The following is a 72,089-nucleotide window of genomic DNA, read 5'->3' as shown; positions in this document are numbered from 1 at the left end:
CACGAACAGTGACAACACAAACATGCATAGTAATCAAAATGAATAAAAACAAGCGCAGTCAAAACACAGACATACACAGTGATTAGAAAAAAATATCAAATGTACAGTGACAACAGAAACATTTAACGTACTAAGAATGAACATGACAAAAAAGAGTGAAAACAAAGTTGTACACAATCATCTCATAAAGTACAAACACATTCAGTAACAATACCAATGTCAAGCCCATCTTACTATATGGGTGTGAAGTTTGGTCTGAAGAAATGTTCAAGGAAAAACAAATGTCACTTACAAAACTAAATAAATTTCCTTTTGAACAACTACATCTAAAAATGTGCAAATGGGCACTAGGTGTACGAAAAAATGCTATGAACAATGTCTGTAGAGCTGAATTTGGAAGATTTCCACTCTATTCTGATATTGCAAAACAGACAGAGAGATACAGTGCCAGACTGAAAGAGCTACCTTCCAGCAGATTGGTCAAAAACATTTATGAACAGGAGCAAAAAGAAAAAGGACCCTGTTGGTCTGAATCAATAAGAACATTTAGACAGTGTTGGGGTCTGGGTCATAAAACTGATACACAAACACTAGATAACTTTGAAAACCTAAGAGATGCTATCAACAATAAAATTGAGGAACTATTTTGGAAAGACCTGGAAAGTGATAACTACAGTAAACTCAGGACATACAGATTACTTAAAAAAACTTACACCCCTGAAAAATATCTGTCAATGAAAGTCACCCCATCAGAAATGAAGACTATTGCAAAAATGCGGATTAGTGACCACGAATTAGAAATTGAACGTGGCCGCTATACATCCCCTAAAACCCCTACTGAAAATCGCAAGTGCCCCCACTGTAATGAAATTGAAACGGAGATCCACTTTTTACTGAAATGTGAAGAACATAGTGACAGAAGAATTAGATTAATGATACCTCCTGAGCAGAAAACAGATCATGAAAAAATTCAGTGGCTGCTCAGTCCAAATAGTGAATTGTGTTTGAGAACATTATATCTATATATAACTGAAAGTTTGAAAAAACGACACACCCACCAATAGCAATAGTCGTTTCATTCTGTGCTGCTTCCCAGTAATCATTCAATAAGTATTGTATAGCTTTGTATAATTGTTGCTAAGTTGTTATGACTAGTGTAGAGAGCCTATAAAATGTAATATGTATGCATTTTAGTGCTCAATAAAGATTATTATATTAAAAAAGTAACAATACAGAATAGAAACAGCAAACAGCATATAAACAGACACATAAACATAGTGACAACACCATCATGCAAAGTATTAGTAATGATTACAAACAAATAGAGTGACAAAACTGACATACACAGTGTTCACAATAAATACAAACATCCACAGTAACAACAGCAACAAACACAGTAATCAAAATAAATACAAATATCAAAACAATACACAATAGAAACAGCAAACAGCATATAAACAGACACATAGACATATATTGACAACACCATCATGCAGAGTAATGGTAATGATTACAAACAAATAGAGTAAAAAAACTGACATACACAGTGCTCACAATAAATACAAACATCAACAGTAACAACACCAACCAACACAGTAATCAAAATAAATACAAAGAAACACAGTAAAAATACAGACAACGCAGTAATTAGAAACAAAATTCACTTGTACAGTGACAACAGTAACATTTACCGTAATAAAAATGAACACAACGAAAAAGAGTGAAAACGACTTTGTACAAATTCATCTCATAATGTACAAACACATTCAGTAACAATACAGAATAGACACAGCAAAGAGAATATAAAGAGACACATAGACATACAGTGACAACACCATCATGCAGAGTAATAGTAATGATTACAAACAAATTGAGTAACAAAACTGACATACACAGTGCTCATAATAAATATAAACAATAACAGAAACAACACCAACAAACACAGTAATCAAAATAAATGCAAATAAAAAGTTACAAAACAGACATACACAGTGATTAGAAAAAAAAATTCACATGTACAGTGAGAACAGTAACATTCACCTTAATAAGAATGAACACGACGAAAAACAGTGAAAACGAAGTTGTACACAGTCATCTCATAATGTACAAACACATACAGTAACAATACAGAATAGACACAGCACACAGAATATAAAAAGGCACATAGAGATACACTGACAACACCATCATGCAGAGTAATAGTAATGATTACAAACAAATAGAGTGACAAAACTGACATACACAGTGCTCACAATAAATACAAACACGAACAGTGACAACACAAACATGCACAGTAACCAAAATAAATAAAAACAAACACAGTAAAAATACAGACAAACACAGTGATTAGAAACAATTTTCACATGTAGTGACAACAGAAACATTTACTGAAATAATATGAACACGACGAAAAAGAGTGAAAACGAAGTTGTACATAGTCATCTCATAATGTACAAACACATTCAGGAATAATACAGAATAGAAACAGCAAACAGCATATAAACAGACACATAAACATAGTGACAACCCAATCATGCACAGTAATAGTAATGATTACAAACAAATAGAGTAACAAAACTGACATACACAGTGCTCATAATAAATACAAATATCAACAGTAACAACACCAACAAACACAGTGATTAGAAAAAAATTTCACATGTACAGTGACAACAGTAACATTAACCATTATGGGAATGAACACAAGGAAAAATAGTGAAAACAAAGTCGATACACAGTCATCACAATATGTATAAACACATTCAGTAACAATACAGAATAGACACAGCAGAGAAAATATAAACAGACACATAGACATACAGTGACAACACCATCATACAGAGTAATAGTAATGACTACAAACAAATAGAGTGACAAAACTGACATACACAGTGCTCACAATAAATACAAACACAAACAGTGACAACACAAACATGCACAGTAATCAAAATGAATAAAAACACAGATAAAAAAACAGATAAATGACAAACACAGATAAATAGTGTTCAAAATTTGGCCGGTAGCGGCTGCTTTTATTGAAAGGTCCCTCTATTAAAAAATGGTGTTAGATATTATATAGCATTAAATAATGTTAATTAGTTAAAATTACGTAAACAAATAGAGTGACAAAACTGACATACACAGTGCTCACAATAAATACAAACACGAACAGTGACAACACAAACATGCATAGTAATCAAAATGAATAAAAACAAGCACAGTCAAAACACAGACATACACAGTGATTAGAAAAAAAATCAAATGTACAGTGACAACAGTAACATTTACCGTACTAAGAATGAACATGACAAAAAAGAGTGAAAACAAAGTTGTACACAGTCATCTCATAATGTACAAACACATTCAGTAACAATACAGAATAGAAACAGCAAACAGCATATAAACAGACACATAAACATAGTGACAACACCATCATGCAAAGTATTAGTAATGATTACAAACAAATAGAGTGACAAAACTGACATACACAGTGCCCACAATAAATACAAACATCAACAGTAACAACACCAACAAACACAGTAATCAAAATAAATACAAACAAACACAGTCACAAAACAGAAACACAGTGATTAGAAAAAAATTTCACATGTACAGTGACAACAATGACATTTACCATAATGAGAATGAACACAAGGAAAAAGAGTAAATAAATTTGAAATGTACAGGGACAACAGTAACATTCACCTTAATGACAAGAACACAAGTTAAAAGAGTGAAAACACAGGCTTAAACAGTCATCTCGATATGAACAAACACATTCAATAACAATGCAGAATAGAAACAGCAAACAGCATATAAACAGACACAAAGACATATATTGACAACACCATCATGCACAGTAATAGTAATGATTACAAACAAATAGAGTGACAAAACTGATATACACAGTGTTCACAATAAATACAAACATCAACAGTAACAACACCAACCAACACAGTAATAAAAAAATAAAAAGAAACACAGTAAAAATACAGACAACGCAGTAATTAGAAACAAATTTCACTTGTACAGTGACAACAGTAACATTTACCGTAATAAGAATGAACACAACGAAAAAGAGTGAAAACGACGTTGTACACATTCATCTCATAATGTACAAACACATTCAGTAACAATACAGAATAGACACAGCAAAAGAATATAAAGAGACACAGAGATACACTGACAACACCATCATGCAGAGTAATAGTAATGATTACAAACAAATAGAGTGACAAAACTGACATACAGAGTGCTCAAAATAAATACAAACACGAACAGTGACAACACAAACATGCACAGTATCCAAAATAAATAAAAACAAACACAGTAAAAATACAGACAAACACAGTAATTAGAAAAAAAATTCCATTGTACAGTGACAACAGTAACATTTACCGTAATAAGAATGAACACGACCAAAAAGAGTGAAAACGACATTGTACACATTCATCTCATAATGTACAAACACATTCAGTAACAATACAGAATAGACACAGCAAAGAATATAAACAGACACATAGACATACAGTGACAACACCATCATACAGAGTAATAGTAATGATTACAAACAGAGTAACAAAACTGACATACACATTGCTCACAATAAATACAAACATCAACAGTAACAACACCAACAAACACAGTAATCAAAATAAATGCAAACAAAAACAGTCACAAAACAGACATACACAGTGATTAGAAAAAAAATTCACATGTACAGTGAGAACAATAACATTCATTGTAATAAGAATGAACACAACGAAAAAGAGTGAAAACGAAGTTGTACACAGTCATCTCATAATGTAGAAACATATTCAGTAACAATACAGAATAGACACAGCACACAGAATATAAAGAGACACATAGAGATACACTGACAACACCATCATGCACAGTAATAGTAATGATTACAAACAAATAGAGTGACAAAACTTACATACACAGTGGTCACAATATATACAAACATGAACAGTGACAACACAAACATGCACAGTAACCAAAATAAATAAAAACAAAAACAGTGAAAATACAGACAAACAGTAATTAGAAACAAATTTCACTTGTACAGTGACAACTGTAACATTTACAATAATAAGAATGAACACAACGAAAAAGAGTGAAAACGAAGTCGTAAACAGTCATCTCGATATGAACAAACACATTCAGTAACAATACAGAATAGAAATAGCAAACAGCATATAAACAGACACATAGACATATATTGATAACACCATCATGCAGAGTAATGGTAATGATTACAAACAAATAGAGTAAAAAAACTGACATACACAGTGCCCACAATAAATACAAACATCAACAGTAACAACACCAACAAACACAGTAATCAAAATAAATACAAACAAACACAGTCACAAAACTGAAACACAGTGATTAGAAAAAAATTTCACATGTACAGTGACAACAATGACATTTACCATAATGAGAATGAACACAAGGAAAAAGAGTAAAAAAATTTGAAACGTACAGGGACAACAGTAACATTCACCTTAATGACAAGAACACAAGTTAAAAGAGTGAAAACGAAGGCTTAAACAGTCATCTCGATATGAACAAACACATTCAATAACAATGCAGAATAGAAACAGCAAACAACATATAAACAGACACAAAGAAATATATTGACAACACCATCATGCACAGTAATAGTAATGATTACAAACAAATAGAGTGACAAAACTGATATACACATTGCTCACAATAAATACAAACATCAACAGTAACAACACCAACCAACACAGTAATCAAAATAAATACAAAGAAACACAGTAAAAATACAGACAAACACAGTAATTAGAAACAAATTTCACTTGTACAGTGACAACAGTAACATTTAACGTAATAAGAATGAACACAACGAAAAAGAGTGAAAACGACGTTGTACACATTTATCTCATAATGTACAAACACATTCAGTAACAATACAGAATAGACACAGCAAAAAGAATATAAAGAGACACAGAGATACACTGACAACACTATCATGCAGAGTAATAGTAATGATTACAAACAAATAGTGACAAAACTGACATACAGAGTGCTCAAAATAAATACAAACACGAACAGTGACAACACAAACATGCACAGTATCCAAAATAAATAAAAACAAACACAGTATAAATACAGACAAACACAGTAATTAGAAACAAATTTCACATGTACAGTGAGAACAGAAACATTTAACGTAATAAGAATGAACACAACAAAAAAGAGTGAAAACGACGTTGTACACATTCATCTCATAATGTACAAACACATTCAGTAACAATACAGAATAGACAAAGCAAAAAGAATATAAACAAACACATAGACATACAGTGACAACACCATCATGCAGAGTAATAGTAATGATTACAAACAAATAGAGTAACAAAACTGACATACACAGTGCTCATAATAAATACAAACATCAACAGTAACAACACCAACAAACACAGTAATCAAAATAAATGCAAACAAAAAGTCACAAAACAGACATACACAGTGATTAGAAAAAAATTTCACATGTACAGTGACAACAATGACATTCACCATAATGACAAGAACACAAGATAAAAGAGTGAAAACGAAGTCGTAAACAGTCATCTCGATATGAACAAACACATTCAGTAACAATACAGAATAGAAACAGCAAACAGCATATAAACAGACACATAGACATATATTGACAGATCCATTATGCAGAGTAATGGTAATGATTACAAACAAATAGAGTAAAACAACTGACATACACAGTGCTCACAATAAAAACAAACACGAACAGTAACAACACAAACATGCACAGTAACCAAAATAAATAAAAACAAAAACAGTCACAAAACAGACATACACAGTGATTAGAAAAAAATTCACATGTACAGTGAGAACAATAACATTCATTGTAATAAGAATGAACACAACGAAAAAGAGTGAAAACGAAGTTGTACACAGTCATCTCATAATGTAGAAACATATTCAGTAACAATACAGAATAGACACAGCACACAGAATATAAAGAGACACATAGAGATACACTGACAACACCATCATGCAGAGTAATAGTAATGATTACAAACAAATAGAGTGACAAAACTTACATATACAGTGGTCACAATATATACAAACATGAACAGTGACAACACAAACATGCACAGTAACCAAAATAAATAAAAACAAAAACAGTGAAAATACAGACAAACAGTAATTAGAAACAAATTTCACTTGTACAGTGACAACAGTAACATTTACGATAATAAGAATGAACACAACGAAAAAGAGTAAAAACATTTAACGTAATAAGAATGAACACAACGAAAAAGAGTGAAAACGACGTCGTAAACAGTCATCTCGATATGAACAAACACATTCAGTAACAATACAGAATAGAAATAGCAAACAGCACATAAACAGACACATAGACATATATTGACAACACCATCATGCAGAGTAATGGTAATGATTACAAACAAATAGAGTAAAAAAACTGACATACACAGCAACAAACACAGTAATCAAAATAAATGCAAACAAAAAGTCACAAAACAGACATACACAGTGATTAGAAATAAATTTCACATGTACAGTGACAACAATGATATTCACCATAATGACAAGAACACAAGGTAAAAGAGTGAAAACGAAGTCGTAAACAGTCATCTCGATATGAACAAACACATTCAGTAACAATACAGAATAGATACAGCAAACAGCATATAAACAGACACATAGACATATATTGACAGATCCATTATGCAGAGTAATGGTAATGATTACAAACAAATAAAGTAAAACAACTGACATACACAGTGCTCACAATAAATACAAACATCAACAGTAACAACACCAACCAACACAGTAATCAAAATAAATACAAAGAAACAGTAAAAATACAGACAGTGTACAGTGACAACAGTAACATTTACCATAATAAGAATGAACACAACGAAAAAGAGTGAAAACGACGTTGTACACATTCATCTCATAATGTACAAACACATTCAGTAACAATACAGAATAGACACAGCAAAGAGAATATAAAGAGACACATAGACATACAGTGACAACACCATCATGCAGAGTAATAGTAATGATTACAAACAAATTGAGTAACAAAACTGACATACACAGTGCTCATAATAAATATAAACAATAACAGTAACAACACCAACAAACACAGTAATCAAAATAAATGCAAACAAAAACAGTCACAAAACAGACATACACAGTGATTAGAAAAAAAATTCACATGTACAGTGAGAACAATAACATTCATTGTAATAAGAATGAACACAACGAAAAAGAGTGAAAACGAAGTTGTACACAGTCATCTCATAATGTAGAAACATATTCAGTAACAATACAGAATAGACACAGCACACAGAATATAAAGAGACACATAGAGATACACTGACAACACCATCATGCAGAGTAATAGTAATGATTACAAACAAATAGAGTGACAAAACTTACATACACAGTGGTCACAATAAATACAAACATGAACAGTGACAACACAAACATGCACAGTAACCAAAATAAATAAAAACAAAAACAGTGAAAATACAGACAAACAGTAATTAGAAACAAATTTCACTTGTACAGTGACAACAGTAACATTTACGATAATAAGAATGAACACAACGAAAAAGAGTGAAAACGAAGTCGTAAACAGTCATCTGGATATGCACAAACACATTCAGTAACAATACAGAATAGAAATAGCAAACAGCACATAAACAGACACATAGACATATATTGACAACACCATCATGCAGAGTAATGGTAATGATTACAAACAAATAGAGTAAAAAAACTGACATACACAGTGCCCACAATAAATACAAACATCAACAGTAACAACACCAACAAACACAGTAATCAAAATAAATACAAACAAACACAGTCACAAAACAGAAACACAGTGATTAGAAAAAAATTTCACATGTACAGTGACAACAATGACATTTACCATAATGAGAATGAACACAAGGAAAAAGAGTAAAAAAATTTGAAACGTACAGGGACAACAGTAACATTCACCTTAATCACAAGAACACAAGTTAAAAGAGTGAAAACGAAGGCGTAAACAGTCATCTCGATATGAACAAACACATTCAATAACAATGCAGAATAGAAACAGCAAACAGCATATAAACAGACACAAAGACATATATTGACAACACCATCATGCACAGTAATAGTAATGATTACAAACAAATAGAGTGACAAAACTGATATACACAGTGTTCACAATAAATACAAACATCAACAGTAACAACACCAACAAACACAGTAATCAAAATAAATACAAACAAACACAGTCATAACACAGAAACAGTGATTAGAAAAAAATTTCACATGTACAGTGACAACAATGACATTCACCATAATGACAAGAACACAAGGTAAAAGAGTGAAACCGAAATCGTAAACAGTCATCTCAATATGAATAAACACATTCAGTAACAATACACAATAGATACAGCAAACAGCATATAAACAGACACATAGATATATATTGACAACACCATTAATTCAGAGTAATAGTAATGATTACAAACAAATAGAGTAACAAAACTGACATACACATTGCTCACAATAAATACAAACATCAACAGTAACAACACCAACAAACACAGTAATCAAAATAAATGCAAACAAAAACAGTCACAAAACAGACATACACAGTGATTAGAAAAAAAAATTCACATGTACAGTGAGAACAATAACATTCATTGTAATAAGAATGAACACAACGAAAAAGAGTGAAAACGAAGTTGTACACAGTCATCTCATAATGTAGAAACATATTCAGTAACAATACAGAATAGACACAGCACACAGAATATAAAGAGACACATAGAGATACACTGACAACACCATCATGCAGAGTAATAGTAATGATTACAAACAAATAGAGTGACAAAACTTACATACACAGTGGCCACAATATATACAAACATGAACAGTGACAACACAAACATGCACAGTAACCAAAAGAAATAAAAACAAAAACAGTGAAAATACAGACAAACAGTAATTAGAAAAAAATTTCACTTGTACAGTGACAACAGTAACATTTACGATAATAAGAATGAACACAACGAAAAAGAGTGAAAACGAAGTCGTAAACAGTCATCTCGATATGAACAAACACATTCAGTAACAATACAGAATAGAAATAGCAAACAGCACATAAACAGACACATAGACATATATTGACAACACCATCATGCAGAGTAATGGTAATGATTACAAACAAATAGAGTAAAAAAACTGACATACACAGTGCTCACAATAAATACAAACATCAACAGTAACAACACCAACCAATGCAGTAATCAAAATAAATACAAAGAAACACAGTCACAATATAGTCATACACAGTGATAAGAAATTTTGACATGTACAGTGACAACAGTTACATTCAACATAATGAGAATGAACACAAGGAAAAAGAGTAAAAAAAATTTGAAACGTACAGGGACAACAGTAACATTCACCTTAATGACAAGAACACAAGTTAAAAGAGTGAAAACGAAGGCGTAAACAGTCATCTCGATATGAACAAACACATTCAATAACAATGCAGAATAGAAACAGCAAACAGCATATAAACAGACACAAAGACATATATTGACAACACCATCATGCACAGTAATAGTAATGATTACAAACAAATAGAGTGACAAAACTGATATACACAGTGTTCACAATAAATACAAACATCAACAGTAACAACACCAACAAACACAGTAATCAAAATAAATACAAACAAACACAGTCATAAAACAGAAACAGTGATTAGAAAAAAATTTCACATGTACAGTGTACAAAATAAATACAAAGAAGCAGTAAAAATACAGACAGTGTACAGTGACAACAGTAACATTTACCATAATAAGAATGAACACAACGAAAAAGAGTGAAAACGACGTTGTACACATTCATCTCATAATGTACAAACACATTCAGTAACAATACAGAATAGACACAGCAAAGAGAATATAAAGAGACACATAGACATACAGTGACAACACCATCATGCAGAGTAATAGTAATGATTACAAACAAATTGAGTAACAAAACTGACATACACAGTGCTCACAATAAATACAAACATCAACAGTAACAACACCAACCAACACAGTAATCAAAATAAATACAAAGAAGCAGTAAAAATACAGACAGTGTACAGTGAGAACAGTAACATTCACCATAATAAGAATGAACACGACGAAAAACAGTGAAAACGAAGTTCTACACAGTCATCTCATAATGTACAAACACATACAGTAACAATACAGAATAGACACAGCACACAGAATATAAAAAGACACATAGAGATACAGTGACAACACCATCATGCAGAGTAATAGTAATGATTACAAACAAATAGAGTGACAAAACTGACATACACAGTAACCAAAATAAATAAAAACAAACAGTAAAAATACAGACAAACACAGTAATTAGAAAAAATTTTCCATTGTACAGTGACAACAGTAACATTTACCGTAATAAGAATGAACACGACGAAAAAGAGTGAAAACGACATTGTACACATTCATCTCATAATGTACAAACACATTCAGTAACAATACAGAATGGAAACAACAAAAAGAATATAAACAAACACATAGACATACAGTGACAACACCATCATACAGAGTAATAGTAATGATTACAAACAGAGTAACAAAACTGACATACACATTGCTCACAATAAATACAAACATCAACAGTAACAACACCAACAAACACAGTAATCAAAATAAATGGAAACAAAAACAGTCACAAAACAGACATACACAGTGATTAGAAAAAAAATTCACATGTACAGTGAGAACAATAACATTCATTGTAATAAGAATGAACACAACGAAAAAGAGTGAAAACGAAGTTGTACACAGTCATCTCATAATGTAGAAACATATTCAGTAACAATACAGAATAGACACAGCACACAGAATATAAAGAGGCACATAGAGATACACTGACAACACCATCATGCAGAGTAATAGTAATGATTACAAACAAATAGAGTGACAAAACTTACATACACAGTGGTCACAATAAATACAAACATGAACAGTGACAACACAAACATGCACAGTAACCAAAATAAATAAAAACAAAAACAGTGAAAATACAGACAAACAGTAATTAGAAACAAATTTCACTTGTACAGTGACAACAGTAACATTTACGATAATAAGAATGAACACAACGAAAAAGAGTGAAAACGAAGTCGTAAACAGTCATCTGGATATGCACAAACACATTCAGTAACAATACAGAATAGAAATAGCAAACAGCACATAAACAGACACATAGACATATATTGACAACACCATCATGCAGAGTAATGGTAATGATTACAAACAAATAGAGTAAAAAAACTGACATACACAGTGCCCACAATAAATACAAACATCAACAGTAACAACACCAACAAACACAGTAATCAAAATAAATACAAACAAACACAGTCACAAAACAGAAACACAGTGATTAGAAAAAAAATTCACATGTACAGTGACAACAATGACATTTACCATAATGAGAATGAACACAAGGAAAAAGAGTAAAAAAATTTGAAACGTACAGGGACAACAGTAACATTCACCTTAATCACAAGAACACAAGTTAAAAGAGTGAAAACGAAGGCGTAAACAGTCATCTCGATATGAACAAACACATTCAATAACAATGCAGAATAGAAACAGCAAACAGCATATAAACAGACACAAAGACATATATTGACAACACCATCATGCACAGTAATAGTAATGATTACAAACAAATAGAGTGACAAAACTGATATACACAATGTTCACAATAAATACAAACATCAACAGTAACAACACCAACAAACACAGTAATCAAAATAAATACAAACAAACACAGTCATAACACAGAAACAGTGATTTGAAAAAAATTTCACATGTACAGTGACAACAATGACATTCACCATAATGACAAGAACACAAGGTAAAAGAGTGAAACCGAAATCGTAAACAGTCATCTCAATATGAATAAACACATTCAGTAACAATACACAATAGATACAGCAAACAGCATATAAACAGACACATAGATATATATTGACAACACCATTAATTCAGAGTAATAGTAATGATTACAAACAAATAGAGTAACAAAACTGACATACACATTGCTCACAATAAATACAAACATCAACAGTAACAACACCAACAAACACAGTAATCAAAATAAATGCAAACAAAAACAGTCACAAAACAGACATACACAGTGATTAGAAAAAAAAATTCACATGTACAGTGAGAACAATAACATTCATTGTAATAAGAATGAACACAACGAAAAAGAGTGAAAACGAAGTTGTACACAGTCATCTCATAATGTAGAAACATATTCAGTAACAATACAGAATAGACACAGCACACAGAATATAAAGAGACACATAGAGATACACTGACAACACCATCATGCAGAGTAATAGTAATGATTACAAACAAATAGAGTGACAAAACTTACATACACAGTGGCCACAATATATACAAACATGAACAGTGACAACACAAACATGCACAGTAACCAAAAGAAATAAAAACAAAAACAGTGAAAATACAGACAAACAGTAATTAGAAACAAATTTCACTTGTACAGTGACAACAGTAACATTTACGATAATAAGAATGAACACAACGAAAAAGAGTGAAAACGAAGTCGTAAACAGTCATCTCGATATGAACAAACACATTCAGTAACAATACAGAATAGAAATAGCAAACAGCACATAAACAGACACATAGACATATATTGACAACACCATCATGCAGAGTAATGGTAATGATTACAAACAAATAGAGTAAAAAAACTGACATACACAGTGCTCACAATAAATACAAACATCAACAGTAACAACACCAACCAATGCAGTAATCAAAATAAATACAAAGAAACACAGTCACAATATAGTCATACACAGTGATAAGAATAAATTTTGACATGTACAGTGACAACAGTTACATTCAACATAATAAGACTGAACACAACGAAAAAGAGTGAAAATGAAGTTAGTCACAGTCATCTCATAATGTACAAACATATTCAGTAACAATACAGAATAGACACAGCACACAGAATATAAAGAGACACATAGAGATACAGTGACAACACCATCATACAGAGTAATAGTAATGACTACAAACAAATAGAGTGACAAAACTGACATACACAGTGCTCACAATAAATACAAACACAAACAGTGACAACACAAACATGCACAGTAATCAAAATGAATAAAAACACAGATAAAAAAAAAACAGATAAATGACAAACACAGATAAATGGTGTTCAAAATTTGGCCGGTAGCGGCTGCTTTTATTGAAAGGTCCCTCTATTAAAGAATGGTGTTAGATATTATATAGCATTAAATAATGTTAATAAGTTAAAATTACGTAAATAAATAGAGTGACAAAACTGACATACACAGTGCTCACAATAAATACAAACACGAACAGTGACAACACAAACATGCATAGTAATCAAAATGAATAAAAACAAGCACAGTCAAAACACAGACATACACAGTGATTAGAAAAAAATATCAAATGTACAGTGACAACAGTAACATTTACCGTACTAAGAATGAACATGACAAAAAAGAGTGAAAACAAAGTTGTACACAGTCATCTCATAATGTACAAACACATTCAGTAAAAATACAGAATAGAAACAGCAAACAGCATATAAACAGACACATAAACATAGTGACAACACCATCATGCAAAGTATTAGTAATGATTACAAACAAATAGAGTGACAAAACTGACATACACAGTGTTCACAATAAATACAAACATCAACAGTAACAACAGCAACAAACACAGTAATCAAAATAAATACAAACAAACACAGTCACAAAACAGAAACATAGTGATTAGAAAAAAATTTCACATGTACAGTGACAACAATGACATTCACCATAATGTCAAGAACACAAGGTAAAAGAGTGAAAACGAAATCGTAAACAGTCATCTCGATATGAATAAACACATTTAGTAACAATACACAATAGAAACAGCAAACAGCATATAAACAGACACATAGACATATATTGACAACACCATCATGCAGAGTAATGGTAATGATTACAAACAAATAGAGTAAAAAAACTGACATACACAGTGCCCACAATAAATACAAACATCAACAGTAACAACACCAACAAACACAGTAATCAAAATAAATACAAACAAACACAGTCACAAAACAGAAACACAGTGATTAGAAAAAAAATTCACATGTACAGTGACAACAATGACATTTACCATAATGAGAATGAACACAAGGAAAAAGAGTAAAAAAATTTGAAACGTACAGGGACAACAGTAACATTCACCTTAATCACAAGAACACAAGTTAAAAGAGTGAAAACGAAGGCGTAAACAGTCATCTCGATATGAACAAACACATTCAATAACAATGCAGAATAGAAACAGCAAACAGCATATAAACAGACACAAAGACATATATTGACAACACCATCATGCACAGTAATAGTAATGATTACAAACAAATAGAGTGACAAAACTGATATACACAATGTTCACAATAAATACAAACATCAACAGTAACAACACCAACAAACACAGTAATCAAAATAAATACAAACAAACACAGTCATAACACAGAAACAGTGATTTGAAAAAAATTTCACATGTACAGTGACAACAATGACATTCACCATAATGACAAGAACACAAGGTAAAAGAGTGAAACCGAAATCGTAAACAGTCATCTCAATATGAATAAACACATTCAGTAACAATACACAATAGATACAGCAAACAGCATATAAACAGACACATAGATATATATTGACAACACCATTAATTCAGAGTAATAGTAATGATTACAAACAAATAGAGTAACAAAACTGACATACACATTGCTCACAATAAATACAAACATCAACAGTAACAACACCAACAAACACAGTAATCAAAATAAATGCAAACAAAAACAGTCACAAAACAGACATACACAGTGATTAGAAAAAAAAATTCACATGTACAGTGAGAACAATAACATTCATTGTAATAAGAATGAACACAACGAAAAAGAGTGAAAACGAAGTTGTACACAGTCATCTCATAATGTAGAAACATATTCAGTAACAATACAGAATAGACACAGCACACAGAATATAAAGAGACACATAGAGATACACTGACAACACCATCATGCAGAGTAATAGTAATGATTACAAACAAATAGAGTGACAAAACTTACATACACAGTGGCCACAATATATACAAACATGAACAGTGACAACACAAACATGCACAGTAACCAAAAGAAATAAAAACAAAAACAGTGAAAATACAGACAAACAGTAATTAGAAACAAATTTCACTTGTACAGTGACAACAGTAACATTTACGATAATAAGAATGAACACAACGAAAAAGAGTGAAAACGAAGTCGTAAACAGTCATCTCGATATGAACAAACACATTCAGTAACAATACAGAATAGAAATAGCAAACAGCACATAAACAGACACATAGACATATATTGACAACACCATCATGCAGAGTAATGGTAATGATTACAAACAAATAGAGTAAAAAAACTGACATACACAGTGCTCACAATAAATACAAACATCAACAGTAACAACACCAACCAATGCAGTAATCAAAATAAATACAAAGAAACACAGTCACAATATAGTCATACACAGTGATAAGAATAAATTTTGACATGTACAGTGACAACAGTTACATTCAACATAATAAGACTGAACACAACGAAAAAGAGTGAAAATGAAGTTAGTCACAGTCATCTCATAATGTACAAACATATTCAGTAACAATACAGAATAGACACAGCACACAGAATATAAAGAGACACATAGAGATACAGTGACAACACCATCATACAGAGTAATAGTAATGACTACAAACAAATAGAGTGACAAAACTGACATACACAGTGCTCACAATAAATACAAACACAAACAGTGACAACACAAACATGCACAGTAATCAAAATGAATAAAAACACAGATAAAAAAAAAACAGATAAATGACAAACACAGATAAATGGTGTTCAAAATTTGGCCGGTAGCGGCTGCTTTTATTGAAAGGTCCCTCTATTAAAGAATGGTGTTAGATATTATATAGCATTAAATAATGTTAATAAGTTAAAATTACGTAAATAAATAGAGTGACAAAACTGACATACACAGTGCTCACAATAAATACAAACACGAACAGTGACAACACAAACATGCATAGTAATCAAAATGAATAAAAACAAGCACAGTCAAAACACAGACATACACAGTGATTAGAAAAAAATATCAAATGTACAGTGACAACAGTAACATTTACCGTACTAAGAATGAACATGACAAAAAAGAGTGAAAACAAAGTTGTACACAGTCATCTCATAATGTACAAACACATTCAGTAAAAATACAGAATAGAAACAGCAAACAGCATATAAACAGACACATAAACATAGTGACAACACCATCATGCAAAGTATTAGTAATGATTACAAACAAATAGAGTGACAAAACTGACATACACAGTGTTCACAATAAATACAAACATCAACAGTAACAACAGCAACAAACACAGTAATCAAAATAAATACAAACAAACACAGTCACAAAACAGAAACATAGTGATTAGAAAAAAATTTCACATGTACAGTGACAACAATGACATTCACCATAATGTCAAGAACACAAGGTAAAAGAGTGAAAACGAAATCGTAAACAGTCATCTCGATATGAATAAACACATTTAGTAACAATACACAATAGAAACAGCAAACAGCATATAAACAGACACATAGACATATATTGACAACACCATCATGCAGAGTAATGGTAATGATTACAAACAAATAGAGTAAAAAAACTGACATACACAGTGCTCACAATAAATACAAACATCAACAGTAACAACACTAACCAACACAGTAATCAAAATAAATACAAAGAAACACAGTAAAAATACAGACAAACACAGTAATTAGAAACAAATTTCACTTGTACAGTGACAACAGTAACATTTAACATAATAAGAATGAACACAACGAAAAAGAGTGAAAACGACGTTGTACACATTCATCTCATAATGTACAAACACATTTAGTAACAATACAGAATAGACACAGCAAAAAGAATATAAAGAGACAGAGAGATACACTGACAACACCATCATGCAGAGTAATAGTAATGATTACAAACAAATAGTGACAAAACTGACATACAGAGTGCTCAAAATAAATACAAACACGAACAGTGACAACACAAACATGCACAGTATCCAAAATAAATAAAAACATACACAGTAAAAATACAGACGAACACAGTAATTAGAAACAAATTTCACATGTACAGTGAGAACAGAAATATTTAACGTAATAAGATTGAACACAACAAAAAAGAGTGAAAACGATGTTGTACACATTCATCTCATAATGTACAAACACATTCAGTAACAATACAGAATAGACACAGCAAAAAGAATATAAACAGACACATAGACATACAGTGACAACACCATCATGCAGAGTAATAGTAATGATTACAAACAAATAGAGTAACAAAACTGACATACACAGTGCTCATAATAAATACAAACATCAACAGTAACAACACCAACAAACACAGTAATCAAAATAAATGCAAACAAAAAGTCACAAAACAGACATACACAGTGATTAGAAAAAAATTTCACATGTACAGTGACAACAATGACATTCACCATAATGACAAGAACACAAGGTAAAAGAGTGAAAACGAAGTCGTAAACAGTCATCTCGATATGAACAAACACATTCAGTAGCAATACAGAATAGAAACAGCAAACAGCATATAAACAGACACAGACATATATTGACAGATCCATTATGCAGAGTAATGGTAATGATTACAATCAAATAGAGTAAAACAACTGACATACACAGTGCTCACAATAAATACAAACACGAACAGTGACAACACAAACATGCACAGTAACCAAAATAAATAAAAACAAAAACAGTCACAAAACAGACATACACAGTGATTAGAAAAAAAATTCACATATACAGTGAGAACAATAACATTCATTGTAATAAGAATGAACACAACGAAAAAGAGTGAAAACGAAGTTGTACACAGTCATCTCATAATGTAGAAACATATTCAGTAACAATACAGAATAGACACAGCACACAGAATATAGAGAGACACATAGAGATACACTGACAACACCATCATGCAGAGTAATAGTAATGATTACAAACAAATAGAGTGACAAAACTTACATACACAGTAGTCACAATATATACAAACATGAACAGTGACAACACAAACATGCACAGTAACCAAAATAAATAAAAACAAAAACAGTGAAAATACAGACAAACAGTTATTAGAAACAAATTTCACTTGTACAGTGACAACAGTAACATTTACGATAATAAGAATGAACACAAAGAAAAAGAGTAAAAACGAAGTCGTAAACAGTCATCTCGATATGAACAAACACATTCAGTAACAATACAGAATAGAAATAGCAAACAGCACATAAACAGACACATAGACATATATTGACAACACCATCATGCAGAGTAATGGTAATGATTACAAACAAATAGAGTAAAAAAACTGACATACACAGTGCCCACAATAAATACAAACATCAACAGTAACAACACCAACAAACACAGTAATCAAAATAAATACAAACAAACACAGTAACAAAACAGAAACACAGTGATTAAAAAAAATTTCACATGTACAGTGACAACAATGACATTTACCATAATGAGAATGAACACAAGGAAAAAGAGTAAAAAAAATTGAAACGTACAGGGACAACAGTAACATTCACCATAATGACAAGAACACAAGTTAAAAGATTGAAAACGAAGGCGTAAACAGTCATCTCGATATGAACAAACACATTCAATAACAATGCAGAATAGAAACAGCAAACAGCATATAAACAGACACAAAGACATATATTGACAACACCATCATGCACAGTAATAGTAATGAATACAAACAAATAGAGTGACAAAACTGATATACACAGTGTTCACAATAAATACAAACATCAACAGTAACAACACCAACAAACACAGTAATCAAAATAAATACAAACAAACACAGTCATAAAACAGAAACAGTGATTAGAAAAAAATTTCACATGTACAGTGACAACAACGACATTCACCATAATGACAAGAACACAAGGTAAAAGAGTGAAACCGAAATCGTAAACAGTCATCTCAATATGAATAAACACATTCAGTAACAATACACAATAGATACAGCAAACAGCATATAAACAGACACATAGATATATATTGACAACACCATCATGCAGAGTAATGGTAATGATTACAAACAAATAGAGTAAAAAAACTGACATACACACTGCTCACAATAAATATAAACATCAACAGTAACAACACCAACAAACACAGTAATCAAAATAAATACAAAGAAAAACAGTAAAAATACAGACAACGCAGTAATTAGAAACAAATTTCACTTGTACAGAGACAACAGTAACATTTACCGTAATAAGAATGAACACAACGAAAAAGAGTGAAAACGACATTGTACACATTCATCTCATAATGTACAAACACATTCAGTAACAATACAGAATAGACACAGCAAAAAGAATATAAACAGACACATAGACATACAGTGACAGCACCATCATGCAGAGTAATAGTAATGATTACAAACAAATAAAGTAAAACAACCGACATACACAGTGCTCACAATAAATACAAACATCAACAGTAACAACACCAACCAACACAGTAATCAAAATAAATGCAAACAAAAAACAGTCACAAAACAGACATACACAGTGATTAGAAAAAAAATTCACATGTACAGTGAGAACAATAACATTCACCATAATAAGAATGAACACAAAGAAAAACAGTGAAAACGAAGTTGTACACAGTCATCTCATAATGTACAAACACATTCAGTAACAATACAGAATAGACACAGCACACAGAATATAAAGAGACACATAGAGATACACGGACAACACCATCATGCAGAGTAATAGTAATGATTACAAACAAATAGAGTGATAAAACTGACATACACAGTGGTCACAATAAATACAAACATGAACAGTGACAACACAAACATGCACAGTAACCAAAATAAATAAAAACAAACACAGTAAAAGTACAGACAGTGTACAGTGACAACAGTAACATTTACCATAATAAGAATGAACACTACAAAAAAGAGTGAAAACGACGTTGTACACAATCATCTCATAATGTACAAACACATTCAGTAACAATACAGAATAGACACAGCAAAGAGAATATAAAGAGACACATAGACATACAGTGACAACACCATCATGCAGAGTAATAGTAATGATTACAAACAAATAGAGTAACAAAACTGACATACACAGTGCTCATAATAAATATAAACAATAACAGTAACAACACCAACAAACACAGTAATCAAAATAAATGCAAATAAAAAGTCACAAAACAGACATACACAGTGATTAGAAAAAAAAATTCACATGTACAGTGAGAACAGTAACATTCACCATAATAAGAATGAACACGACGAAAAACAGTGAAAAGGAAGTTGTACACAGTCATCTCATAATGTACAAACACATACAGTAACAATATAGAATAGACACAGCACACAGAATATAAAAAGACACATAGAGATACAGTGACAACACCATCATGCAGAGTAATAGTAATGATTACAAACAAATAGAGTGACAAAACTGACATACACAGTGGTCACAATAAAAACATGCACAGTAACCAAAATAAATAAAAACAAACACAGTAAAAATACAGACAAACACAGTGATTAGAAACAATTTTCACATGTAGTGACAACAGAAACATTTACTGTAATAATATGAACACGATGAAAAAGAGTGAAAACGAAGTTGTACACAGTCATCTCATAATGTACAAACACATTCAGTAATAATACGCAATAGAAACAGCAAACAGCATATAAACAGACACATAAACATAGTGACAACCCAATCATGCACAGTAATAGTAATGATTACAAACAAATAGAGTAACAAAACTGACATACACAGTGCTCATAATAAATACAAACATCAACAGTAACAACACCAACAAACACAGTGATTAGAAAAAAAATTTCACATGTACAGTGACAACAGTAACATTAACCATTATGGGAATGAACACAAGGAAAAAGAGTGAAAACAAAGTCAATACACAGTCATCACAATATATATAAACACATTCAGTAACAATACAGAATAGACACAGCAGAGAAAATATAAACAGACACATAGACATACAGTGACAACACCATCATACAGAGTAATAGTAATGATTACAAACAAATAGAGTGACAAAACTGACATGCACAGTGCTCACAATAAATACAAACATCAACAGTAAGAACACCAACAAACACAGTTATCAAAATAAATACAAACAAAAACAGTCACAAAACAGAAACACAGTGATTAGAAAAAAATGTCACATGTACAGTGACAACAATGACATTCACCATAATGATAATGACCACAAGGAAAAAGAGTAAAAAAATTTCAAACGTACAGGGACAACAGTAACACTCACCTTAATGACAATGAACACAAGGTAAAAGAGTGAAAACGAAATTGGACACAGTCATCTCATAATGTACAAACACATTCAGTAACAATACAGAATAGACACAGCGCACAGAATATAAAGAGACACACAGATACACTGACAACACCATCATGCAGAGTAATAGTAATGATTACAAACAAATAGAGTGAGAAAACTGACATACACAGTGGTCACAATAAATACAAACATGAACAGTGACAACACAAACATGCATAGTAACCAAAATAAAAAAAAACAAACACAGTAAAAATACATACAAACACAGTAATTAAAAACAAATTTCACATGTACAGTGACAACAGAAACATTTAACGTAATAAGAATGAACACAATGAAAAAGAGTGAAAACGACGTTGTACACATTCATCTCATAATGTACAAACACATTCAGTAACAATACAGAATAGACACAGCACACAAAATATAAAGAGACACATAGAGATACACTGACAACACCATCATACAGAGTAATAGTAATGATTACAAACAAATAGAGTGACAAAACTGACATACACAGTGCTCATAATAAATACAAACATGAACAGTAACAACACCAACAAACACAGTAATCAAAATAAATGCAAACAAAAAGTCACACATGTACAGTCACATGTACAGTGACAACAATGACATTCACCATAATGACAAGAACACATGGTAAAAGAGTGAAAACGAAGTCGTAAACAGTCATCTCGATATGAACAAACACATTCAGTAACAATACAGAATAGAAACAGCAAACAGCATATAAACAGACACACAGACATATATTGACAACACCATCATGCAGAGTAATGGTAATGATTACAAACAAATAGAGTAAAACAACTGACATACACAGTGCTCACAATAAATACAAACGTCAACAGTAACAACACCAACCAACACAGTAATCAAAATAAATACAAAGAAAAACAGTCACAATACAATCATACACAGTGATCAGAATAAATTTTGACATGTACAGTGACAACAGTAACATTTACCGTAATAAGAATGAACACGACGAAAAAGAGTGAAAACAAAGTTGTACACATGCAGTCATCTCATAATGTACAAACATATTCAGTAACAATACAGAATAGACACAGCACACAGAATATAAACAGACACATAGACATACACTGACAACACCATCATGTAGAGTAATAGTAATGATTACAAACAAATAGAGTGACAAAACTGATATACACAGTGGTCACAATAAATACAAACATGAACAGTGACAACACAAACATGCACAGTAACAAAAATAAATAAAAACAAACACAGTAAAAATACAGACAAACACAGTAATTAGAAAAAAATTTCCATTGTACAGTGACAACAGTAACATTTACCGTAATAAGAATGAACACGACGAAAAAGAGTGAAAACAAAGTTGTACACATGCAGTCATCTCATAATGTACAAACACATTCAGTAACAATACAGAACAGACACAGCAAAGAGAATATAAACAAACATATAGACATACAGTGACAACACCATCATGCAGAGTAATAGTAATGACTACAAACAAATAGAGTGACAAAACTGACATACACAGTGCTCACAATAAATACAAACACGAACAGTGACAACACAAACATGCACAGTAATCAAAATAAATAAAAACAAGCACAATCAAAACACAATATTACACTGTGATTAGAAAAAAATATCAAAGGTACAGTGACAACAGTAACATTTACCGTAATAAGAATGAACACGACGAAAAAGAGTGAAAACGCCGTTGTACACATTCATCTCATAATGTACAAACACATTCAGTAACAATACAGAATAGACACAGCAAAAAGAATATAAACAGACACATAGACATACAGTGACAACACCATCATACAGACTAATAGTAATGATTACAAACAAATAGAGTAACAAAACTGACATACACAGTGCTCACAATAAATACAAACATCAACAGTAACAACACCAACAAACACAGTAATCAAAATAAATGCAAACAAAAATAGTCACAAAACAGACATACACAGTGATTAGAAAAAAAATTCACATGTACAGTGAGAACAATAACATTCACCGTAATAAGAATGAACACAACGAAAAAGAGTTAAAATGAAGTTGTACACAGTCATATCATAATGTACAAACACATTCAGTAACAATACAGAATAGACATAGCAAAGAGAATATAAACAGACACATAGACATACAGTGACAACACCATCATACAGAGTAATAGTAATGATTACAAACAAATAGAGTAACAAAACTGACATACACAGTGCTCACAATAAATACAAACATCAACAGTAACAACACCAACAAACACAGTAATCAAAATAAATGCAAACAAAAAACAGTCACAAAACAGACATACACAGTGATTAGAAAAAAAATTCACATGTACAGTGAGAACAATAACATTCACCATAATAAGAATGAACACAAAGAAAAACAGTGAAAACGAAGTTGTACACAGACATCACAATATATATAAACACATTCAGTAAGAATACAGAATAGACACAGCAAACAGCATATAAACAGACACATAAACATATAGTGACAACACCATCACGCAGAGTAATGGTAATGATTACAAACAGAGTAAAAAAAAAAAACTGACATACACAGTGCTCACAATAAATACAAACAGTAACAACACCAAACAGTAACAACACCAACAAACACAGCAATCATAATAAATAGAAACAAACACAGTCAGAATACAGACATAAATAAACAAATTAGAAAGAAGACAAGGAAAAAGATTGAAAACATAGCAGTGCACAGTCATCACATTATATACAATCATATTCAGTAACAATACAGAATAAACACAGCAAACAGAATATAACCAGACACATAGACATACAGTGAAAAAACCGTCGTGCAGAGTAATAATAATAATGAATGAAAACAAATAAGAGTGACAAAACTGACATGCGTAGTGATCACAATAAATACAAACACAAACAGTAACAACACCAACAAACACAGTAATCAAAATAAATACAATCAAAAACAGTCATAATACAGACATATGCAGTGATCAGAATAAATTTTGACGTGTACAGTAACAGTAACGTTCACCATAATGAGAATGAACACTAGGAAAAAGAGTAAAAAACATAGCTATACACAGTCATCACAATATATACAAACACATTCAGTAACACAAAATATAGACATACAGTGATCAGAATAAATTTTGAAACGTACAGTGTCAACAGTACAACTGTAACGTTTAACGTAATGAGAACACAAGGAAAAAGAGTAAAAAAGAAAAAAAAAAAAATAGCCAGACACAGCAAACAGAATATATATAGACACATAGATAAATAGTGAACAACATCATCATGCAGAGTAATATAGTAATGATTACAAACAAATGGATTGACAATACTAACAGACACAGTGCTCATTATAAATGCTAACACGAACATGCACAGTAAAAAATTACAGACATATACAGTGGTCAGAAAAAATTTGGACATGTACAATGGCAACAGTAACGTACATCGTAATAAGAAAGAAGACAAGGAAAAAGATTGAAAACATAGACATGCACAGTCATTTTAACACGTACAAACACATTCAGTAACAATACAGAATAAACACAGGAAACAGAATTCAAACAGACACATAGACATATAGTGAACAACATCATCATGTAGAGTAATAGTAATGATTACAAACAAATAGTGACAAAACTGAATTACACATTGCTCACAATTAATACAAACAACAATATTAACAACACCAACATGCACAGTAATCAAAATAAATAAAAACAAACACAGTCAAAATACAGACATACACAGTGATCAGAAAAAAATTTGACATGTACAGTGACAACAGTAACATACATCGTAATAGGAATGAAGACAAGGAAAAAGAGTGAAAACATATAGCAGTATACAGTCATTATATACAAACACATTCAGTAATAATACAGAATAGACAGCAAACATAAGATAAACAAACACACAGGCATACAGGGACAACACCATCATACACAGTAATAGTAATGATTACAAACAAATAGAATGACGATGAGAACACCAGTATAACAATATTATTGTTGCACTGACCTGTGCTGAGGCTACGACTTTGTAGAATAGGCTTGTTGACTACATTCTGACGATGTGTGGAGAATCACACTCTTTAGTATCAAACCAAGGCCATGGCTTCATGAATTTCCTATTCAATGGCTATCTAATCAGAATAGTCAACAAGCCTACTCTGCCTCTTTAGACTCTTTACATAACTTATTATAAGGAGATACAGACTACAGTAAAAAGTTATTACGTGAAGTTACCAAAATTGCCTGTGAATTATTAGATGTCTCGAACAATACACTGTCACGACAGACAGTACACAGGCATCAGAAAGTTTAAATGAAATTTTATTTATATAGCGATTTGAAAGTCTGTGAAATATTTTCGCTTAGCACACCCCCAACTCCCACCCATCAGTTCACATTAATCCTTATCACTTTAAACATATATATATAAAACTGGGTGGGATCTAAGTGACACTTTTCTCTCTCCTATCCCCACTTTCAAAGAACCCATATTTTGAATGTTAGGTTCACATTTTATTAGTTGGCATGGTTCTTTAAAATAAGACTATTGAGGCTCCAAATTTTGTTCATAAGCATAAGAATATATTACCATGTTGACAAATCATTCACCAAATTTTTTTTGCAAAAGATTTTGATTTTAATTCATTAAAAATCCATAAAATATGACCTCTTGTGACACTTGGCCCATTATCAATAAACCTTGACTTATTGTCATGCATTCATGCCTCATGAAAATTATTGTCCCATCCCTTACCTGCATAATGTATTGATGTATCTTTAATCATATTGATATGGCAAGCATTTTCTCTCCCCTACTCTCACTTTCAGAAAGGGTACTTTTGGATCGTAAGGTTCACATTCTTTTACATAGTTTTCTAAATTAAGACAGCTGAGGCTCCAAGTGATAAAAACCTTGCCAGCTGTCATCCATCAACTAGAAGTTTACTTAATTATTACTGAACAGGTTACAATTCAATACTTATGTGATGCTCCATGCTAATGTCAATGAATTTTGATTTACATGTAACATACATGTACATGCAGTTTTTATTATATATATATATATATATATATAGCACACACAGAAAATAACAGCAACTGCATTATGCTCATCACACAGTCTTATGTACAGCAATCACTGTATATCGGAGTCACTTAAGCAATGTTAGAAAAACTTGGATGACTGAACACCGTTTTGTGTGGTTTTGTAGAAACAGAATGAAAGACACGAATGTAGATAATATTTGTTTTTTTTTATCACAAACCAGAAGTCTTAAAGCATTAACAGAAGGGAAGCAAACAGTCTTTATACTTACCCAATAAACTAAAATGCACTCCTCTTCGATTGTGTTAACTTCAAAAACTACATGTATTCCGCTCTTTCCCATCCCAAAGAATCTTCACTGCATTTTTGCATATGTTAGGCAAGATGCCAGTGGTGATTGAAGTTTCTTACATCGTTAATATCCCTAAATATATTCCATAACGTGCAAAATACTTGAAAATAGTATTCCGATCCGAATGAACAAGTCTCTTAGTGAAAAAAAAGACCCCGCAGGAAAAACGCAATCAACATATCTTTCACAACTAACACACTGCATCGGAGGAGAATCGGGGAACATCAAGCGCATCCGAGAAACGCTACGTTCAAGCTATTTCGGTCAGATCTTTTGATTTTTAGTTCAAATATGAATTTCGCGGACGGTAGACCTACCGGTATTGTTTAATGTCCATTGCCCGATATACAATCAGGGGCTGATCCAGGATTACTTAAATTTAAATGGGGGGGGGGGGGGGGGGGGGGGGGTGTCCGCCGCGGATCCTACAAATTTCTAATCACTTTCATACACATTGTTATTCATAGTGGTTTATCTGTGTTTAGATTAATTTCACATAGTAGAAAATAACTTCTTTTTGAAACAGATGGAGAATTTTCTTTTATAAATGAGGTATTCTAAAGAATTTGCTAAAAGTTGAACACAGGATTTAGTCATTTGGCTGGGATGGATAAAAAGGATACTCTTCTCTTCATTATTGAATATATTAACTAAATTTTGTAACTCAAGACAATCTTCTAATGAATTATGAGCTGAACAATTTGTTAAGTAATTTACAAACTAAAGTCTCTTGTTAATGATTGGGTAAATTTGGATAAAGTCGTCACATGGAATAAAGTACAATTTATCTTCTAAAATTCTGTTCATTTCCCAAACATGAAAAAGTATTATTTGTATTTTCATCAATATTCCTTGGTTATCTGTTATATTGTGTTTGATGGGTTTTGTACTGTACATTAGTACTTTTACAAAGCCATTACAACAATGGCATTGCAACACCAAATATCTGCTCACACCAGAAGAGAGCACAACTATTGCATCTTTTCAAGAGAGTTGAAAATTGCACTGTTTACAGGTCATATTACTCCATAACATACTTGTGGTCAAAATGCAAGCGCTTGTGAATATTTCCAGTGGGATAAGATCTTGTCACGGCTATACAAGCCTTACTAAAACGCTATTTTCCAACCCTCTCCATGAAAATTTTCCCATTGCAGCATTTGTAAATAAAGTCACGTGTGTCCTTAACATCGTTAAAGACTTGGTGTTCACGGATACGCAATGCATTGTTGACATACTTATAGTGCTTCGGCCAAAATAACAACAAATATTTCATAAAAGGATGATTTACATGTTTTAATACATGTTATACTTTTATCATTAGCCGTTTTGCAAAAAAAAAAAAAAAAAAAAAAAAACTACTCATGCGCCAAATCTACACAGATCACAAAAAAAGCCAGTAATGATCAAACGTCTCTTCTGAATGTAACAACTCTGTGAAATGTCTGACTTGTACAACTCAAGCTTAACAAATGAAATACTGTAATCTGAGATAAGCTTATCAGTTGACTGTGCCTAATGAAAAAGATTTTCATTATATTTGAAAAGAATAGCAAATTCCATGGATAAAAAATAGTTAAATGTTAGTAATTTTGGCAAATTTAGTCTGTAAACTATTACAGAGAGATCTGAGATAAGTTATTAGTTGACTGTGTGTAATAAAAGTGATATTTTGGACAATATAATTGAGAAAACTGTAAATTACACTGAAAACACCAGCAAATTCCATGGATAAAAATAGTTCAACATTAGCCATTTTCACAAATGTAGAAGAATCTTTATGATATTTTTACAAATAAAGCTTATCAACTATAATAATCTGACATTAGTTTAATTGTTAACTGTTTCATGAAAAATATTTTTCAGAAAATATATTAGAGAAAACTGAAAATAACACTGAAAAGGAGGTAAATTCCATGGCTTAAAACACTTAAATATTAATACATGTAATTTCAACAAATCTAGTCCAATGTTTGTGAAATTTCTTAACCAAAAAAAAAAAAAAAAAAATCTGTGAAAAGCTTATCTGTTCACTGAGTGTAATGAAACTTTTTTAAACAATATATTTGAGAAAAGTGCAAAATTAAATTTAAACAAGGCAGCAAAGCTGTGAAATGTACAGACAAAAACATCTGTGTCTGTACATAAAAACTGCTGATGTTGTATATAAAAATAGTTAAATGTTAATAACTTTGTGAAATTTCCTTAATTCTTTGTGAAATTTGCACAATGAAGCTTATAATTAACAACTGAAATAATCAGCCATAAGCTTATCAGTTGACTGTGTGTAATGAAATTGATTTTTTCGGACAATATACAGTATTTGAGAAAACTAAAAATTGCATAGAAAGAAAAGGCAAATTTCATGCTTTAAAATACTTTTATGTTAATAATTTTGACAAATCTAGTCCAATGTTCGTGAAATTTCTACAAATGATGCTTAACAACTGAAATAATCTGAGATCAGCTTATCAGTTGACTGTGCCTAATGAAAATGATGTTTTCAGAAAATATTTAAGAAAACTAAAAATAAGATTGAAAACACTGGCAAATTCCATACCTTAACATATTCAAATGTATATGCTGTTGACAAATCTAGTCCAATGTTTGTAAAATTTGTCAAAAATAAGCTTAACAACTATAATAATCTGAGATAAGTGTATCAGTTGACTGCCTCATTTATTGGCAATTGATAGGAGAAGATTGAGAATGACAAAAAATAAAATTTTCAGTATTACAATAATATTATTCAGTATCAAATGAAGCATTTTATGTTATGATTTGAGTTTGGTTGTGTAAGAGGAGACAAATTACCCATTATTGTCATCTGGAAACAATATATATCCATTCAAGATTTCTTCTTACTACCAATACCAGATGCAGATTCCTCCTTGTAATGGGTGTCTAAAATCAGGCTTTGCACATCATTTGACGTTTATAATCTTGCCACATATCATGTATTCTACACATGGATGAGATAATGCACTGCTCTTGCTGCTGTTTTTCACTGCCTACTTTTTCTATAGGTATTATCCATTACAAGATAAGTAGAGTCAGTTCCCCAAGAAGCCACCATGCTGTATGGAAAGGGTCACCTGGAAAAAGAACAATATATTTGAGAAAAATGAAAATCATATTAAAAATGTCTCCTACTAGACTATTAAAAACTGGAAACTTTGGTGATTGGTGAAACTGTAGTCAAAATGTGTGTTGGCATTTCAGAATTTTAGTGCAACAGGGGGTTGCGCTCTCCCTTGGGGGGGGGGGTGGGGTGGAGGAGATGATTCTGAATTCTTTTCACGTTATTTCTGTTATCTCCTCCTAGACTATTTGAGTTAGATAATTGAAACTTTGGTGATTGCTAGACCTGTCATCAGGGAAGTGCATTGGCATTTCAGAATTATTTCAAGAGGACATAGGGATGTCCTTGAGGGGGGGGGGGGGAAGTAGTTGTTCAAAAATTTTTTCACGTTGTAATTTCCCCAATCTCCTCTTAGACCATTAGACTTAAGAACTTGAAACTTTGATGATTGGTAGAACTGTAGTCAAAATGTGTGTTGGCATTCTAAAATTTTAGTGCAACAGGGGGTTGCGCTGTCCCTGGGGGGGGGGGGGGGCAGGATGATTCGGAATTCTCTTCATGTTATTTCTGTTATCTCCTCCTAGACTATTTGAGTTAGATAATTGAAACTTTGGTGATTGCTAGACCTGTCATCAGGGAAGTGCGTTGGCACTTCAGAATTATTTCAAGAGGGCATTGGGATGTCCTTGTGGGGGGATAGTTGTTCAAAATTTTTTTCACGTTATAATTTCCCTGATCTCCTCTTAGAACATTAGACTTTAGAAGTTGAAACTTTGGTGAATGATAGCTGTTTCCTCAAGGATATGCATGGGCATTTCATAATTAGTTCAACAGAGGTTTTGGCTATCCCTGGGGATGGTTGATTTTGAAGCCTTTTTTCATTGTTATACCATTATGCTTATATGTCATGTAACAGCTAATTGATCATTTTCTGACGTTTGCATTCTTACAGGCTGATGAGGAAATTATAGGGCAAAACACAATGGCAATGCAAATGAGGTGACGTCAAGCCAATGCTATGTGCACAAATATGCAAATCAATCCCCGCTTGTCACACTGTTCATGCTCAACGGGGAATTATTGCCACTTGCTGCAAGCCAACATAATTACAAAGTTCCTTAACGGTTGGTACTCTTCCTTTCTCTAGGCTGAGATAGTCCTATCTCCTGCCTTGCTAGTGGTTTGACCTCATTTGAAAGTTTTGGGCATATTATTCTTAACTCATAACACATATAAATCTCTAAGTGACCCTTTTACAAAATGATAATTTCCCAGGTAGTATCAGTGGCGGATCCAGAGATATTTTCTGACAGTCTTCCAAATTATCTTTGTTGCGCCATCCCCCATTTTTGACCATCTTCCGACAGAAAAATTAGATACCCGTCAATGTAAACTTGAAAATCTGACCGTCTTCCGGAAGACCCAGAAGACGGCCTAAATCCGCCCCTGACTATATATAGTGATGATGAACACCGAACACAGGTAAAGCAATATTCCCAGATAGCAATAAGTGGTCGCGCTACTGGTGACCCGACGTCGGGCCAACGACTGCTTCACGCCATTGGCCTGACGTCGGTTTAACGGTGGCTCATCAGCTGTGCGTCGGGTAAGGATCAAAAGGGGATTGAAGAGAACAACAAAGTATAGCAATATCATTTTTGCGCTGACCTGTGGTGAGGCTGCGATGCTGGAGATCTTGATGTGATGACGAGTTTAGCTGTCCTCAGTGTGATGATAATCCAGAAGACACACCTTCATCTCCGCTGAAAAGAATATAAGCAGACATATACAGCAGTTACAAAATAGACACATCACAGTGATCAAAATATATATAAACACATACAGCCACAACACAAACATAGATAGTGATCAGAATTTATACCGACACATACAGCCTCACAAAATTCAATGCACTCTAAGGCATCAGAATATAAACATAAAATTTAATGTTTATATACAGGGTTTGGAATGACCGTCAGAAAATTTTGATTACATCCACGAGTTCACATTAACCTTTTAAACTCTAAACATATATAAATCTCTAAGTGACCCTTTTACAGCCACAACACAAACATAGATAGTGATCAGAATATATACAGATATACAAACATAGATAGTGATCAGAATATATATAGACACACACAGTGTCACAAAAGACAATGCACTGTGAGGCATGAGAATACAAACATTGAATTTAAAGTTCAATATAGAGACACATACAGCATCACAACATGCAGTACACAGGCTTCAGAATGTATGCAAGATATTTTTTCTAGTTGTGAGGGTCAAAAGGGTATTGAAAAGAACAATAAAGTATAGCAATATGATTGATGCACTGACCTGTGCTGAAGCTGTGACATTGTAAATCTTGCTGGTGATGATGAGTTTTTAAATTAGCTGTCCTCAGTATGTTGGATGATAATCCAAGAGACATACCTTCATCTCTGCTGAAATTAGAGAAACCATCAATATATAACATACACAGGCACATACAGTATATACAACACAGATGTAATACAAAGATCAAAATGTATTTTGACTTTCAAACAGTGACAAAACAGACATATACAGTAAGCAGAATATATACAAACACACAGAGTATCGCAAAAGACAATGCACTGTGAGGCATGAGAATACAAACATTAAATTTAATCTTTATATATAGGAATTGGAATGACTGCCAGAAATTCTTGTTCACACCCACTAGTTCATATTAACCCTTTTCACTCTGAACATATATAAGACTCTGTGGGATTTAAGTGACCCTTTTAAAAATGATAATTTGCAAGAAATTTTATCTATATACAGATTTTTCTCAGCGCCTTCCCACCCCTACGAGTTCATATCAACCCTTGTCAATTTGAACATATATAAAACTGTGTGGGATCTAAGACTAACACCCCATTACCATAGATTTTTAGATCGATCTATCCCTGTGGGGAGTCTCACTAGATTACTGTCAGCTTGGCCGGCTTAAGCGTCTGTCCCGCCTACTAAAAGCTGTAAAGGGGTAATTAACTATGGCGCCCGCTCAGCTGACTGCAATTTAGCTTGAACCCCCAGGGAGTTGGGTCGATCTAAATCTTAATCCTTAGATCGATCTAAATCTCTGGGAAAGCACCCTAAGTTTCCATACCTTGATCAATCCATCTGGATTGGTCTAACTCCCTAAGGAGTCTCACTAGATTGCTATCAACTTTATCGACTTAACTGTCAGCCAGTTATATCAAACCAACTAGGGGGTAAAGATAATTACCCCCTTACAGCTTTACTAAGCATGACAGACATTTAAGATGGTTAAGTTGATAGCAATTTAGTAAGACTCCCTACGGAGATAGATCAATCCAAATATCTGCGGGACTGTCCTCAAGTGACCCTTTTAAAATGATAATTTCCCAGGAACTATATAAAGTGGTAAGGATCAAAAGGGGATTGAAGAGAACAACAAAGTATAGCAATATCATTTTTGCGCTGACCTGTGGTGAGGCTGCGATGCTGGAGATCTTGATGTGATGACGAGTTTAGCTGTCCTCAGTGTGATGATAATCCAGAAGACACACCTTCATCTCCGCTGAAAAGAATATATGCAGACATATACAGCAGTTACAAAATAGACGCATCACAGTGATCAAAATATATATAAACACATACAGCCACAACACAAACATAGATAGTGATCAGAATTTATACAGACAAATACAGCCTCACAAAATCCAATGCACTCTAAGGCATCAGAATATAAACATAAAATTTAATGTTTATATACAGGGTTTGGAATGACTGTCAGAAAATTTTGATTACATCCACGAGTTCACATTAACCTTTTAAACTCTAAACATATATAAATCTCTAAGTGACCCTTTTACAGCCACAACACAAACATAGATAGTGATCAGAATATATACAGATATACAAACATAGATAGTGATCAGAATATATATAGACACACACAGTGTCACAAAAGACAATGCACTGTGAGGCATGAGAATACAAACATTGAATTTAAAGTTCATATATAGGGATTTAAGTGACTGTCAGTAATTCTTGCTCACCCCCACAAGTTCACATTAACCCCTTCTAACATATACAAAACTGAGTGGGATCTAAGTGTCCCATTAACAAAGTGATATATTCCCAGGTATTATTTTATATTATATAGTGGTGATGGCCACAAAGGGTTTAAAGAGAACACATTATAATTTTTTTTTTTGCACTGACCTCTACTAAGGCTACAAGGATGTAGATATTGTAGGTGATGATGAGTTTATAAATTAGCTCTCCTCAGTGAAATGATAATCCAACAGACATACCTTCATCTCTGCTGAAATCAGAAAACACATCATCAATAAAGAATATATGCAGACATACACAGTAGTTACAACACAAATATAACACAGAGATCAGATTATATTTAAACAGTCATACAGTGATAAAACACACATATACAGTGATCAGAAAATACACACACATTTAGTGTCACAAAACACAATGCACTGTGAGGCATCAGAATAAAAACAAAATTTAGTGTTTATTTATAGGGATTGGAATGACCGTCAGAAAATTTTCTTCACCCCTGCAAGTTGACATTACTTTCACTTTGAACATAGATAAAACTGAGTAGGACCTAAGTGACCCTTTTACAAAATGATAATTACCAAGATAATATATATAGTGGTGCTGGTCAAAAGAGAACAACAAAGTATAGCAATATCATTATTGCACTGACCTGTGCTGAGGCTGCAATGTTGTGGTCCTGATGTGATGAAGAGTTTAGATGTCCTAAGTATGATGATAATCAAGGAAATACACCTTCATCTCTGCTGAAATCAGAGAACACAACATAGACGCATCACAGTGATCAATATATAACAAAGTCACAGTCACCTCAACCTGTCTATCTATAACAGGTTACCAAGAACTGGTAAATTTATTAACAGAACTCCATCACATTTACAGCAACTTATTCATCCTGTTGCTGACCTTGAAAGGAATTCAGTTTATTGGAATGTATTTCTGAATAACAAGTTAAGAAAATTCACTAGTTCAATAAAGACACAAAAAAACTGTCACTTTTACTTTAAAACCCTTTTGTTATTATTTTGATAAATTTAGTTACAGTATTGATAAACAAAGTATCATGTTTTCAATAATTAATATTTTAAATTACAATCCATAACTAGAAGGTTGTGTCAATGACCAAAATACAATGTTGAGTCAATGTCACATTATGACGGTGTTTTGACGTGGCTGGATCAACGTTGATTTTACATTGAATTAAGGTAGAACAACAGCAATTCAACGTTATCAACCTGTTTTCAACGTTGATCCAACACGACTATGCCTACTGGGTAGAGCCAATTTTAACATCTTCGACTTTCCAATTGTGGTGGTTGAGCTAGACCAATCGCGACACACCGATTGTACTAAAACTGAGTAGGACCTAAGAGACCCTTTTACAAAATGATAATTACCAAGATAATATATATAGTGGTGCTGGTCAAAAGAGAACAACAAAGTATAGCAATATCATTATTGCACTGACCTGTGCTGAGGCTGCAATGTTGCGGTCCTGATGTGATGAAGAGTTTAGATGTCCTAAGTATGATGATAATCAAGGAAATACACCTTCATCTCTGCTGAAATCAGAGAACACATCATTAATTAAGAATATGTGGAGACATATACAGCAGTTACAACATAGACACATCACAGTGATCAATATATATATATATATATATATATATATATATATATATATATATATATATATATATAACAAAGTCACAGACACCTCAACCTGTCTATCTATAACAGGTTACCAAGAACTGGTAACTTTACTAACGTAACTCCATCACATTTACAGCAACTTATTCATCCTGATGCTGACCTTGCAAAGAATTCAGTTTATTGGAATGTATTTCTGAATAACAAGTTAAGAAAATTCACTAGTTCACTAAAGACACAAAACAACTGTCACTTTTACTTTAAAACCCTTTTGTTATTATTTTGATAAATTTAGTTACAGTATTGATAAACAAAGTATCATGTTTTCAATAATTAATATTTTAAATTACAATCCATAACTAGAAGGTTGTGTCAATGACCAAAATACAATGTTGAGTCAATGTCACATTATGACGGTGTTTTGACGTGGCTGGATCAACATTGATTTTACATTGAATTTAGGTAGAACAACAGCAATTCAACGTTATCAACCTGTTTTCAACGTTGATCCAACACGACTATGCCTACTGGGTAGAGCCAATTTTAACATCTTCGACTTTCCAATTGTGGTGGTTGAGCTAGACCAATCGCGACACACCGATTGTACTAAAACTGAGTAGGACCTAAGTAACCCTTTTACAAAATGATAATTACCAAGATAATATATAAAGTGGTGCTGGTCAAAAGAGAACAACAAAGTATAGCAATATCATTATTGCACTGACCTGTGCTGAGGCTGCAATGTTGCGGTCCTGATGTGATGAAGAGTTTAGATGTCCTAAGTATGATGATAATCAAGGAGATACACCTTCATCTCTGCTGAAATCAGAGAACACATCATTAATTAAGAATATGTGGAGACATATACAGCAGTTACAACATAGACACATCACAGTGATCAATATATATATATATATAACAAAGTAACAGTCACCTCAACCTGTCTATCTATGACAGGTTACCAAGAACTGGTAACTTTACTAACGTAACTCCATCACATTTACAGCAACTTATTCATCCTGATGCTGACCTTGCAAAGAATTCAGTTTATTGGAATGTATTTCTGAATAACAAGTTAAGAAAATTCACTAGTTCACTAAAGACACAATACAACTGTCACTTTTACTTTAAAACCCTTTTGTTATTATTTTGATAAATTTATATAGTTACAGTATTGAAAAACAAAGTATCACGTTTTCAATAATTAATATTTTAAATTACAATCCATAACTGTAAGGTTGTGTCAATGACCAAAATACAACGTTGAGTCAATGTCACATTATGACGGTGTTTTGACGTGGCTGGATCAACGCTGATTTTACATTGAATTTAGGTAGATCAACAGCAATTCAACGTATCAACCTGTTTTCAATGTTGATCCAATGCAACTATGCCTGCTGGGTAGAGCCAATTTTAACATCGTCGACTTTCCAATTGTGGTAGTTGAGCTAGACCAATCGCGACACACCGATTGTACTAAAACTGAGTAGGACCTAAGTAACCCTTTTACAAAATGATAATTAACAAGATAATATATATAATGGTGCTGGTCAAAAGAGAACAACAAAGTATAGCAATATCATTATTGCACTGACCTGTGCTGAGGCTGCAATGTTGCGGTCCTGATGTGATGAAGAGTTTAGATGTCCTAAGTATGATGATAATCAAGGAAATACACCTTCATCTCTGCTGAAATCAGAGAACACATCATTAATTAAGAATATGTGGAGACATATACAGCAGTTACAACATAGACACATCACAGTGATCATTTTATATATATATATATATATATATATATATATATATATATATATATATATAATGATATATGATATATATATATATATATATAAAACAAAGTCACCTCAACCTGTCTACCTATAACAGGTTACCAAGAACTGGTAACTTTATTAACGTAACTCCATCACATTTACAGCAACTTATTCATCCTGATGCTGACCTTGCAAGGAATTCAGTTTATTGGAATGTATTTCTGAATAACAAGTTAAGAAAATTCACTAGTTCACTAAAGACACAAAACAACTGTCACTTTTACTTTAAAACCCTTTTGTTATTATTTTGATAAATTTAGTTACAGTATTGATAAACAAAGTATCACGTTTTCAATAATTAATATTTTAAATTACAATCCATAACTTCAAGGTTGGGTCAATTACCAAAATACAACGTTGAGTCAATGTCACATTATGACGGTGTTTTGACATGGCTGGATCAACGTTGATTTTACATTGAATTTAGGTAGATCAAAAGCAATTTAAAGTATCAACCTGTTTTCAACGTTGATCCAACGCGACTATGCCTGCTGGGTAGAGCCAATTTTAACATCTTCGACTTTCCAATTGTGGTGGTTGAGCTAGACAAATTGTGACACACCGATTGTAGTAGTTTGGACTAATTCCAGTATGTTTAAAGTACTAGAGCCGATTTCAACAGCATCAACTTTTTGATTGTGGTAGTTGAACTGGAACAATCGCGAGGCTCGGATAAAACTTCAGGGTCACCCTGAGATTCTAACCCGGGACTTTTGCACACTGAGCTACCCAGCCAGGGCCAATACCCGCCAGCGGCTACAGGGGCTAGAGCCAATTTTATCATCTTCGACTTTCCGATTGTGGTAGTTGAGCTAGAACAATCGGGACACATCGATTGCGCTAGACCACTGATTCCAGTGTGTTCAAAGTACTTTCAAAGGCAGTAATGCCGATTTAGACAGCATCAACTTTCGGATTGTGGTAGTTGAGCTAGACCAATCGCGACACACCGATTGTACTAGTTCGGATCAATTCCAGTATGTTTATAGTACTATAGCCAATTTCGAAAGCATCGACTTTCCGATTGTGGTAGTTGAGCTGGACCAATCACTAGGCTGGGAGAAAAATGGCATTACAAAGCCCAGTCCAGTCCAGTCCAGTCTTTTTTCCAAACTCAAACCTGTTAAGGTAAACAGCGGGTTCCAATCCCAGTCGAGCCTGTCTCCCCAAAGAGACATTAGACCAACCGTTTAAGATAGAAAGGACTATTATGACAATTTTAAGGAAATGTAAAGGGCATTTTCTTGACAGCTGTCCCGGGTTAGAATCCCGGGCAAACCTCCAAAGAGACATAAGACAAACCGTTTACATTAGAAAGGAGTATTATGACAATTTTAAGGTATTTTAAAGGGGATTAAGGCCAATTTGAAAACTATTGAGCTTACCTGACAAATCTAACAAGCATTTCATAGTTCCTGAATTCAAATCTGTTAAGACAAACAGCACCTGGTACCAGTTCATCTCTCTTTATTACCTCCACATCTACAAGAGCTCATGTCGAGATGAAACTGGATCATTTCTTGACAGGTTCCTGTAGTGGACAAGCAAGATGGACCCAGGCTCGGTAGCTTAGTTGGTTAGAACAGTCGGATGGTTTGCGAAAGTCCCGGGTTCGAATCCCGATCGAGCCTGGTGTTTTCTTCTCCAAAATAGACATTAGACCATCTGTTTACAATAATAAAGACAATATGAATGACTGTTGAACTTACCTGACAAATCTAACGAGCATTTCATAGTTTCTGAAATCAAAACTGTTAAGATAAACAGCGCCGACGTGGTGTGCCATGGCACAATTTACCTGGAACCAATTCACCCCTATTTATTACCTCCACTTCTACGAGAGCTCATGTCAAGATGAGCCTGGATCATTTCTTGACAGGTACAGGTAGAGGACAAGCAAGGTTGACCCGGGCTCGGTAGCTCAGTTGGTTAGAGCAGTTGCATGGTTTGCGAAAGTCCTGGGTTCGAATCCCGGTCAAGCCTGGTGTTTTCTTCTCCAAAATAGACATTAGACCAACTGTTTACAATAATAAAGACAATATGAATGACTGTTGAACTTACCTGACAAATCTAACGAGCATTTCATAGTTTCTGAATTCAAATCTGTTAAGACAAACAGCGCCGACGTGTTGTGCCATGGCGCAATTTTCCTGGAACCAGTTCATCTCTCTTTATTACCTCCACATCAACGAGAGCTCATGTCAAGATGAGCCTGGATTATTTCTTGACAGGTACCTATAGTGGACAAGCAAGATTGACCCAGGCTCGGTAGCTCAGTTGGTTAGAACAGCTGGATGGTTTGCGAAAGTCCCGGGTTCGAATCCCGGTCGAGCCTGGTGTTTTCTTCTCCAAAATAGATATTAGACCAACTGTTTATGATAATAAGGACAAATTGAATGACTGTTGAGCTTACCTGACAAATCTAACGAGCATTTCATAGTTTCTGAATTCAAATCTGTTAAGACAAACAGCGCCGACGTGTTGTGCCATGGCGCAATTTTCCTGGAACCAGTTCATCTCTCTTTATTACCTCCACATCTACGAGAGCTCATGTCAAGATGAGCCTGGATCATTTCTTGACAGGTACCTATAGTGGACAAGCAAGATTGACCCAGGCTCGGTAGCTCAGTTGGTTAGAACAGGTGGATGGTTTGCGAAAGTCCCGGGTTCGAATCCCGGTCGAGCCTGGTGTTTTCTTCTCCAAAATAGACATTAAACCAACTGTTTATGATAATAAGGACAAATTGAGTGACTGTTGAGCTTACCTGACAAATCTAACGAGCATTTCATAGTTTCTGAATTCAAATCTGTTAAGACAAACAGCGCCGACGTGTTGTGCCATGGCGCAATTTTCCTGGAACCAGTCCATCTCTCTTTATTACCTCCACATCTACGAGAGCTCATGTCAAGATGAGCCTGGATCATTTCTTGACAGGTACCTGTAGTGGACAAGCAAGATTGACCCAGGCTCGGTTGCTCAGTTGGTTAGAACTGTCGCATGGTTTGCGAATGTCCCGGGTTCGAATCCCGGTCGAGCCCTGATGGTTTCTCCCCCGACCAACCGTTTACGATAGATCAATTTAAATTTAAAAGGCACTAAAAAAGGGATTTTACTATTTGACTATTGAGCTGGGCCAGTACAACCGATTTAAGGATAGAAATGACAATTTTAAGGGACTTTTCGGCCCTTTAAGGGGGATTTAAACCAATTCCTAGACTGTTGAGCTGGGCCAGTACAGAGACATGAAAAGAAGGACTTAAGAGCCAAAAAAGGAAGGAAAAGAAAGGCTTTAGAGACATGAAAAGAAGGGCGTAAGAGACAAAAAAGAAAGGAATAAAAGGGCTTTAGAGACATGAAAAGAAGGGCTTAAGAGACAAAAAAATAAAGGAATAAAAGGGCTTTAGAGACATGAAAAGAAGGAAAAGAAGGGCTTTAGAGACATGAAAAGAAAGGCTTAAGAGACACAAAAGGAAGGAAAAGAAAGGCTTAAGAGACATGAAAAGAAGGGCTTTAGAGACATGAAAAGAAAGGAATAAAAGGGCTTTAGAGACATGAAAAGAAAGGAAAAGAAGGGCTTTAGAGACATGAAAAGAAAGGAATAAAAGGGCTTAAGAGACAAAAAAGAAAGGAATAAAAGGGCTTTAGAGACATGAAAAGAAGGGTTTAAGAGACAAAAAAGGAAGGAAAAGAAAGGCTTTAGAGACATGAAAAGAAGGGCTTTAGAGACATGGAAAGGAAGGAAAAGAAGGGCTTTAGAGACATGAAAAGAAGGGTTTAAGAGACAAAAAAGGAAGGAAAAGAAAGGCTTTAGAGACATGAAAAGAAGGGCTTTAGAGACATGGAAAGGAAGGAAAAGAAGGGCTTTAAAGACATGGAAAAGGAAGGAAAAGAAGGGCTTTAGAGACATGGAAAGGAAGGAAAAGAAGGGCTTTAAAGACATTGAAAGGAAGGAAAAGAAGGGCATTAGAGACATGAAAAGAAGGGCTTAAGGGACAAAAAAAGGAAGGAAAAGAAGGGCTTTAAAAACATGGAAAGGAAGGAAAAGAAGGGCTTTAAAGACATGGAAAGGAAGGAAAAGAAGGGCTTTAGAGACATGAAAAGAGGGCGTTAGAGATGAAAAGAAGCGAAAAGAAGGGCGTTAAAAATATGAAAAGAAAGGAAAAGAAGGCCTTAAGAGACATGAAAAGAAGGGCTTAAGGGACAAAAAAAGGAAGGAAAAGAAGGGCTTTAAAGACATGGAAAGGAAGGAAAAGAAGGGCTTTAGAGACATGGAAAGGAAGGAAAAGAAGGGCTTTAGAGACATGGAAAGGAAGGGCTTAAGGGACAAAAAAGGAAGGAAAAGAAGGGCTTAAGAGACAAGAAATGAAGCGAAAAGAAGGGCTTTAGAGACATGAAAAGAGGGCGTTAGAGATGAAAAAAAGCGAAAAGAAGGGCGTTAGAGACATGGAAAGAAAGGAAAAGAAGGGCTTAAGAGACATGGAAAGGAAGGAAAAGAAGGGCTTTAGAGACATGGAAAGGAAGGAAAAGAAGGGCTTTAGAGACATGAAAAGAAGGGCTTATGAGACAAAAAAGGAAGGAGAAAGAGAGCTTTAGAGACATGAAAAGAAAGGAAAAGAAGGGCTTTAGAGACATGGAAAGGAAGGGCTTATGAGACAAAAAAGGAAGGAGAAAGAGAGCTTTAGAGACATGGAAAGGAAGGAAAAGAAGGGCTTTAGAGACATGGAAAGGAAGGAAAAGAAGGGCTTTAGAGACATGGAAAGGAAGGAAAAGAAGGGCTTTAGAGACATGGAAAGGAAGGAAAAGAAGGGCTTTAAAGACAAGAAATGAAGCGAAAAGAAGGGCTTTAGAGACATGAAAAGAAGGCGTTAGAGATGAAAAAAAGCGAAAAGAAGGGCGTTAGAGACATGGAAAGAAAGGAAAAGAAGGGCTTAAGAGACATGAAAAGAACGGCTTAAGGGACAAAAAAGGAAGGAAAAGAAGGGCTTTAGAGACATGAAAAGAGGGCGTTAGAGATGAAAAGAAGCGAAAAGAAGGGCGTTAAAAATATGAAAAGAAAGGAAAAGAAGGCCTTAAGAGACATGAAAAGAAGGGCTTAAGGGACAAAAAAGGAAGGAAAAGAAGGGCTTTAAAGACATGGAAAGGAAGGAAAAGAAGGGCTTTAAAGACATGGAAAGGAAGGAAAAGAAGGGCTTTAGAGACATGGAAAGGAAGGGCTTAAGGGGCAAAAAAGGAAGGAAAAGAAGGGCTTTAAAGACATGGAAAGGAAGGAAAAGAAGGGCTTTAAAGACATGGAAAGGAAGGAAAAGAAGGGCTTTAAAGACAAGAAATGAAGCGAAAAGAAGGGCTTTAGAGACATGGAAAGGAAGGAAAAGAAGGGCTTAAGAGACATGAAAAGAACGGCTTAAGGGACAAAAAAGGAAGGAAAAGAAGGGCTTTAAAGACATGGAAAGGAAGGAAAAGAAGGGCTTTAGAGACATGGAAAGGAAGGAAAAGAAGGGCTTGAGAGACATGAAAAGAACGGCTTAAGGGACAAAAAAGGAAGGAAAAGAAGGGCTTTAAAGACATGGAAAGGAAGGAAAAGAAGGGCTTTAGAGACATGAAAAGAGGGCGTTAGAGATGAAAAGAAGCGAAAAGAAGGGCGTTAAAAATATGAAAAGAAAGGAAAAGAAGGCCTTAAGAGACATGAAAAGAAGGGCTTAAGGGACAAAAAAGGAAGGAAAAGAAGGGCTTTAAAGACATGGAAAGGAAGGAAAAGAAGGGCTTTAAAGACATGGAAAGGAAGGAAAAGAAGGGCTTTAGAGACATGGAAAGGAAGGGCTTAAGGGGCAAAAAAGGAAGGAAAAGAAGGGCTTTAAAGACATGGAAAGGAAGGAAAAGAAGGGCTTTAAAGACATGGAAAGGAAGGAAAAGAAGGGCTTTAAAGACAAGAAATGAAGCGAAAAGAAGGGCTTTAGAGACATGGAAAGGAAGGAAAAGAAGGGCTTAAGAGACATGAAAAGAACGGCTTAAGGGACAAAAAAGGAAGGAAAAGAAGGGCTTTAAAGACATGGAAAGGAAGGAAAAGAAGGGCTTTAGAGACATGGAAAGGAAGGAAAAGAAGGGCTTGAGAGACATGAAAAGAACGGCTTAAGGGACAAAAAAGGAAGGAAAAGAAGGGCTTTAAAGACATGGAAAGGAAGGAAAAGAAGGGCTTTAGAGACATGGAAAGGAAGGAAAAGAAGGGCTTGAGAGACATAGAAAGGAAGGAAAAGAAGGGCTTTAGAGACATGGAAAGGAAGGAAAAGAAGGGCTTTAAAGACATGGAAAGGAAGGAAAAGAAGGGCTTTAGAGACATGGAAAGGAAGGAAAAGAAGGGCTTGAGAGACATGAAAAGAACGGCTTAAGGGACAAAAAAGGAAGGAAAAGAAGGGCTTTAAAGACATGGAAAGGAAGGAAAAGAAGGGCTTTAGAGACATGGAAAGGAAGGAAAAGAAGGGCTTGAGAGACATAGAAAGGAAGGAAAAGAAGGGCTTTAGAGACATGGAAAGGAAGGAAAAGAAGGGCTTTAGAGACATGAAAAGAACGGCTTAAGGGACAAAAAAAGAAGGAAAAGAAGGAAGCCTTTCTAAAGCCTTTCCTTTCCATGTCTCTAAAGCTCTTCTTTTCCTTCTTTTTTGTCCCTTAAGCCGTTCTTTCCATGTCTCTAAAGCCCTTCTTTTCCTTCCTTTCCATGTCTCTAAAGCCCTTCTTTTCCTTCCTTTTTTGTCCCTTAAGCCGTTCTTTCCATGTCTCTAAAGCCCTTCTTTTCCTTCCTTTCCATGTCTCTAAAGCCCTTCTTTTCCTTCCTTTTTTGTCCCTTAAGCCGTTTTTTCCATGTCTCTAAAGCCCTTCTTTTCCTTCCTTTCAATGTCTTTAAAGCCCTTCTTTTCCTTCCTTTTTTGTCCCTTAAGCCGTTCTTTTCCTTCCTATTTTGTCCCTTAAGCCGTTCTCTTTCATGTCTCTTAAGCCCTTCTTTTCCTTCCTTTCCATGTCTCTAAAGCCCTTCTTTTCCTTCCTTTCCATGTCTCTAAAGCCCTTCTTTTCCTTCCTTTCAATGTCTCTAAAGCCCTTCTTTTCCTTCCTTTCAATGTCTTTAAAGCCCTTTTTTTCCTTCCTTTCCATGTCTCTAAAGCCCTTCTTTTCCTTCCTTTTTTGTCCCTTAAGCCGTTCTTTCCATGTCTCTAAAGCCCTTCTTTTCCTTCCTTTCAATGTCTTTAAAGCCCTTCTTTTCCTTCCTTTTTTGTCCCTTAAGCCGTTCTTTTCCTTCCTATTTTGTCCCTTAAGCCGTTCTTTTCATGTCTCTTAAGCCCTTCTTTTCCTTCCTTTCCATGTCTCTAAAGCCCTTCTTTTCCTTCCTTTCAATGTCTATAAAGCCCTTCTTTTCCTTCCTTTCCATGTCTCTAAAGCCCTTCTTTTCCTTCCTTTCCATGTCTCTAAAGCCCTTCTTTTCCTTCCTTTCCATGTCTCTAAAGCCCTTCTTTTCCTTCCTTTTTTGTCCCTTAAGCCGTTCTTTTCATGTCTCTTAAGCCCTTCTTTTCCTTCCTTTCCATGTCTCTAAAGCCCTTCTTTTCCTTCCTTTCCATGTCTCTAAAGCCCTTCTTTCCATGTCTCTAAAGCCCTTCTTTTCCTTCCTTTCCATGTCTCTAAAGCCCTTCTTTTCCTTCCTTTCCATGTCTCTAAAGCCGTCCTTTCCATGTCTCTAAAGCCCTTCTTTTCCTTCCTTTCCATGTCTCTAAAGCCCTTCTTTTCCTTCCTTTCCATGTCTTTAAAGCCCTTCTTTTCCTTCCTTTTTTGTCCCTTAAGCCGTTCTTTCCATGTCTCTAAAGCCCTTCTTTTCCTTCCTTTCCATGTCTCTAAAGCTCTTCTTTTCCTTCTTTTTTTGTCCCTTAAGCCGTTCTTTCCATGTCTCTAAAGCCCTTCTTTTCCTTCCTTTCAATGTCTTTAAAGCCCTTCTTTTCCTTCCTTTCCATGTCTCTAAAGCCCTTCTTTTCCTTCCTTTTTTGTCCCTTAAGCCGTTCTTTCCATGTCTCTAAAGCCCTTCTTTTCCTTCCTTTCCATGTCTCTAAAGCTCTTCTTTTCCTTCTTTTTTTGTCCCTTAAGCCGTTCTTTCCATGTCTCTAAAGCCCTTCTTTTCCTTCCTTTCAATGTCTTTAAAGCCCTTCTTTTCCTTCCTTTCCATGTCTCTAAAGCCCTTCTTTTCCTTCCTTTTTTGTCCCTTAAGCCGTTCTTTCCATGTCTCTAAAGCCCTTCTTTTCCTTCCTTTCCATGTCTCTAAAGCTCTTCTTTTCCTTCTTTTTTTGTCCCTTAAGCCGTTCTTTCCATGTCTCTAAAGCCCTTCTTTTCCTTCCTTTCCATGTCTCTAAAGCTCTTCTTTTCCTTCTTTTTTTGTCCCTTAAGCCGTTCTTTCCATGTCTCTAAAGCCCTTCTTTTCCTTCCTTTCAATGTCTTTAAAGCCCTTCTTTTCCTTCCTTTCCATGTCTCTAAAGCCCTTCTTTTCCTTCCTTTCCATGTCTCTAAAGCCCTTCTTTTCCTTCCTTTCAATGTCTTTAAAGCCCTTCTTTTCCTTCCTTTCCATGTCTCTAAAGCCCTTCTTTTCCTTCCTTTCCATGTCTCTAAAGCCCTTCTTTTCCTTCCTTTTTTGTCCCTTAAGCCGTTCTTTTCCTTCCTATTTTGTCCCTTAAGCCGTTCTTTTCATGTCTCTTAAGCCCTTCTTTTCCTTCCTTTCCATGTCTCTAAAGCCCTTCTTTTCCTTCCTTTCAATGTCTTTAAAGCCCTTCTTTTCCTTCCTTTCCATGTCTCTTAAGCCCTTCTTTTCCTTCCTTTCCATGTCTCTAAAGCCCTTCTTTTCCTTCCTTTCCATGTCTCTAAAGCCCTTCTTTTCCTTCCTTTTTTGTCCCTTAAGCCGTTCTTTTCCTTCCTATTTTGTCCCTTAAGCCGTTCTTTTCATGTCTCTAAAGCCCTTCTTTTCCTTCCTTTCCATGTCTCTAAAGCCCTTCTTTTCCTTCCTTTTTTGTCCCTTAAGCCGTTCTTTTCCTTCCTATTTTGTCCCTTAAGCCGTTCTTTTCATGTCTCTTAAGCCCTTCTTTTCCTTCCTTTCCATGTCTCTAAAGCCCTTCTTTTCCTTCCTTTCAATGTCTTTAAAGCCCTTCTTTTCCTTCCTTTCCATGTCTCTTAAGCCCTTCTTTTCCTTCCTTTCCATGTCTCTAAAGCCCTTCTTTTCCTTCCTTTCAATGTCTTTAAAGCCCTTCTTTTCCTTCCTTTCCATGTCTCTAAAGCCCTTCTTTTCCTTCCTTTCAATGTCTTTAAAGCCCTTTTTTTCCTTCCTTTCCATGTCTCTAAAGCCCTTCTTTTCCTTCCTTTCAATGTCTTTAAAGCCCTTCTTTTCCTTCCTTTCCATGTCTCTAAAGCCCTTCTTTTCCTTCCTTTCAATGTCTTTAAAGCCCTTTTTTTCCTTCCTTTCCATGTCTCTAAAGCCCTTCTTTTCCTTCTTTTTTTGTCCCTTAAGCCGTTCTTTCCATGTCTCTAAAGCCCTTCTTTTCCTTCCTTTCAATGTCTTTAAAGCCCTTCTTTTCCTTCCTTTCCATGTCTCCAAAGCCCTTCTTTTCCTTCCTTTCCATGTCTCTAAAGCCCTTCTTTTCCTTCCTTTTTTGTCCCTTAAGCCGTTCTTTCCATGTCTCTAAAGCCCTTCTTTTCCTTCCTTTCCATGTCTCTAAAGCCCTTCTTTTTCCTCCCTTTTTTGTCCCTTAAGCCGTTCTTTCCATGTCTCTAAAGCCCTTCTTTTCCTTCCTTTCCATGTCTCTAAAGCCCTTCTTTTCCTTCCTTTCAATGTCTTTAAAGCCCTTTTTTTCCTTCCTTTCCATGTCTCTAAAGCCCTTCTTTTCCTTCCTTTCCATGTCTCTAAAGCCCTTCTTTTCCTTCCTTTTTTGTCCCTTAAGCCGTTCTTTTCGTTCCTATTTTGTCCCTTAAGCCGTTCTTTTCATGTCTCTTAAGCCCTTCTTTTCCTTCCTTTCCATGTCTCTAAAGCCCTTCTTTTCCTTCCTTTTTTGTCCCTTAAGCCGTTCTTTTCATGTCTCTTAAGCCCTTCTTTTCCTTCCTTTCCATGTCTTTAAAGCCCTTCTTTTCCTTCCTTTTTTGTCCCTTAAGCCGTTCTTTTCCTTCCTTTTTTGTCCCTTAAGCCGTTCTTTTCATGTCTCTTAAGCCCTTCTTTTCCTTCCTTTCCATGTCTCTAAAGCCCTTCTTTTCCTTCCTTTCCATGTCTCTAAAGCCCTTCTTTTCCTTCCTTTTTTGTCTCTTAAGCCCTTCTTTTCCTTCCTTTCCATGTCTCTAAAGCCCTTCTTTTCCTTCCTTTCCATGTCTCTAAAGCCCTTCTTTTCCTTCCTTTTTTGTCTCTTAAGCCCTTCTTTTCCTTCCTTTCCATGTCTCTAAAGCCCTTCTTTTCCTTCCTTTCCATGTCTTTAAAGCATTTCTTTTCCTTCCTTTTTTGTCCCTTAAGCCCTTCTTTCCATGTCATTAAAGCCCTTCTTTTCCTTCCTTTCAATGTCTCTAAAGCCCTTCTTTTCCTTCCTTTCCATGTCTCTAAAGCCCTTCTTTTCCTTCCTTTCCATGTCTTTAAAGCATTTCTTTTCCTTCCTTTTTTGTCCCTTAAGCCCTTCTTTCCATGTCATTAAAGCCCTTCTTTTCCTTCCTTTCAATGTCTCTAAAGCCCTTCTTTTCCTTCCTTTCCATGTCTCTAAAGCCCTTCTTTTCCTTCCTTTTTTGTCCCTTAAGCCCTTCCTTTCAATGTCTTTAAAGCCCTTCTTTTCCTTCCTTTCAATGTCTTTAAAGCCCTTCTTTTCCTTCCTTTCCATGTCTCTAAAGCCCTTCTTTTCCTTCCTTTCCATGTCTTTAAAGCCCTTCTTTTCCTTCCTTTCCATGTCTCTAAAGCCCTTCTTTTCCTTCCTTTCCATGTCTCTAAAGCCCTTCTTTTCCTTCCTTTTTTGTCCCTTAAGCCGTTCTTTTCATGTCTCTTAAGCCCTTCATTTCCTTCCTTTCCATGTCTCTAAAGCCCTTCTTTTCCTTCCTTTCCATGTCTCTAAAGCCCTTCTTTTCCTTCCTTTTTTGTCCCTTAAGCCGTTCTTTTCATGTCTCTCAAGCCCTTCTTTTCCTTCCTTTCCATGTCTCTAAAGCCCTTCTTTTCCTTCCTTTCCATGTCTTTAAAGCCCTTCTTTTCCTTCCTTTTTTGTCCCTTAAGCCGTTCTTTTCATGTCTCTTAAGCCCTTCTTTTCCTTCCTTTCCATGTCTCTAAAGCCCTTCTTTTCCTTCCTTTTTTGTCCCTTAAGCCGTTCTTTTCATGTCTCTCAAGCCCTTCTTTTCCTTCCTTTCCATGTCTCTAAAGCCCTTCTTTTCCTTCCTTTTTTTTCCCTTAAGCCCTTCTTTTCATGTCTCTAAAGCCCTTCTTTTCGCTTCATTTCATGTCTCTAACGCCCTTCTTTTCGCTTCTTTTCATCTCTAACGCCCTCTTAACATGTCTCTAAAGCCTTTCTTTTTGCTTCTTTTCAAGTCTCTAAAGCCCTTCTTTTCATGTTTCTAAAGCCGTTCTTTTCGCTTTTTTTTTTATGTACGGGCCAAGCTTAACAGTCTAGGAATTGGCTTAAATCCCCCTTAAAGAGCCTTAAAATTGTCGTTTCTATCCTTTATCAGTTGTACTGGCCCAGCTCAATAGTCAGATTAGCTTATTTAGTGCCTTTTAAATTTAAATTGATTAATCGTCTAATGGGGGAGAAACCATCAGGCTCGACCGGGATTTGAACCTGGGACTTTCGCAAACCATGCGACAGTTCTAACCAACTGAGCTACCGAGCCTTGGTCAATCTTGCTTGTCCACTACAGGTACCTGTCAAGAAATGATCCAGGCTCATCTTGACATGAGCTCTCGTAGATGTGGAGGTAATAAAGAGAGATGAACTGGTTCCAGGAAAATTGCGCCATGGCACAACACGTCGGCGCTTTTTGTCTTAACAAATTTGAATTTAGAAGCTATGAAATGCTCGTTAGATTTGTCAGGTAAGCTCAACAGTCATTCAGTTTGTCCTCATTACCGTAAACCGTTGGTCTAATGTCTTTTATGGGTGCAGAAAATACCAGGCTCGATCGGGATTCGAACCCGGGACTTTCGCAAACCATGCGACAGTTCTAACCAACTGAGCTACCGAGCCCGGGTCAACCTTGCTTGTCCTCTACCTGTACCTGTCAAGAAATGATCCAGGCTCATCTTGACATGAGCTCTCCTAGAAGTGGAGGTAAGAAAGAGGGGTGAATTGGTTCCAGGTAAATTGCGCCATGGCACACCACGTCGGCGCTGTTTATCTTAACATTTTTGATTTCAGAAACTATGAAATGCTCGTTAGACAGTCATTCATATTGTCTTTATTATCGTAAACAGTTGGTCTAATGTCTATTTTGGAGAAGAAAATACCAGGCTCGACCGGGATTCGAACCCGGGACTTTCGCAAACCATGCGACTGCTCTAACCAACTGAGCTACCGAGCCCGGGTCAACCTTGCTTGTCCTCTACCTGTACCTGTCAAGAAATGATCCAGGCTCATCTTGACATGAGCTCTCCTAGAAGTGGAGGTAAGAAAGAGGGATGAATTGGTTCCAGGTAAATTGCGCCATGGCACACCACGTCGGCGCTGTTTATCTTAACAGTTTTGATTTTAGAAACTATGAAATGCTCGTTAGATTTGGCAGGTAAGTTCAACAGTCATTCATATTGTCTTTATTATCGTAAACAGTTGGTCTAATGTCTATTTTGGAGAAGAAAACACCAGGCTCGATCGTGATTCGAACCCGGGACTTTCGCAAACCATCCGACTGTTCTAACCAACTGAGCTACCGAGCCTCTGTCCATCTTGCTTGTCCACTACAGGTACCTGTCAAGAAATGATCCAGGCTCATCTTGACATGAGCTCTTGTAGATGTGGAGGTAAGAAAGAGGGGTGAATTGGTTCCAGGTAAATTGCGTCATGGCACACCACGTCGGCGCTGTTTGTCTTAACAGTTTTGATTTCAGAAACTATGAAATGCTTGTTAGATTTGTCAGGTAAGTTCAACAGTCATTCATATTGTCTTTATTATCGTAAACAGTTGGTCTAATGTCTATTTTGGAGAAGAAAACACCAGACTCGATCGGGATTCGAACCCGGGACTTTCGCAAACCATCCGACTGTTCTAACCAACTGAGCTACCAAGCCTGGGTCCATCTTGCTTGTCCACTACAGGTACCTGTCAAGAAATGATCCAGGCTCATCTTGACATGAGCTCTTGTAGATGTGGAGGTAAGAAAGAGGGGTGAATTGGTTCCAGGTAAATTGCGCCATGGCACACCACGTCGGCGCTGTTTGTCTGAACAGTTTTGATTTCAGAAACTATGAAATGCTTGTTTGATTTGTCAGGTAAGCTCAATAGTTTTCAAATTGGCCTTAATCCCCTTTAAAGTACCTTAAAATTGTCATAATATTCCTTTCTAATGTAAACGGTTTGTCTTATGTCTCTTTGGAGGGAGAAAACACCAGGTTTGCTCGGGATTCTAACCTGGGACTGTCAAGAAAATGCCCTTTACATTTCCTTAAAATTGTCATAATAGTCCTTTCTATCTTAAACGGTTGGTCTAATGTCTCTTTGGGGGGACAGGCTCGCCTGGGATTGGAACACGCTGTTTACCTTAACAGGTTTGAGTTTGGAAAAAAGACTGGACTTATGCTTTGTAATGCCGTTTTTCTCCCAGCCTAGTGATTGGTCCAGCTCAACTACCACAATCAGAAAGTCTATGCTGTCGAAATTGGCTATAGTACTTTAAACATACTGGAATTGATCCGAACTAGTACAATCGGTGTGTCGCGATTGGTCTAGCTCAACTACCACAATTGGAAAGTCGAAGATGTTAAAATTGGCTCTAGCCCCTGTAACGGCTGCCGGGTGTTGGCCCTGGCTGGGTAGCTCAGTTGGTAGAGCAGTTGGACAGTGAGCAAGAGTCCCGGGTTCGAATCCCAGGGGGAGCCTGCAGTTTTTCTCCCAGCCTAGCGATTGGTCCAGCTCAACTACAACAATTGAAAAATCGATGCTGTCAAATTCGGCTCTAGTACTTTAAACATAATGGAATTAGTCAGCACTACAACAATCGGTGTCTCACAATTTGTGTAGCTCAACCACCACAATTGGAAAGTCGAAGATGTTAAAATTGGCTCTACCCAGCAGGCATAGGCACGTTGGATCAATGTTGAAAACAGGTTGATACTTTGAATTGCTGTTGATCTACCTAAATTCAACGTAAAATCAACATTGATCCAGCCACATCAAAAAACCGTCATAATGTGACATTGACTCAACATGGTATATTGGTAATTGACACAACCATGCAGTTATGGATTGTAATTTAAAATATTAATTATTGAAAACGTGATACTTTGTTTATCAATACTGTAACTATATAAATTTATCAAAATAATAACAAAAGGGTTTTAAAGTAAACGTGACAGTTGTTTTGTGTCTTTAGTGAACTAGTGAATTTTCTTAACTTGTTATTCAGAAATACATTCCAATAAACTGAATTCCTTGCAAGGTCAGCATCAGGATGAATAAGTTGCTGTAAATGTGATGGAGTTACGTTAGTAAAGTTACCAGTTCTTGGTAACCTGTTATAGATAGACAGGTTGAGGTGACTGTCACTTTGTTATATATATATATATATATATATTTATTGATCACTGTGATGTGTCTATGTTGTAACTGCTGTATATGTCTCCATATATTCTAAATTAATGATGTGTTCTCTGATTTCAGCAGAGATGAAGGTGTATCTGCTTGATTATCATCATACTTAGGACATCTAAACTCTTCATCACATCAGGACCACAACATCGCAGCCTCAGCACAGGTCAGTGCAATAATGATATTGCTATACTTTGTTGTTCTCTTTTGACCAGCACCACTATATATATTATCTTGGTAATTATCATTTTGTAAAAGGGTCACTTAGGTCCTACTCAGTTTTAGTACAATCGGTGTTTCGCGATTGGTCTAGCTCAACCACCACAAATGGAAAGTCGACGATGTTAAAATTGGCTCTACCCAGCAGGCATAGTCGTGTTGGATCAACGTTGAAAACAGGTTGATACGTTGAATTGCTTTTGATCTACCTAAATTCAATGTAAAATCAATGTTGATCCAGCCATGTCAAAACACCGTCATAATGTGACATTGACTCAACGTTGTATTTTGGTAATTGACCCAACCTTGAAGTTATGGATTGTAATTTAAAATATTAATTATTGAAAACGTGATACTTTGTTTATCAATACTGTAACTAAATTTATCAAAATAATAACAAAAGGGTTTTAAAGTAAAGGTGACAGTTGTTTTGTGTCTTTAGTGAACTAGTGAATTTTCTTAACTTGTTATTCAGAAATACATTCCAATAAACTGAATTCCTTGCAAGGTCAGCATCAGGATGAATAAGTTGCTGTAAATGTGATGGAGTTACGTTAGTTAAGTTACCAGTTCTTGGTAACCTGTTATAGATAGACAGGTTGAGGTGACTGTCACTTTGTTATATATATATATATATATATATTTATTGATCACTGTGATGTGTCTATGTTGTAACTGCTGTATATGTCTCCATATATTCTAAATTAATGATGTGTTCTCTGATTTCAGCAGAGATGAAGGTGTATCTGCTTGATTATCATCATACTTAGGACATCTAAACTCTTCATCACATCAGGACCACAACATCGCAGCCTCAGCACAGGTCAGTGCAATAATGATATTGCTATACTTTGTTGTTCTCTTTTGACCAGCACCACTATATATATTATCTTGGTAATTATCATTTTGTAAAAGGGTCACTTAGGTCCTACTCAGTTTTAGTACAATCGGTGTTTCGCGATTGGTCTAGCTCAACCACCACAAATGGAAAGTCGACGATGTTAAAATTGGCTCTACCCAGCAGGCATAGTCGTGTTGGATCAACGTTGAAAACAGGTTGATACGTTGAATTGCTTTTGATCTACCTAAATTCAATGTAAAATCAATGTTGATCCAGCCATGTCAAAACACCGTCATAATGTGACATTGACTCAACGTTGTATTTTGGTAATTGACCCAACCTTGAAGTTATGGATTGTAATTTAAAATATTAATTATTGAAAACGTGATACTTTGTTTATCAATACTGTAACTAAATTTATCAAAATAATAACAAAAGGGTTTTAAAGTAAAGGTGACAGTTGTTTTGTGTCTTTAGTGAACTAGTGAATTTTCTTAACTTGTTATTCAGAAATACATTCCAATAAACTGAATTCCTTGCAAGGTCAGCATCAGGATGAATAAGTTGCTGTAAATGTGATGGAGTTACGTTAGTAAAGTTACCAGTTCTTGGTAACCTGTTATAGATAGACAGGTTGAGGTGACTGTCACTTTGTTATATATATATATATATATATTTATTGATCACTGTGATGTGTCTATGTTGTAACTGCTGTATATGTCTCCATATATTCTAAATTAATGATGTGTTCTCTGATTTCAGCAGAGATGAAGGTGTATCTGCTTGATTATCATCATACTTAGGACATCTAAACTCTTCATCACATCAGGACCACAACATCGCAGCCTCAGCACAGGTCAGTGCAATAATGATATTGCTATACTTTGTTGTTCTCTTTTGACCAGCACCACTATATATATTATCTTGGTAATTATCATTTTGTAAAAGGGTCACTTAGGTCCTACTCAGTTTTAGTACAATCGGTGTTTCGCGATTGGTCTAGCTCAACCACCACAAATGGAAAGTCGACGATGTTAAAATTGGCTCTACCCAGCAGGCATAGTCGTGTTGGATCAACGTTGAAAACAGGTTGATACGTTGAATTGCTTTTGATCTACCTAAATTCAATGTAAAATCAACGTTGATCCAGCCATGTCAAAACACCGTCATAATGTGACATTGACTCAACGTTGTATTTTGGTAATTGACCCAACCTTGAAGTTATGGATTGTAATTTAAAATATTAATTATTGAAAACGTGATACTTTGTTTATCAATACTGTAACTAAATTTATCAAAATAATAACAAAAGGGTTTTAAAGTAAAGGTGACAGTTGTTTTGTGTCTTTAGTGAACTAGTGAATTTTCTTAACTTGTTATTCAGAAATACATTCCAATAAACTGAATTCCTTGCAAGGTCAGCATCAGGATGAATAAGTTGCTGTAAATGTGATGGAGTTACGTTAGTAAAGTTACCAGTTCTTGGTAACCTGTTATAGATAGACAGGTTGAGGTGACTGTCACTTTGTTATATATATATATATATATATTTATTGATCACTGTGATGTGTCTATGTTGTAACTGCTGTATATGTCTCCATATATTCTAAATTAATGATGTGTTCTCTGATTTCAGCAGAGATGAAGGTGTATCTGCTTGATTATCATCATACTTAGGACATCTAAACTCTTCATCACATCAGGACCACAACATCGCAGCCTCAGCACAGGTCAGTGCAATAATGATATTGCTATACTTTGTTGTTCTCTTTTGACCAGCACCACTATATATATTATCTTGGTAATTATCATTTTGTAAAAGGGTCACTTAGGTCCTACTCAGTTTTAGTACAATCGGTGTTTCGCGATTGGTCTAGCTCAACCACCACAAATGGAAAGTCGACGATGTTAAAATTGGCTCTACCCAGCAGGCATAGTCGTGTTGGATCAACGTTGAAAACAGGTTGATACGTTGAATTGCTTTTGATCTACCTAAATTCAATGTAAAATCAATGTTGATCCAGCCATGTCAAAACACCGTCATAATGTGACATTGACTCAACGTTGTATTTTGGTAATTGACCCAACCTTGAAGTTATGGATTGTAATTTAAAATATTAATTATTGAAAACGTGATACTTTGTTTATCAATACTGTAACTAAATTTATCAAAATAATAACAAAAGGGTTTTAAAGTAAAGGTGACAGTTGTTTTGTGTCTTTAGTGAACTAGTGAATTTTCTTAACTTGTTATTCAGAAATACATTCCAATAAACTGAATTCCTTGCAAGGTCAGCATCAGGATGAATAAGTTGCTGTAAATGTGATGGAGTTACGTTAGTAAAGTTACCAGTTCTTGGAAACCTGTTATAGATAGACAGGTTGAGGTGACTGTCACTTTGTTATATATATATATATATATATATATATTTATTGATCACTGTGATGTGTCTATGTTGTAACTGCTGTATATGTCTCCATATATTCTAAATTAATGATGTGTTCTCTGATTTCAGCAGAGATGAAGGTGTATCTGCTTGATTATCATCATACTTAGGACATCTAAACTCTTCATCACATCAGGACCACAACATCGCAGCCTCAGCACAGGTCAGTGCAATAATGATATTGCTATACTTTGTTGTTCTCTTTTGACCAGCACCACTATATATATTATCTTGGTAATTATCATTTTGTAAAAGGGTCACTTAGGTCCTACTCAGTTTTAGTACAATCGGTGTTTCGCGATTGGTCTAGCTCAACCACCACAAATGGAAAGTCGACGATGTTAAAATTGGCTCTACCCAGCAGGCATAGTCGTGTTGGATCAACGTTGAAAACAGGTTGATACGTTGAATTGCTTTTGATCTACCTAAATTCAATGTAAAATCAATGTTGATCCAGCCATGTCAAAACACCGTCATAATGTGACATTGACTCAACGTTGTATTTTGGTAATTGACCCAACCTTGAAGTTATGGATTGTAATTTAAAATATTAATTATTGAAAACGTGATACTTTGTTTATCAATACTGTAACTAAATTTATCAAAATAATAACAAAAGGGTTTTAAAGTAAAGGTGACAGTTGTTTTGTGTCTTTAGTGAACTAGTGAATTTTCTTAACTTGTTATTCAGAAATACATTCCAATAAACTGAATTCCTTGCAAGGTCAGCATCAGGATGAATAAGTTGCTGTAAATGTGATGGAGTTACGTTAGTAAAGTTACCAGTTCTTGGTAACCTGTTATAGATAGACAGGTTGAGGTGACTGTCACTTTGTTATATATATATATATATATATATATATTTATTGATCACTGTGATGTGTCTATGTTGTAACTGCTGTATATGTCTCCATATATTCTAAATTAATGATGTGTTCTCTGATTTCAGCAGAGATGAAGGTGTATCTGCTTGATTATCATCATACTTAGGACATCTAAACTCTTCATCACATCAGGACCACAACATCGCAGCCTCAGCACAGGTCAGTGCAATAATGATATTGCTATACTTTGTTGTTCTCTTTTGACCAGCACCACTATATATATTATCTTGGTAATTATCATTTTGTAAAAGGGTCACTTAGGTCCTACTCAGTTTTAGTACAATCGGTGTTTCGCGATTGGTCTAGCTCAACCACCACAAATGGAAAGTCGACGATGTTAAAATTGGCTCTACCCAGCAGGCATAGTCGTGTTGGATCAACGTTGAAAACAGGTTGATACGTTGAATTGCTTTTGATCTACCTAAATTCAATGTAAAATCAATGTTGATCCAGCCATGTCAAAACACCGTCATAATGTGACATTGACTCAACGTTGTATTTTGGTAATTGACCCAACCTTGAAGTTATGGATTGTAATTTAAAATATTAATTATTGAAAACGTGATACTTTGTTTATCAATACTGTAACTAAATTTATCAAAATAATAACAAAAGGGTTTTAAAGTAAAGGTGACAGTTGTTTTGTGTCTTTAGTGAACTAGTGAATTTTCTTAACTTGTTATTCAGAAATACATTCCAATAAACTGAATTCCTTGCAAGGTCAGCATCAGGATGAATAAGTTGCTGTAAATGTGATGGAGTTACGTTAGTAAAGTTACCAGTTCTTGGTAACCTGTTATAGATAGACAGGTTGAGGTGACTGTCACTTTGTTATATATATATATATATATATATATATATTTATTGATCACTGTGATGTGTCTATGTTGTAACTGCTGTATATGTCTCCATATATTCTAAATTAATGATGTGTTCTCTGATTTCAGCAGAGATGAAGGTGTATCTGCTTGATTATCATCATACTTAGGACATCTAAACTCTTCATCACATCAGGACCACAACATCGCAGCCTCAGCACAGGTCAGTGCAATAATGATATTGCTATACTTTGTTGTTCTCTTTTGACCAGCACCACTATATATATTATCTTGGTAATTATCATTTTGTAAAAGGGTCACTTAGGTCCTACTCAGTTTTAGTACAATCGGTGTTTCGCGATTGGTCTAGCTCAACCACCACAAATGGAAAGTCGACGATGTTAAAATTGGCTCTACCCAGCAGGCATAGTCGTGTTGGATCAACGTTGAAAACAGGTTGATACGTTGAATTGCTTTTGATCTACCTAAATTCAATGTAAAATCAATGTTGATCCAGCCATGTCAAAACACCGTCATAATGTGACATTGACTCAACGTTGTATTTTGGTAATTGACCCAACCTTGAAGTTATGGATTGTAATTTAAAATATTAATTATTGAAAACGTGATACTTTGTTTATCAATACTGTAACTAAATTTATCAAAATAATAACAAAAGGGTTTTAAAGTAAAGGTGACAGTTGTTTTGTGTCTTTAGTGAACTAGTGAATTTTCTTAACTTGTTATTCAGAAATACATTCCAATAAACTGAATTCCTTGCAAGGTCAGCATCAGGATGAATAAGTTGCTGTAAATGTGATGGAGTTACGTTAGTAAAGTTACCAGTTCTTGGTAACCTGTTATAGATAGACAGGTTGAGGTGACTGTCACTTTGTTATATATATATATATATATATTTATTGATCACTGTGATGTGTCTATGTTGTAACTGCTGTATATGTCTCCATATATTCTAAATTAATGATGTGTTCTCTGATTTCAGCAGAGATGAAGGTGTATCTGCTTGATTATCATCATACTTAGGACATCTAAACTCTTCATCACATCAGGACCACAACATCGCAGCCTCAGCACAGGTCAGTGCAATAATGATATTGCTATACTTTGTTGTTCTCTTTTGACCAGCACCACTATATATATTATCTTGGTAATTATCATTTTGTAAAAGGGTCACTTAGGTCCTACTCAGTTTTAGTACAATCGGTGTTTCGCGATTGGTCTAGCTCAACCACCACAAATGGAAAGTCGACGATGTTAAAATTGGCTCTACCCAGCAGGCATAGTCGTGTTGGATCAACGTTGAAAACAGGTTGATACGTTGAATTGCTTTTGATCTACCTAAATTCAATGTAAAATCAATGTTGATCCAGCCATGTCAAAACACCGTCATAATGTGACATTGACTCAACGTTGTATTTTGGTAATTGACCCAACCTTGAAGTTATGGATTGTAATTTAAAATATTAATTATTGAAAACGTGATACTTTGTTTATCAATACTGTAACTAAATTTATCAAAATAATAACAAAAGGGTTTTAAAGTAAAGGTGACAGTTGTTTTGTGTCTTTAGTGAACTAGTGAATTTTCTTAACTTGTTATTCAGAAATACATTCCAATAAACTGAATTCCTTGCAAGGTCAGCATCAGGATGAATAAGTTGCTGTAAATGTGATGGAGTTTCGTTAGTAAAGTTACCAGTTCTTGGTAACCTGTTATAGATAGACAGGTTGAGGTGACTGTCACTTTGTTATATATATATATATATATATTTATTGATCACTGTGATGTGTCTATGTTGTAACTGCTGTATATGTCTCCATATATTCTAAATTAATGATGTGTTCTCTGATTTCAGCAGAGATGAAGGTGTATCTGCTTGATTATCATCATACTTAGGACATCTAAACTCTTCATCACATCAGGACCACAACATCGCAGCCTCAGCACAGGTCAGTGCAATAATGATATTGCTATACTTTGTTGTTCTCTTTTGACCAGCACCACTATATATATTATCTTGGTAATTATCATTTTGTAAAAGGGTCACTTAGGTCCTACTCAGTTTTAGTACAATCGGTGTTTCGCGATTGGTCTAGCTCAACCACCACAAATGGAAAGTCGACGATGTTAAAATTGGCTCTACCCAGCAGGCATAGTCGTGTTGGATCAACGTTGAAAACAGGTTGATACGTTGAATTGCTTTTGATCTACCTAAATTCAATGTAAAATCAATGTTGATCCAGCCATGTCAAAACACCGTCATAATGTGACATTGACTCAACGTTGTATTTTGGTAATTGACCCAACCTTGAAGTTATGGATTGTAATTTAAAATATTAATTATTGAAAACGTGATACTTTGTTTATCAATACTGTAACTAAATTTATCAAAATAATAACAAAAGGGTTTTAAAGTAAAGGTGACAGTTGTTTTGTGTCTTTAGTGAACTAGTGAATTTTCTTAACTTGTTATTCAGAAATACATTCCAATAAACTGAATTCCTTGCAAGGTCAGCATCAGGATGAATAAGTTGCTGTAAATGTGATGGAGTTACGTTAGTAAAGTTACCAGTTCTTGGTAACCTGTTATAGATAGACAGGTTGAGGTGACTGTCACTTTGTTATATATATATATATATATATTTATTGATCACTGTGATGTGTCTATGTTGTAACTGCTGTATATGTCTCCATATATTCTAAATTAATGATGTGTTCTCTGATTTCAGCAGAGATGAAGGTGTATCTGCTTGATTATCATCATACTTAGGACATCTAAACTCTTCATCACATCAGGACCACAACATCGCAGCCTCAGCACAGGTCGTGCAATAATGATATTGCTATACTTTGTTGTTCTCTTCAATCCCCTTTTGATCCTTACCACTCTATATAGTTCCTGGGAAATTATCATTTTAAAAGGGTCACTTGAGGACAGTCCCGCAGATATTTGGATTGATCTATCTCCCTGGGGAGTCTTACTAAATTGCTGTCAACTTAACCGTCTTAAATGTCTGTCATGCTTAGTAAAGCTGTAAGGGGGTAATTATCTTTACCCCCTAGTTGGTTTGATATAACTGGCTGACAGTTAAGTCGATAAAGTTGATAGCAATTTAGTGAGACTCCTTAGGGAGTTAGACCAATCCAGATGGATTGATCAAGGTATGGGAACTTAGGGTGCTTTCCCAGAGATTTAGATCGATCTAAGGATTAAGATTTAGATCGACCTAACTCCCTGGGGGTTCACGCTAAATTGCAGTCAGCCGAGCGGGCACCATAATTAATTACCCCTTTACAGCTTTTAGTAGGAGGGGACAGACGCTTAAGCCGGCCAAGCTGACAGTAATCTAGTGAGACTCCCCACAGGGATAGATCGATCTAAAAATCTATGGAAATGGGGTGTTAGTCTTAGATCCCACACAGTTTTATATATGTTCAAATTGACAAGGGTTGATATGAACTCGTTGGGGTTGAGGTGGGAAGGCGCTGAGAAAAATCTGTATATAGATAAAATTTCTTGCAAATTATCATTTTTAAAAGGGTCACTTAAATCCCACAGTCTTATATATGTTCAGAGTGAAAAGGGTTAATATGAACTAGTGGGTGTGGACAAGAATTTCTGGAAGTCATTCCAATTCCTATGTATAAAGATTAAATTTAATGTTTGTATTCTCATGCCTCACAGTGCATTGTCTTTTGCGATACTCTGTGTGTTTGTATATATTCTGCTTACTGTATATGTCTGTTTTGTCACTGAAAGTCAAAATACATTTTGATCTTTGTATTACATCTGTGTTGTATATACTGTATGTGCCTGTGTATGTTATATATTGATGGTTTCTTCTCTAATTTCAGCAGAGATGAAGGTATGTCTCTTGGATTATCATCCAACATACTGAGGACAGCTAATTTAAAAACTCATCATCACCAGCAAGATTTACAATGTCACAGCTTCAGCACAGGTCAGTGCATCAATAATATTGCTATACTTTATTGTTCTTTTCAATACCCTTTTGACCCTCACAACTAGAAAAAATATCTTGCATACATTCTGAAGTCTGTGTACTGCATGTTGTGATGCTGTATGTGTCTCTATATTGAACTTTAAATTCAATGTTTGTATTCTCATGCCTCACAGTGCATTGTCTTTTGTGACACTGTGTGTGTCTATATATATTCTGATCACTATCTATGTTTGTTTTGTAAAAGGGTCACTTAGAGATTTATATATGTTTAGAGTTTAAAAGGTTAATGTGAACTCGTGGATGTAATCAAAATTTTCTGACGGTCATTCCAAACCCTGTATATAAACATTAAATTTTATGTTTATATTCTGATGCCTTAGAGTGCATTGAATTTTGTGAGGCTGTATGTGTCTGTATAAATTCTGATCACTATCTATGTTTGTGTTGTGGCTGTATGTGTTTATATATATTTTGATCACTGTGATGCGTCTATTTTGTAACTGCTGTATATGTCTGCATATATTCTTTTCAGCGGAGATGAAGGTGTGTCTTCTGAATTATCATCACACTTAGGACAGCTAAACTCGTCATCACATCAAGATGTCAGTGCAAAAATGATATTGCTATACTTTGTTGTTCTCTTCAATCCCCTTTTGATCCTTACCCGACGCACAGCTGATGAGCCACCGTTATACCGACGTCAGGCCAACGGCGTGAAGCAGTCGTTGGCCCGACGTCGGGTCACCAGTAGTGGCCCAACGTCAGCCCAACAACGACTGCCGACTGTGACCATGCCGACCAATGCCGACGTCGGCGCGACCACTTATTGCTATCTGGGAATATTGCTTTACCTGTGTTCGGTGTTCATCATCACTATATATAGTCAGGGGTGGATTTAGGCCGTCTTCTGGGTCTTCCGGAAGATGGTCAGATTTTCAAGTTTACATTGAAGGGTATCTAATTTTTCTGTCGGAAGATGGTCAAAAATGGGGGATGGTGCAACAAAGATAATTTGGAAGACTGTCAGAAAATATCTCTGGATCCGCCACTGATACTATCTGGGAAATTATCATTTTGTAAAAGGGTCACTTAGAGATTTATATGTGTTATGAGTTAAGAATAATATGTCCAAAACTTTCAAATGAGGTCAAACCACTAGCAAGGCAGGAGATAGGACTATCTCAGCCTAGAGAAAGGAAGAGTACCAACCGATAAGGAACTTTGTAATTATGTTGGCTTGCAGCAAGTGGCAATAATTCCCCGTTGAGCATGAACAGTGTGACAAGCGGGGATTGATTTGCATATTTGTGCACATACCATTGGCTTGACGTCACCTCATTTGCATTGCCATTGTGTTTTGCCCTATAATTTCCTCATCAGCCTGTAAGGATGCAAACGTCAGAAAATGATCAATTAGTTGTTACATGACATATAAGCATAATGAAAAAAGGCTTCAAAATCAACCATCCCCAGGGATAGCCAAACCCTCTGTTGAACTAATTATGAAATGCCCATGCATATCCTTGAGGAAACAGCTATCATTCACCAAAGTTTCCACTTCTAAAGTCTAATGTTCTAGGAGGAGATCAGGGAAATTATAAGATGAAAAAAATTTTGAACAACTACTTCCCCCCCCCCCCCTCAAGGACATCCCTATGTCCTCTTGAAATAATTCTGAAATGCCAATGCACTTCCCTGATGACAGGTCTAGCAATCACCAAAGTTTCAATTATCTAACTCAAATAGTCTAGGAGGAGATAACAGAAATAACGTGAAAAGAATTCAGAATCATCCCCTCCACCCCCCCCCCCCCCAAAGGAGAGCGCAACCCCCTGTTGCACTAAAATTCTGAAATGCCAACACACATTTTGACTACAGTTTCACCAATCACCAAAGTTTCCAGTTTTTAATAGTCTAGTAGGAGACATTTTTAATATGATTTTCATTTTTCTCAAATATATTGTTCTTTTTCCAGGTGACCCTTTCCATACAGCATGGTGGCTTCTTGGGGAACTGACTCTACCTATCTTGTAATGGATAATACCTATAGAAAAAGTAGGCAGTGAAAAACAGCAGCAAGAGCAGTGCATTATCTCATCCATGTGTAGAATACATGATATGTGGCAAGATTATAAACGTCAAATGATGTGCAAAGCCTGATTTTAGACACCCATTACAAGGAGGAATCTGCATCTGGTATTGGTAGTAAGGAGAAATCTTGAATGGGTATATATTGTTTCCAGATGACAATAATAGGTAATTTGTCTCCTCTTACACAACCAAACTCAAATCATAACATAAAATGCTTCATTTGATACTGAAAAATATTATTGTAATATTGAAAATTTTATTTTTTGTCATTCTCAATGTTCTCCTATCAATTGCCAATAAATGACGCAGTCAACTGATACACTTTTCTCAGATTATTACAGTTGTTAAGCTTATTTTTTACAAATTTTACAAACATTGGACTAGATTTGTCAACATCATATACATTTGAATATGTTAAGGTATGGAATTTGCCAGGTATTTTTAGTTTTCTTAAATATTTTCTGAAAACATCATTTTCATTAGGCACAGTCAACTGATAAGCTGATCTCAGATTATTTCAGTTGTTAAGCATCTTTTGTAGAAATTTCACGAACATTGGACTAGATTTGTCAAAATTATTAACATAAAAGCCTTTTCTTTCTATGCAATTTTTAGTTTTCTCAAATATATTGTCCGAAAAAATCAATTTCATTACACACAGTCAACTGATAAGCTTATGGCTGATTATTTCAGTTGTTAATTATAAGCTTCATTGTGCAAATTTCACAAAGAATTAAGGAAATTTCACAAAGTTATTAACATTTAACTATTTTTATATACAGCATCAGCAGTTTTTATGTACAGACACAGATGTGTCTGTACATATAGCCGTCACCTTCGTCTGTCTTCGCCATCATCGCCTTGCACTTTCACCGATAACACGATAAGTGAAAAATCCTTTTACCGTTTGGCTTGAAACTTACAGAACTGATATGTATTCATAATACTCAGGTCAAGTTCGAAAATCAGCATGATCGGACAATTTTTGTGGAAGTTATGCTGTTTTTTCACTTTTTTCAGCAAATATGCAACACCTATAACACGATAAGTGGAAAACTGTTTTACCTTTTGGCTTAAAACTAACATAATGGATGAATATTCATAATACGTAGGTCAAGTTTGAAAATCAGCATGATCAGGCCATTTTTATGGGAGTAATGCTGTTTTTTTTTTTTTTTTTCAATTTTTTTCAGCATATATGCAACACATTTCAAGGAAAACCGATTGGCCAATTGTCTTGAAGTTTACAGGGGTGATCAGTCTTACTGAAATACAGATTAAGTTTGAATATAAGCTTGATCGGTTAAGTTCTGGTGAAGTAATGCCTTTTTTTTTTTTGTAAATATGTGTTTTTTTCCTCAGATTTAATTTTTGGGCATGTTAACATTGTCATTTTTGAACTAATTAGATATGTATGTATAGATGTGTTCTTTGATATTTTCTGCAACTTAACAATATTTTTAGTTGATTATATAAAAATGATGGTGAACCTGTTATTATGTATTATGTAATGAAGTGTCAAAAATGGAAATAAACTTATATCTTTACAGTTTGTCAGATTCAATCATTTACTATGTTCAAAAACTCAGACTGGAGCAATTGGACATTTAGAATTGTTCTATTGATATTTTTCCTATGTCAACAATTTTCTTAGTTGATCATTTAAAAATGACAGTAAATAGATTATTTTGTATAATGTAAAAAAAAAGGTGTTGAAAGTGGAAAGAAAATCATTTCAGTACAGTTATCTCTTGTTAACATTTTGGCATTTTGAAGGTGTGACTCTTAACTTCCATGGCCTTGAAGACATTTCCATGTCACATTTTCTGAATAACCATGATTTTTTTGTTTTGTTATTATAAATTGATGGTCATTATGCTGTTAAGCATTATTTAATATTTGAAGACAAAATTGAAGACAACCCTATTTTGGGCACTGTCTCCATAGTGACCATTAAAGGTAAACCATGTCACTTACTCCTCTCAAACTTACAGAAAAGTAGCATATGACTAAAATGTAGCTTCAGTTGGAAAGCCTGTGTCATCGGTTAATTTTCCTGGAAATTATATAGTTTTTTGTTAGAATTAAAATTTTCACATATCAGCATTTTCAATGTGTGACTTTGAACTTCCATTGGCTTGAAGACCTTTGCTAGTCACATTTTCTGAATATCCATGATACTTTTACTTTATTAATAAAAATTGATGGCCATTATGCTGTTAAACATTATGTTATATTGCATAAAAGTTGAAGAAAACCCTATTTTGTACACTGCTGCCAGGATGACCATTAAGGGAAAACCATATGTTACTTATGATACTCAAACTTAATTTATAACTTTCAAGTGTCCATTAAATGAGACTGGATAAATCACACGTTGAGATTTCCCAGTAAAGTCCCATAGGTTAAGCTCTCTTAACTATGTCACATAATTACGAATCGGTGATAATTATGCAGGTAAATGTTGTTTAATATTGCAAATAGGTTTACAAAAGAAAAAATGCTGTGTAACACCAACATTAATGCTATAAATGAATAACAGTGCCTTGTTATCCTCAAAAACTTTGGGGTTATTCATATCATGTTAATACAGCAAGATTAAAAGTTTGAATAGCAGCTTTATTGGAATATTTTTTGTTATGTTTTCTTTTTAATTTTTTTTCAAACACTAGCATTTTCAACTCCCAGCCACCTGAAGCTCTTCACATTTTCTGTATTTCCACATAAGCAGTTGCATTGGTTTTTATGTCTTTAAACATTATGTAATATTAATTTATGCACTGTCATCATTTTTCAAATATTTGGATTTTCATTATGTGAATTTGAACTTTCATGGTCCTGAAACTGTAATCTTATTGCAGGGGTGGATTGAGACTGTCTTCTGTCTTCCATATGATGGTCAGATTTTAAAGTTTACATTGACGGGAATCTATTTTTTTTGTGTTGGAAGACCATCAAAAATGGAGGATGGATCAACAAAGATAATTTGGAATACGGATCTGCTCCTGTAATTGACCATGTTACCTGTTGTGCATGATTAAAATTCAGTGTTGATTGACTGTGCTGTTATAAGCATTATTTATTATTGCATCAAAATTGACAAAATGTCCTATTTTTATTTTCTGTTTTTGTCTGTACATTTCACAGCTTTGCTGCCTTGTTTAAATTTAATTTTGCACTTTTCTCAAATATATTGTTTAAAAAAGTTTCATTACACTCAGTGAACAGATAAGCTTTTAGATTTGTTGAAATTACATGTATTAATATTTAAGTGTTTTAAGCCATGGAATTTACCTCCTTTTCAGTGTTATTTTCAGTTTTCTCTAATATATTTTCTGAAAAATATTTTTCATGAAACAGTTAACAATTAAACTTATGTCAGATTATTATAGTTGATAAGCTTTATTTGTAAAAATATCATAAAGATTCTTCTACATTTGTAAAAATGGCTAATGTTGAACTATTTTTATCCATGGAATTTGCTGGTGTTTTCAGTGTAATTTACAGTTTTCTCAATTATATTGTCCAAAATATCACTTTTATTACACACAGTCAACTGATAAGCAGATCTCTCTGTAATAGTTTACAGACTAAATTTGCCAAAATTATTAACATTTAACTATTTTTTATCCATGGAATTTGCTATTCTTTTCAAATATAATAAAAATCTTTTTCATTAGGCACAGTCAACCGATAATCTTATCTCAGATTACAGTATTTCATTTGTTAAGCTTGAGTTGTACAAGTCAGACATTTCACAGAGTTGTTACATTCAGAAGAGACGTTTGATCATTACTGGCTTTTTTTGTGATCTGTGTAGATTTGGCGCATGAGTAGTTTTTTTTTTTTTTTTTTTTTGCAAAACTGCTAATGATAAAAGTATAACATGTATTAAAACATGTAAATCATCCTTTTATGAAATATTTGTTGTTATTTTGGCCAAAGCACTACAAGTATGTCAACAATGCATTGCGTATCCGTGAACACAAAGTCTTTAATGATGTTAAGGACACACGTGACTTTATTTACAAATGCTGAAATGGGAAAATTTTCACGGAGAGGGTTGGAAAAGAGCGTTTTAGTAAGGCTTGTATAGCCGTGACAAGATTTTATCCCACTGGAAATATTCACAAGCGCTTGCATTTTGACCACAAGTATGTTATGGAGTAATATGACCTGTAAACAGTGCAATTTTCAACTCTCTTGAAAAGATGCAATAGTTGTGCTCTCTTCTGGTGTGAGCAGATATTTGGTGTTGCAATGCCATTGTTGTAATGGCTTTGTAAATGTACTAATATACAGTACAAAACCCATCAAACACATAACAGATAACCAAGGAATTTTGATGAAAATACAAATAATACTTTTTTATATTTGGGAAATGAACAGAATTTTAGAAGATAAATTGTACTTTATTCCATGCGACGACTTTATCCAAATTTACCCAATCATTAACAAGAGACTTTAGTTTGTAAATTACTTAACAAATTGTTCAGCTCATAATTCATTGGAAGGTTGTCTTGAGTTACAAAATTTAGTTAATATATTCAATAATGAAGAGAAGAGTATCCTTTTATCCATCCCAGCCAAATGACTAAATCCTGTGTTCAACTTTTAGCAAATTCTTTAGAATACCTCATTTATAAAAGAAAATTCTCCATCTGTAGGAAAAAAATCAAGTTAATATATCAGCATTTGTATATTTCATTTCAAAGAGAAGGTATAGATGGTCTTTATTTTCTACTATGTGAAATTAATCTAAACACAGATAAACCACTACGAATAACAATGTGTATGAAAGTGATTAGAAATTTGTAGAATCCGCGGCGGACCCCCCCCCCCCCCCCCCCCCCCCCCCCCCCCCCATTTAAATTTAAGTAATCCTGGATCAGCCCCTGATTGTATATCGGGCAATGGACATTAAACAATACCAAAAAAGGGGGTGTAAAAATAACTTCTTTTCCTTTTAAATAATGACAATGCTTATAAAATCAAATCCTTTTCAACCAAAATATTATCAATTCATATTTGAACTAAAAATCAAAAGATCTGACCGAAATAGCTTGAACGTAGCGTTTCTCGGATGCGCTTGATGTTCCCCGATTCTCCTCCGATGCAGTGTGTTAGTTGTGAAAGATATGTTGATTGCGTTTTTCCTGCGGGGTCTCTTTTTTTCACTAAGAGACTTGTTCATTCGGATCGGAATACTATTTTCAAGTATTTTGCACGTTATGGAATATATTTAGGGATATTAACGATGTAAGAAACTTCAATCACCACTGGCATCTCGCCTAACATATGCAAAAATGCAGTGAAGATTCTTTGGGATGGGAAAGAGCGGAATACATGTAGTTTTTGAAGTTAACACAATCGAAGAGGAGTGCATTTTAGTTTATTGGGTAAGTATAAAGACTGTTTGCTTCCCTTCTGTTAATGCTTTAAGACTTCCGGTTTGTGATAAAAAAAACAAATATTATCTACATTCGTGTCTTTTATTCTGTTTCTACAAAACCACACAAAACGGTGTTCAGTCATCCAAGTTTTTCTAACATTGCTTAAGTGACTCCAATATACAGTGATTGCTGTACATAAGACTGTGTGATGAGCATAATGCAGTTGCTGTTATTTTCTGTGTGTGCTATATATATATATATATATAATAAAAACTGCATGTACATGTATGTTACATGTAAATCAAAATTCATTGACATTAGCATGGAGCATCACATAAGTATTGAATTGTAACCTGTTCAGTAATAATTAAGTAAACTTCTAGTTGATGGATGACAGCTGGCAAGGTTTTTATCACTTGGAGCCTCAGCTGTCTTAATTTAGAAAACTATGTAAAAGAATGTGAACCTTACGATCCAAAAGTACCCTTTCTGAAAGTGAGAGTAGGGGAGAGAAAATGCTTGCCATATCAATATGATTAAAGATACATCAATACATTATGCAGGTAAGGGATGGGACAATAATTTTCATGAGGCATGAATGCATGACAATAAGTCAAGGTTTATTGATAATGGGCCAAGTGTCACAAGAGGTCATATTTTATGGATTTTTAATGAATTAAAATCAAAATCTTTTGCAAAAAAAATTTGGTGAATGATTTGTCAACATGGTAATATATTCTTATGCTTATGAACAAAATTTGGAGCCTCAATAGTCTTATTTTAAAGAACCATACCAACTAATAAAATGTGAACCTAACATTCAAAATATGGGTTCTTTGAAAGTGGGGATAGGAGAGAGAAAAGTGTCACTTAGATCCCACCCAGTTTTATATATATATGTTTAAAGTGATAAGGATTAATGTGAACTGATGGGTGGGAGTTGGGGGTGTGCTAAACGAAAATATTTCACAGACTTTCAAATCGCTATATAAATAAAATTTCATTTAAACTTTCTGATGCCTGTGTACTGTCTGTCGTGACAGTGTATTGTTCGAGACACAGGCAATTTTGGTAACTTCACATAATAACTTTTTACTGTAGTCTGTATCTCCTTATAATAAGTTATGTAAAGAGTCTAAAGAGGCAGAGTAGGCTTGTTGACTATTCTGATTAGATAGCCATTGAATAGGAAATTCATGAAGCCATGGCCTTGGTTTGATACTAAAGAGTGTGATTCTCCACACATCGTCAGAATGTAGTCAACAAGCCTATTCTACAAAGTCGTAGCCTCAGCACAGGTCAGTGCAACAATAATATTGTTATACTGGTGTTCTCATCGTCATTCTATTTGTTTGTAATCATTACTATTACTGTGTATGATGGTGTTGTCCCTGTATGCCTGTGTGTTTGTTTATCTTATGTTTGCTGTCTATTCTGTATTATTACGGAATGTGTTTGTATATAATGACTGTATACTGCTATATGTTTTCACTCTTTTTCCTTGTCTTCATTCCTATTACGATGTATGTTACTGTTGTCACTGTACATGTCAAATTTTTTTCTGATCACTGTGTATGTCTGTATTTTGACTGTGTTTGTTTTTATTTATTTTGATTACTGTGCATGTTGGTGTTGTTAATATTGTTGTTTGTATTAATTGTGAGCAATGTGTAATTCAGTTTTGTCACTATTTGTTTGTAATCATTACTATTACTCTACATGATGATGTTGTTCACTATATGTCTATGTGTCTGTTTGAATTCTGTTTCCTGTGTTTATTCTGTATTGTTACTGAATGTGTTTGTACGTATTAAAATGACTGTGCATGTCTATGTTTTCAATCTTTTTCCTTGTCTTCTTTCTT

The 72,089-nt window shown here is 34.5% G+C and overlaps 2 long non-coding RNA genes and 1 other non-coding gene across 57 annotated transcripts; 1 reads left to right on the top strand and 2 right to left on the bottom strand.

Annotated features, from left to right (window-relative positions):
• Window positions 1-30,451: 30,451 nt before the first annotated feature.
• On the bottom strand, window positions 30,452-41,703 carry LOC147761282 (uncharacterized). 35 transcript variants are annotated; one of them, XR_015335104.1, is made up of 11 exons: window positions 40,840-41,703; window positions 40,164-40,443; window positions 38,539-38,632; window positions 37,669-37,762; window positions 36,762-36,855; window positions 35,946-36,039; window positions 35,438-35,537; window positions 34,696-34,790; window positions 33,560-33,666; window positions 32,888-32,982; window positions 30,452-31,232 (listed from the first exon to the last, which is right to left on the bottom strand). It is a non-coding gene; the product is annotated as an uncharacterized LOC147761282 (long non-coding RNA). The 35 variants fall into 35 exon arrangements; XR_015335110.1 differs by having other exon boundaries at window positions 35,946-36,036; XR_015335087.1 differs by having other exon boundaries at window positions 35,438-35,540; window positions 40,840-41,701.
• An 8,962-nt stretch (window positions 41,704-50,665) lies between these two features.
• On the top strand, window positions 50,666-66,379 carry LOC147761280 (uncharacterized). Of its 21 annotated transcripts, none has more exons than XR_015335024.1 (14): window positions 50,666-50,839; window positions 51,219-51,526; window positions 53,618-53,711; window positions 54,494-54,587; window positions 55,368-55,461; window positions 56,242-56,335; window positions 57,122-57,215; window positions 58,002-58,095; window positions 58,884-58,977; window positions 59,758-59,851; window positions 60,632-60,725; window positions 61,506-61,599; window positions 62,632-62,738; window positions 64,717-66,379. It is a non-coding gene; the product is annotated as an uncharacterized LOC147761280 (long non-coding RNA). The 21 variants fall into 21 exon arrangements; XR_015335020.1 differs by adding an exon at window positions 63,274-63,343 and having other exon boundaries at window positions 50,671-51,526; XR_015335036.1 differs by having other exon boundaries at window positions 50,671-51,526; window positions 61,509-61,599.
• Trnat-ggu (transfer RNA threonine (anticodon GGU)) lies at window positions 51,253-51,325 on the bottom strand. Its single transcript has one exon. It is a non-coding gene; the product is annotated as a tRNA-Thr (tRNA).
• Window positions 66,380-72,089: the final 5,710 nt, after the last annotated feature.

The sequence above is a fragment of the Lingula anatina genome, chromosome 6 (genome assembly GCF_051362555.1).
Source record: "Lingula anatina isolate TDL-2025a chromosome 6, LinAna3.0, whole genome shotgun sequence".
In the NCBI taxonomy this organism is placed as follows: domain Eukaryota; kingdom Metazoa; phylum Brachiopoda; class Lingulata; order Lingulida; family Lingulidae; genus Lingula; species Lingula anatina.
The sequence above is the reverse complement of the archived record's forward strand: the minus strand, read 5'-3'. Positions and strand labels throughout refer to the sequence as shown.